Source organism: Canis aureus, chromosome 8 (genome assembly GCF_053574225.1).
Source record: "Canis aureus isolate CA01 chromosome 8, VMU_Caureus_v.1.0, whole genome shotgun sequence".
Taxonomy (NCBI): Eukaryota; Metazoa; Chordata; class Mammalia; order Carnivora; family Canidae; genus Canis; species Canis aureus.
The window spans coordinates 63327003-63379210 of NC_135618.1; the positions used below are offsets into that span (position 1 = coordinate 63327003).

General features: G+C 59.1%; 2 protein-coding genes and 1 long non-coding RNA gene across 7 annotated transcripts; 2 read left to right on the forward strand and 1 right to left on the reverse strand.

Moving 5' to 3' along the window:
• The first annotated feature begins 232 nt into the window (after positions 1–232).
• Positions 233–14377, forward strand: BRAT1 (BRCA1 associated ATM activator 1). 5 transcript variants are annotated; one of them, XM_077907624.1, is made up of 14 exons: positions 233–374; positions 998–1141; positions 5241–5395; positions 7763–7910; positions 8392–8764; positions 9051–9170; positions 10154–10245; positions 10962–11080; positions 11155–11341; positions 11548–11621; positions 12496–12598; positions 12705–12803; positions 12962–13137; positions 13461–14377. In XM_077907624.1, the coding sequence occupies exons 2-14, from the start codon at positions 1015–1017 to the stop codon at positions 14160–14162; spliced, it is 2475 nt and encodes an 824-aa protein (XP_077763750.1). In that variant the 5' UTR covers positions 233–374; positions 998–1014; the 3' UTR covers positions 14163–14377. The 5 variants fall into 5 exon arrangements, with proteins under 5 accessions (XP_077763750.1, XP_077763747.1, XP_077763749.1 ...); XM_077907621.1 differs by lacking the exon at positions 233–374 and adding an exon at positions 437–689; XM_077907623.1 differs by lacking the exon at positions 233–374 and adding an exon at positions 717–905 and having other exon boundaries at positions 13464–14377.
• Positions 5540–18613, reverse strand: LOC144319462 (uncharacterized). The gene is made up of 4 exons (XR_013385270.1): positions 18236–18613; positions 17016–17115; positions 15004–15107; positions 5540–5786 (listed from the first exon to the last, which is right to left on the reverse strand). It is a non-coding gene; the product is annotated as an uncharacterized LOC144319462 (long non-coding RNA).
• Positions 18614–20276: 1663 nt separating this feature from the next.
• On the forward strand, positions 20277–46069 carry AMZ1 (archaelysin family metallopeptidase 1). Its single transcript, XM_077907625.1, has 7 exons — positions 20277–20700; positions 36285–36805; positions 38080–38247; positions 40631–40759; positions 41077–41246; positions 41677–41853; positions 43715–46069. The coding sequence occupies exons 2-7, from the start codon at positions 36502–36504 to the stop codon at positions 44273–44275; spliced, it is 1509 nt and encodes a 502-aa protein (XP_077763751.1). The 5' UTR covers positions 20277–20700; positions 36285–36501; the 3' UTR covers positions 44276–46069.
• Positions 46070–52208: the final 6139 nt, after the last annotated feature.

A 52208-nucleotide genomic window follows, 5' to 3' on the forward strand; every position in this document is an offset into this window, starting at 1 on the left:
CCGAAAGTGCATCCCACCCACAGGCCGGCCCAGACCCTCGGTCCGCGGCGTGGGAGGCCACGCCCCTTCCGGCTTTGCACCCGCCCCTTCCACCGGAAGGCCCGCCTTCTGGGCGCAGGCCCCGCCGGATGTCGGGCAGTACCACTCGGCGCCACCGTGAGGGTGACGGGTCGGGCCCACCGGTTGGCCCCCGTCTGCCTCAGCTCCTCCCAGCTAGAGCTGGTTCCTCACGTGTAGGCCTCCGGGGCTCCCAGAGTGGCCTCCGGCGACTTTCGGGGTTCCCGGCGGCCGCCGTCCGTCTGCGCGCCCCCGCCAGGCCCGGCCAGTGGTGCGGTCCGGGGCGGGGCCTGCGGCGCCCGAGGCCCGCGGAGCAGGTGAGCGGCGAGCGCGGGGAGGGGTCGCGGCCGCGGAGGGGGCTCGGTGCAGGCCGGCGGGGGGGCCGGGCTCCGCGGGCAGCCGGGGGCCGGCCCGACGGACATCTCCGCCTCGTGCCTTCTGTGGGCCTCGGCCGGCCGGGGCGGCGGCTCCCGCAAGGAGGGCTCCCTCCTAGGGACCCAGCTTCCCCGCAGTCGGACAGCCCGACGGACGCTCCCCCTGCGACGGAGTCCTTGCGCACCCCAGCCTCCCGACCGCGCGGCCTGAGCGCCTGGCCACCGGGCTCCCGGTCCCCGCCGCGGCAGGACTGGCAGGTGCACGCCCCGGCCCGGGGGGGACCGACGGTGGACCGAGCGCCTTCGGTGCAGACGCGCTGACCCTGGCGGAGAAGCTCTGCCCCGGAGCGCGGCTGGCGCCGGCCCACGCTCCCCTCCCACCAGGGTCCAAGGCTGGCAGGCCCGGAGCTCCTCAGGCCCCGAGCTCAGGGCCCCGCTTGCTCCTCACCACCTGCCAGGACCACCCAGGCCGAGGTCTAGCGTCCAGCCCCGGGGGGACCCAGGCTGGGGGAGTGGCTGCCTGGGGCCAGGGCGGGTGGGACCTGGCCCGGACGTTTTCTTTGCAGGGATCCCCAGCATCACCATGGACCCAGAGTGCTCCCAGCTCCTCCCGGCTCTCTGTGCAGTTCTGGCAGACCCCAGGCAGCCCGTGGCAGATGACACCTGTTTGGAGAAGCTGCTGGATTGGTTTAAAACGATAACCAAAGCTGGTAAGGGGAGGATGCTGCTGTCGACTGTTGTCCGGAAGGCCAGAGGGTGCGTGGGACTCTCCTGTACAGGGGAAGGAGGGACCCTCTGGTTCCCTTCCTTCCATCCTAGGGAGGCCGCCTGGCGAGTTGGGGGCAGCATCAGTTGAAGTCTGAGGGAATGAGCAGGAGAGCTTGACCTTGGTACTCTCAGCTGCTTCCTGCCCTGTCCAGGCCTCCTCCTTCAGTTCACTCTAGATGGCTGTGAGGGCAACGAGGAGCTTACTTTGTTGTTACTGTTGCATTTGTTTGTCTGCTTTAGGAAATCATTTTTTGTTATGAAACTAATGTGTATCCTTTAGATAAACCTTGAACAACACAAAAGAGTAAGGAAAATTAAACTACCATCTTTTAAATTTCCTTCCAGCCCGTTTTCTTAATGTGTCATAAAGCTGCATTTGTCTTTTTTTTCTTTTCTTTCTTTCTTTCTTTCTTTCTTTCTTTCTTTCTTTCTTTCTTTCTTTCTTTCTTTTTTAAGATTTTATTTATTTATTCATGAGAGACACAGAGAGAGAGAGAGAGAGAGAGGCAGAGACACAGGCAGAGGGAGAAGCAGGCTCCATGCAGGGAGCCCGACATGGGACTCGATCCCGGGTCTCCAGGATCAGGCCCTGGGCTGAAGGCAGCACTAAATCACTGAGCCACCCAGGCTGCCCTGCCTTTTTTTTTTTTTTTTTTTAAGAAGATTTTGTTTATTTATTGAGAGAGGGAGCAGAGGGAGAGAGAGAATCTCAAGCAGACTCTGTGCTGAGCATGGAGCCCCACAAGTGTCTGGATTCTACAACCCTGACATTGGGACCTGAGCTGAAATCAAGTGTCACTTAATCAGCTGAGCCACCCAGGTGCCCCAAAGCTGCATTTTCTTATAAAAGCAAAGTCACGCCATAAATACGATATGGTGTCTTGCTTTTTTTCTCTCTCTTTTTTAAAGATTTTATTCCTTTTTTTTTTTGAGAGACCATGAGCGCATGCGCAAGTGGGGTGGGGGCAGAGGGAGAAACCAGCTCCCCTCGCTGAGCCGGGAGCCTGATGGGGGGACTCATGACCTGAGCCAAAGGCAGACACTTTACCAGCTGAGCCACCTAGCGCCCCTTGCTTTTTCTCTGTTAGCACTACAGTGAGTGTTTTCTCTGTAGAACATGTTGATTTTATTGACTATCTGGTGTCCACTATATGAATGGACCATAACTTACACAATCACACCACTGTTACTAGGTGTTTGTGTTTCTGATGTTCCCTAGTGTAAATAATGCCCTACTGGCGTTTGATCTCTTGACTACCAGTGATCTTAGGATAGCACCCGTCATTAATTCCTGCTATTTGTTTATTTGGTCTACATGCTTTTTTACCCTCCTTTGAATTGAACATCTAGGTCTTTTCTAATACATGCATGTAAGGCTGCACACTTCCCTGGAAGCTGCACCCCACAGGTTTTACTGCTCTGTACTTTTGCTTAGTTTGTTTCCAAGTATTTCATACTCTTCATTGTGATTTTTTTCTTTACACACAAACGATTTAAAAGGGTTTCTTTTATATTTACAACGTGGGGTTTTCTTCAGTCTTATTATTGATTTCTAACTTATTAGACTTTAAAATACCTGCATTTTTATTTCTTTGTATCCGTCGAGGCTCTTACCATGGTAGAGTACCCTATTTTCTCAGACATTCTATAGATTTCGCTACCTGCTGCATTTCTGGTATTTGTAGAGTCTTCAGTGGTGGCCTAGTTTGTAGTCAGATTTTAAAAATTACTTTTATTTTTTTATTATTATTTTTTTAAAGATTTTATTTATTTACTCATGAGAGACACAGAGACACAGGCAGATGGAGAAGCAGGCTCCATGCAGGGAGCCCGACATGGAACTCGATCCCAGGTCTCCAGGATCACACCCCAGGCTGCAGGCAGCACCAAACTGCTGCGCCACCAGGGCTGCCCTAAAAATTACTTTTAGACGGGTTTCTTTGAGATATAATTTACATACCATAGAATTGACTCAAAGTATACAGTTGATTGGTTTTCAGTAAATTCACACACAGGGGGCTTGGTACAGCCATTGCCACAGTGTAATTTTGCAGCACTGTCCGTCCCTTAAAGGAAGCGGGCCTGTGCCCCATGGCCTTCAGCATTCTGCACAATGAGAACGGTCTTCACGCGCGCTCCTTAGTTCAGATCTCCCTGGTTCAAGCTCGCTGTGTTCTTGCTAATTGGTTTGCTTGATTGTTTCTGAGATGGGAAGACCCTACCCTGAGATTGTGGATTCAACAGGTTTTCTCTGAAACTCTGCTTGGTTTTTTCCTTTACAGATCTTGAAGCTAGCTTAGGTACCTGCAGGCTTAGACTGTTCTACCTTTGAATGATGACTTTCTTCTTGAAGCACTGATGGTGCTTTTTGCTTTCAAGTCACATTGTCAGATGTTCTTCTTGATGCAACTGCCCTTCTAAGGCAGGAACCTGCATGCTGCACCCTCGCTGCTGTGCTCCCAGCCATTCTGTGCTGTCCTGCTTCCTCTGGTCTATAACACTATGCGGCTGGCTTAGTCTCAATTTAATATGAGCAGCGCCCTAACAGATGATCTTCTTCATTTGTTGAGCCTACTGTTTATTCTATTTGAACCTATGTTCTTTGGGATTTTTTTTTTTTTAAGATTTTATTTATTTATTCATGAGAGACACAGAGAGACAGAGGCAGAGACACAGGCAGAGGGAGAAGCAGGCTCCATGCAGGGAGCCTGATGTGGAACTCAATCCCAGGTCTTCAGGATCACACCCTGGGTCAAAGGCAGCGCTAAACTGCTAAGCCACCCAGGCTGCCCTCTTTTGGATTTTTTAGAACTTCCCATGCCTTGTCTTTGTTTCTTTCCCCTCCTTTCTGCCTTGCATTGGATGGATAAAGCTTTGTTTTTAAAGTTTTTCATTTTCTGGTTTTGAAATTATGCATTCCACTTAGGTTCTTTAGTGGTGACTCTCACACACAAACTGGATTTAAAAAGTCAAAAGTTAAAAAAAGTCAGAAGTTAACTAGAATCTCTATCCTCCATTCCACTGACACAGGGATCTCAGGGCCCTTTAACTCCAGCACAGTCTAACTGTTATTGTCTGGCATTTTGATTCTATCTTAAGACCCATCAAAAAGTTACTTAGTATTTAAAATTGGTGCCTTTTTAAATTCGCCCATGTGTTTATTGGCTTCTTGGATTCATGATTCTCTCTTCCTTATGCTGTTCTCTGTCATTCTCCCTGAACCACATTTGTTGGTGGTTGTGTCAGCAAGGGCCTCTTAACAGGAAACTGTCTCAGCCTGTGCCACACACTCCCCTTCACCAACCTGAGTGCCTTTGAATAGGAGCATCGTGGAGTATAGACAACTCTGGTGCCGCATCTGGGTGAGGATGGCTGTTCCATTGTACTTCCTTGCGGGCAGCACTCTGAGTGTAAAAGAAAAGCACCCACTTGGGAGGTAAAAGTGGTCTTCTGCTTTAATTTGCATTTCCTTTTTTTGTAATCAGCAGCAACAGGAATGCCTGTTTTGGTTTGCTAGACACTTGTCCTGGTCCCTTACCTGATGTGGAGGTGATGGCTTTCTACTTCCTGCCCTCCCATCAAGTTCAAGTCATGACTCCCTTGTTGCAGTTGGTGCAAATGTTTTCTCTTGGTGGGATTGCTAAACCTAATATCGGGGGAGAAGAAGGTCTGGGAGTTGCCAGAAGAATGGTCCTTTACAGGGCGCCTGGCTGGCTCAGTCAGTTAAGTGTCCAACTCTTGATTTTGGTTCAGGTCATGATCTCAGGGTCGTGGGATGGAGCAGTCAGACTCCGTGCCAAAGGGGAGTCTGCTTGACATTCTCTGTCTCCCTCTCCCTCTATTCCTCCCCCTACTTGTGCACATGTGTGCTTGCACTGTCTTTCTCTAAATAAATAAATTAATTAATAAATTAATAAATCAAAAGAAAGAAAGAAAGAAAAGAAAAGAAAAGAAAAGAAAAGAAAAGAAAAGAAAAGTCCTTTAGAGAAAGCTGCATCACTGTGCCCCAATGACACTCTCCCTGGCTGGGCCTGCCCCCAGGGTCCAGTCTCCTGTTATTACAGGAGAACCCCTGTCTGGTGGAGCTGCTGTGTCACGTGCTGAAACCCCAGGACCTGAGTTCCAGAGTCCTCTCCTTCTCTCTCCGCCTCGCAGGGGTATTTGCAGCCCAGGAAGATTGCTTCCAGTATCTTCAGGTGAGCCGGGGTCTTCCCAGCTGAGGGACCCACAGGGAAGTGCACAGCTTGCTTTTGCTGCAGGTACACCAAGCAGTGGTGGCCGTAATGATCCCTAGGCCTCTGAAATGTGCTGACCCGTGTTTTGTCTTATATCATGAGGTTTTTATTCCTGAATGTGAACCTTCTTTGAAAAACCGGCCAAGAATGATGTTGGGGTGAAAGGGTCAGATTTTTGGAATCAGACAGAGCTGGGGTTGGCTCAGTTCTGACACTTGGCCTGCTGTATGGACTTGCCCAAGTTCACGAGCCCTCTGAGCCTTAGTTTCTTCCTGTGACAGACAGGAGAGTTGTACACGTCATGTGGAACTGTCACGAGGGCTAACCAAGACTGTCGGTCTCCCACTTGGTCCTGTTGGATGAATGAATGAATGACTCATAAGAATTTCTACTTAGTGATAGACATGGAGTTTGGGGAGCTCCCCAGAGCACTGCACCTCACAGCTTTGCATGCTCCTATGTGGGCACAGCTGGGTTGGTTAGGCAATGCCTGAAGGAGCCTGTCTAGCCCTTCATTGGCTTCTCTTGGCACCTCTCAGCCTCACCAGCTCTTGGGGAAAGCACATTAACTTTCTCTGACCTGGTGTGCACAGGGCCCCAGGAAGGCCATGCTATGATACAGTCACCTGAAGAGAGGACAGTAGTGGGGAGGGATGTGTTCTTTCAGTAGCTTTGGGATGCTGTTCATGGATGCTCCTCAGTCTGGCAAAGCAGATCCTCCAGAGGCATGGCTCAGCGCACCTTGCTGTGGACTGACTTTCCAGGATGTTCTCTGCACCTTACTGTGCCAAAGTGTTTTGGGGCATAACTTTGTGCTTGCTGTCCTCATGGTACATAGGATAACGCACACGTACCCGAGGTACCTTGCGGCTTATGGAGCTCTTCAGGGTTTGCAGAATCACTTTTGTTTTATCCTGGCAGCCCTGGCCAGTCAGCAGACCAATGGCCTTTATTTCCCAGATGAGGAAACAGGGGAGGCTTACTCTAGGAGCCTCATGGAAGTGGCATTGTTCACACTAGACCATAAAGAGTCTGCTGCTGGCTACACGAGGGACGAGGGCCGCAGTGCCAGGCTGGCCTCCTGTTCCCTCCTCAGCTGCCCCTGCACACACTCCCGGGTGGTCTTACAGCCCCACGGGCTCCTCACCAGCCAGCTGCTCTGCAGTGGACAGTTCCAGGCAGGGGGTGAGCTCTGTACCCACCTACTGGTGAAGGGCTGTACCTTCTTTTGGTGACAGAAACCTCTACTCACCTACTGGTGAGGAACTGTAACTTCGGGGGGGCCCCTCTTTGATGACAACAGACCCCACAGGGGGCCTTCCCTGTGAGCTGCTAGCAGTGGCACCCCCCTCAGGGGCCGTGACTGCTATAGAGTTAGACTTAATCCCTGAGTGTTTGGAGCCTGTCTCCAAGGTCTCTCGGTCCCTGATCCAGGCTCGGTCCCTGATCCTGGAGTCAGATGATTGGAAGGCCCCTGTGCCTTGATGGTTGGGCCAGAGCCGATCAGGATGCTCCGTGGCCTGGCTTGGTCATGGCCTGGGCTCTGACTGCCGTGCCTGTTGTGCAGATAGGCTCAGAGGGAATAGCTGCACCAGCGAGCACTGACTGCCCTGGTAAGAGGCAGCATACTGTGTTGAAACCAGTAGTGATGGAGAATCTTGTACCCATGGCAGAAAATGTAGCACAATGCATGATTGTACTGTGGGCATCCCTAAGCTGGTGGAACTTGAGTGGGGAGTTAGCCACTGCCAGATGGGCGGGGGGCGGGGGGTTAGCTTTGTGTGGGGGCAGTGGGCTCGCAGCTGGTTTGTAAAGGGTTTGAACAGGTACAGGGAGTGAGGCGGGCTGGGCACAACAGGTGTGCTGGGGCATCTGGAGTGGGGGATACCCAGAGGAGGGTGAGTGCCTTGGTGGACCCCACATGCCCAGCTCAGGAGTTCAGTAGGCTTTGGAGTCTATCAGGGGTCTGTGAGCCCGACGTCCTGGTCAGAGGTGGACTTTTGGAGGTGAAACTCATGGTACTGTTTTGGGGAGAGGATTTCTAAAGTAAACCAACAACAGGATTGATGAACCTTTGTTTAAAACCCAGTTCTCCCAAAGCTGTACCCTGGAAGGCAGACTTGGCCGTGCCTGGGCTGCCATGGCTGGCACTGGTGGCCACCTGCCACTTCCCGGAAGCACAGCTGCCTGTGGGCTCTCTGTGTTGGCAGCAAGTGAGAAAGTGCCTAGAAAAGTGCCTTGACCAGCCCTGAACAACAGAAAAATTGTCTATGATCTGCCCGCCTATGGGAACGGGCCCACGTCACCACTTCCTTCTGTACTTCCCAGCAGGGGGAGTTGCTGCCCAGGCTCTTTGGGGAGCCAGGGCCCCTGGGAGGAGCCGCCTGGACTGCCCCCTCAGTGCGCAGTGGCTGGATCCAGGGCCTGCGCTCCCTGGCACAGCATCCTAGTGCCCTGCATTTCCTGGCTGACTGTGGTGAGTGCCCTTGCCTGCCCCGCCTTTAGCCCATGGCCTTGCCATACCTATGCGACCTCATTGCACCTTGCTGGGCTCATCTGGGAAAGCAGCTATAATGTCATGGGGCTGTTGTGAGGGGCACCCGGGGTGACTGGGGGGCCTGAGGCTCCTCGAGGTCCCTGCAGTGTCCTTTGGTTTACAGGTCAGACCAAGCAGTTAGGGTTGACTTTGAAACTAATTAGAATCAAAAGCTTCCTTCCAAGGGTCTAAAGCTGCCCCCCTTGGTGCCCTCCGTGCTGGTTCCCCTGTCTCTAAGCAGAGGGGAGGCTGGGGCCTTAGCGGTGCCTCTTGTGGCTTGCTGCATTCGGGCCCTTTCCCTGAGGCTCCCAAGTCTGGCAGTTAAAGCCGCCTGGTGGTTTTAGCATCTCTGCCCTCTACCTCGGATTCTGTTCCAGCTGAAGCCCGTTTTCTTCTCTCCTTGCCCCTATCCCTTCCCCAGGTGCCGTTGACACCATCTTCTCCCTGCAGGGAGATTCCAGCCTGTTTGTGGCCTCGGCAGCTGGGCAGCTCCTGGTGCACATCCTGGGCTTGTCCATGCAAGGCCTAGCCGAGGGACACCCCAGCCTGCAGGCTGGTGATTGGCCAGTGTGTGCCCAGAAGATCGTGGGTCACATAGAAGAGTCCCTGCACTCCACAGCCGTCCCGCAGATCACACAGGCTCTAAACGTCCTGACTACCACGTTCGGGCACTGCCATGACCCTTGGACACAAGTTCTGTGGGTACGGCTGAGTCCCCTAGTAGGCAGTCTACTTGAGAAAGACCCTGTCCCAGCTGCACACTCGCTCGTGGACCTCCTCCTCAGTGTGGCCCGGTCAGTTCCTCTGGGGTACATCCGGGGGTGGGCAGGAGTTGGGGGCACTATTTCCCTTGGGGAGTCTTAGGGTAGCTGTTACACCTGAGGCACATCTCATGGGCCCAACCAGGGCACCGCCTGGAGCAGGGGAATGGCAGAGGGGATCTGAAAGCCCACCCACCTAGGAAGGACTCTGTGTCAGCTGGGCATGCCCCAAGCCAGGGCTGTGGCAGTCCCACTGGGTGCTTCGTGGGCTTTGGTGGGCAGGACAGAGAACTAACTATCTTTCTGGGCTTCTCTGCAGTTCTCCTGGGCTGAGCTCTTCTAGCTGCGGCCTGTGGGAGACTCTGGCTCAGACTCTGAACCATCTGAGCCCTACCCAAGCAGGGCCGCTGGCGTTAGGGATCCTGAAACTGCAGGACTGGTAAGGATTGGGGTTTGTTTTATGCGAGGACAGGCAGAGGGGTCTGAAGCATAGCCCTCGTGGTCAGGGACCTTTTGGGGGAACTCCTGACACCAGAGAAGGGTCGGAGGCGGCCATTGGGGATATGGCTGGGCCATAACTTGGTTATTACCAAGGTCTTGCTGGAGGCTATGGCTTCTACGTGCTATAGTGGCAGAATGTTTTCAATGAAAAACTATATAGGCTCCCCAGAGGTAAAACAGAGGCTTGGAGCTGTTCCATTCTGAGCAGGGTTAGGTTCTTACCCAGGATCTGCTCCCCACTTTAGCGGCCTCAGCATGGCATGCATGTCAATGGGGTAGGGACTAGGGGCCCTGGGAAGGTAGAGGGGGACCCAGTGGGCAGGAGTGGCTGGACAGCTTCCTGCAGGGAGAGGAAAGGGTGCGTGAGCCTAGAGAGATGGGAGGAATGAGTAAGTCTTTCCAGGGTTCTGGGCAGATGAGAGGTGGTCATGTTGGCCCAGGTTAGGGGTGAAGGTCACCACAGGACCCACTCCCCAGAGGTACTAGGGTATGGTGCAAGCCTGGTTCTGGGCTTCAGGCTCTCCAGATGTTCAGGGTGAGGTAGTGGTCCACAGGGGGAGGACCGGGCAGCTGGCCTACAGGGAGAATGATGTGCTGGCTTAGCCTCTCACCCCACCGTGAGCCCAAGAACACTCCCTGGAGGTGGGCCTCCTGTCCCTGGCTCTGAGTAGACACTGTCCATTGGAGCAGGCCTGTCCTTCAAGGGGCTCTTCCTGGGGCCTGGGGCAGTACTTTCCAACAGCTCCCATGGAGTCCCACATTGCTGGTCTGTGTACTGGTGGCCTGAGTGCTGGTCACAGTGCTTGCAAGGAAGCTGTTTCTCAAGGGGGTGTCCAGATCCCCAGCACTGGCCTCTTTGCTCCAGATTTGGTGGAGAGGTCAGGGTCAGGAAGCGGCACTCACCGTGTCCTCTGTACTTAGTCCACAGGTGCTAAGGGCCCAGGCCTTTGTCATTCTTCTCCAGCCTCTGGCCTGCGTCCTTAAAGCCACGGGTCAGGACCCCGGACCCTCAGGTATGCTGCTTCCTGAGAGTAGACAGGTATAGGATGGGAGGCCCCTGGGGTCCCAGACATGTCCTTTTATATTGGGGCAGTGACCAGCATGGTACCTAGCTCGTTGCCTCTGCCGAGTGCAGGTGGATGGGTGTAGGTTGTTGTCACCAGCATTACTGCTGCTTGTCTCGTGTCCCTGCTGGGATTCACGAGGCAGCATCACCCCCCCCCCCCCCCCGCCCCCGTGTGCTGTCCGGGGTGGCCCCAGAGCAGCTGGGTGTTCATGTGGACCTGAACCACATGGTGGTTTCTGTGACCAGGGTGGTGGTAGGGGGGTGGCTTCCCCTGCTGTGACTCACATTGCTTCAGCTATGAAGTGTGTCGGTGTGTCGAGGATTAGCAAAGGGGACCCAGGTGTGCCTTGTACCCCCATGTTGAGCACAGGGACGAGTATCCCAAGTAATGGGACTGGCCCAGGAACAGGCTGTGGCCAGAGCTAGGCTCGATGGCTCAGGAGCCCTACATACAGGTTCAGCTGTATGTAGGGTTCAGCCCTTCATACAGGTTCCAGCTCTGGCCAGCCTGTGTCACCCTGGGCATGTCACCTGCTGGGAACCCCCGGTCCTGGTCTCCAGTGTGTGGTGGCAGCCGCGGGGTCGGTGGCCCTTAGCGAGGCCTGCAGTGGCCAAGTGGGAGGCACCCCGCTGATTGGGAGCTGCCTCTGGCTTGGCCTGCAGGTGTGCTGGACAGTGCCACAGGTGACTCTCTGACAGTGGACGTGCTCCTCTCCTCCAAGGCGGCCTGTGTGGGTCTCCTGTGCCGGACTCTGGCCCACCTGGAGCTGCTGCAGCCGCTAGTAAGTGCAGTCCTGGCCCATGTCCACAGTGGCAGCCGGAATCGGGGCCTGCACTGACATGCCCTCTCTCCCAGCCCCAGCGCCCCTGCCCCTGGCCTCAGGAGCCCCTGCTTGGGGCCGCGGTGACCCTGCTGCAGTTATGCAGGGGCTCAGCAAGCCCTGCCTCTGACGTGGGGCGCCACCTCTGCGCGCTCCTGCTGGGCTGCGTGCGGGTGCAGCGAGCGGCCCTGGATTTCCTGGGGACGCTGTCTCAGGGGACAGGTAAGCCACAGTGCCCCCGCAGGCGCCCTGCTCACCTGCTGCTCAGCTGCACCGGGGATCAATGTCCTCTGCATGTTCTCTCTGGGGTAGGGGTGGGGTTCGGCTGTCTGACTTATTCTGCCCCTGCTTTCCTTGGATTGACGCGCTTTTGTGCTGGGGAGGCCCCTGGAAGGGAAGGGTGGGTTCTTTCTCCATGTCTGTCTCAGGCCCCCAAGAGCTGGTGACGGAGGTGTTTGCTGTCCTTCTGGAATATCTCAGGAGCCCAGACTCCAGCCCCACGGTACAGGCATGGGGTACACGGGGCGGGGGGAATGGGGAGATGTCTGGGGAGGACCCCTGCAGGCCTCTCGGAACCAGGTCTCTGTGGGCCACAGTTGCTCCTTTTGTTTTTTTTTTTTTTTTTTTTAAGATTCATTTAGAGAAAGTGTGGGGGAGAGGAGTGGGGAGAGAGTTTCAGGCAGACTGTGCACTGAGCGCAGAGCCCGACTGGGGCTCGGTTCTCACAACCCTGAGATCATGACCTGAGCTGAAACCAAGAGTTGGACGCTTAGCCGACTGAGCCACCCAGGCGCCCCCAGAGTCACTACTTAAAGTGAGTTTGGAGGGGCAGGCAGCGGCACGGGGTTTGACCCAGGGCCTAGCAGTGGTGAGGATTGGGCGCCAGGGGAGCTGAGCCATGGGAACAGGGCATGCTCTGGTGCAGTGGGGAACTGGAGCCAGAGGGCCCCTGCGCTTGGGATCCAAACTCTTCATCAGCGTTTTCTGCAAACGTGGCCTCCCCGTGGCCCCGTGGTGGCTGTGCTCTGGTGGGTGCAGCGTGTTTGCCCCCTGCCATTGAGCAGACGGTTAGAGGATGGGACAGAAGGCATGGTGGATTCCTGGGCCTTGGAAAGGGGGTCTGGAGAATCTCTTCGGCAGTCAGCGACCTTATGGGAGCTGCCTCCTTCTATCGGGATCCGTGATGTCAGTTCTGCCCCTGCCTGGTGCTTCTGCCTTGTGGAAATGAAAGCCAGTGCTTCCTTCTCACCATACCCCGGGGTCCCCTCTTGTGTCCTAGGGCAGGCACAGGAGTGCAGCGTGGGCAGATGGGGGCAGGCAGGCCAGCTCGGCCCCTCACCACTCCTGGCCCTGCAGCCTTGCTTTGCCTGCTCCAGGTTCTGAAGAAAGCCTTCCAGGCCACATTCAGGTGGCTCCTGAGCTCACCCAAGACCCCCGGCTGCTGTGATCTAGAACCCCATGCCCTGCTGGTCCTGAGAGGTAATCTTGACCCTTCCCAGGTAAACCAAGGGAGTCGCTGGGTAGAGGCAGTTGGGGGCAGGATGGGCATGGCCTGGGCCACTCTGAGCTGCCCCTCCTGCCCCAGAGCTGCTTCCTGTGCTGCAGAAGCGTCTGTGCAGCCCCTGCTGGGAGGTGAGGGACTCCGGCCTCGAGTTCCTGACTCAGATGACCAGACACTGGGGAGGTGAGTACAGGGCATAAGGGGGACCCGACCTTGCCACACTGGTTGTCTCTTGTCAGCTTTGGGAAGCAGACCACCTAGGCTGCCCTTGGGGAAGCAAGGGAGGAGGCTTTGGACTTAGGCCTTGGTCACAGCCAGTGTGGCCGCTTGGACCCTCCCAGGGCAGGCTGGCTTCAGACATGCACTCCTCGCTTCGGAGGTGCCCAAGCTTACCGAGCAGCTCCTACGAGACCCTGAGAGTTACGTCCGTGCCAGTGCAGTGACCGTCATGGGGCAGCTCTCCAGCCAGGGGCTGCATGTCACCCCTGTGAGCCCTGAGCATCCAGGGGGCCAGCAGGTAGGAGGCTATGGGTCCCCAGGCCAGGTAGCCCACACCTGGTAGCTGTCTTGATGCACAGGGTCCAGTGGGTTGGCCACTCGGTCTCAGGCAGTCTGGGGCTATGGTTCTATTGGACACATTACCTGAATCTGGCTCTACTTCCAAGCACTCCTTTTTGATACATGAGCAAATGGAGGGATGAGGGGAGAAGCAGGTTTAGCCCCAGACCTGCGTGACAGAAGATTCTTGGGGGGGCGGATCTTCCCTGCTGTAACCCGCGCCTGTCAGCGGCGGCTCTGTCTCCCCTCTCCCCTCCCACCACCTCTTGCTCTGTCTTCCAGAAGAGTCTGCTCGTGGAGCTTCTGCATATCCTCTCCACAGATTCAGAGGGATTCCCGCGGAGAGCCGTCATGCAGGTCTTCACCCAGTGGCTGAGGGACCACCATGCCGACGTGGCGGGGGACACGGAACAGTTTATGGCCAGGGTGCTCCAGGTCGCCAGCCAGGATCTGGACTGGGAGGTCCGGGCCCAGGGCCTGGAGCTGGCGCTGGTATTCCTGGAGCAGACGCTGGGCCAGTTCCACTCCCACTGTCCCTATGCTGTGACCCCACCCGTGGCGGCCCCAGCTGGCTCGCTGGCCCAGGCCCTGCAGCCACTATGCCGAGTGCGGCTCTTTGAGTTTGCCTTCCGTGCCTTGTTTGACTGTGACCGACCTGTGGCTCAGAAGTCCTGTGATCTCCTCCTCTTCCTGAGGGCCAAGACTGCTTCTTCCTCTGGTAGCCTGGAGGAGTCCAGGAGCGGCCCAGATGTGGCCTCCGTGGAGGCTGCCTTGCAGAGGTGGCAGGCAGGTGATCAAGGCCAGCCCCTGGGGGACCTGGAGCCCGAGGTCGTGCTGGCTGTGCTGAGGTCTGTGGACCTGGAAGGCCTTCGGGGTGCATTAGCCGAGGGCAGTGACCACATGGAGAAGAGCCCTCAGTCACTCCTGCAGGACATGCTGGCCACGGTGGGCGTCCTGGGAGAGAACGAGGCCGACTGCTACTGAGCCAGCCCAGTGGCAGTGTCCCCAGCGTCCCTCTCCCCTGTGCCACATCCCTTCCTTGGGACTGTTGTCCTGAGATCTCTGGCTGACCTGGCTGCACGAGGGACTATTCAGGGAGACCGGGACCAGGTGAGCCCAGCAAGGTTGAAGAGTCCATCTTGATGTATTATTAAAGAAATGGCTTATTTTTTACTCAAAATAAATGGCATTTGATGGTGTCCCTGAGTTAGCCTGTGTTCTAAGACTGCCCAGGGGTAGGTCCCAGGCCCAGTGGGGCTTTGGAAAAGCAGCATCTGGGGGAGGATTTCTCTGCCGGACAGCCATGTGCTTCATGGCTGTGGGTCAGGGGGGTCTCCACCCCACTGTGCCCCAGGAATGCCCAGGCATCAGAGAGATAATAGCTCGGGCTGGAGAGTGTCCAGCCCTGGATTCTAATCCCTGGTGATAATGACCCCAGGTTGGACCAAGGCCAGGTCTCCAGCCTCTGAACCTGCAGGATCACCATATGCTTGTAGTGATTCAGAACCTGCCGTCTCAACTCACCAGGAAGGGAGAGGTGCTGGTGGTAACGTGGGGGCGGGGGGGAGGGAGGATGGTCAGAACCTGGGCCGGTGCCCAGGGGGCCACACAGCTGCACTGGGACCAGCTCTGCTGTCTCCCAACAGTGGGATACTGGGCACATCACTCCCTCTTGGAGCCTGTTTTCTCATCTGTGAGATGGACATTCTCCCCTTTGGCTCCCACAGGCAAATGTCCTGGAGTTCTCTGCAGCTGGCACCGTCAACGAAGAAATCTCCAGAGAAAGAAACATTTTTAACTAAATTAAAGTAAAAGTACAACTTACTGAAGTTTGTGGGGTGAAGCCGTGCTCAGAGAGAAGTTTAGGCATTGAATGCAGGGATTAGGAGATGGTGAACATCACAGATCAGTAGGCTCTGCCTTCGATAACTAGAAAAAGAGCAGATTACATCTTCAGCAGGAAGAATAGGGCAGCCCGGGTGGTTCAGCAGTTTAGCGCTTTGAGCCCAGGGCGTGATCCTGGAGACCCAGGATCGAGCCCACGTCAGGCGCCCTGCATGGAGCCTGCTTCTCCCTCTGCCTGTGTTTCTGCCTCTCTCTCTCTCTCTCTCTCTCTCTCCTCTGTCTCTGATGAATAAATAAAATCTTAAATAAATATATATATATATGTATATATATATATATATAGCAGGAAGAATAGAAAAAATTAGAACCGAAATCAGTGAAATTGAAATAGGGGGATCCCTGGGTGGCACAGCGGTTTGGTGCCTGCCTTTGGCCCAGGGCGCAATCCTGGGGACCCAGGATCGAATCCCACGTTGGGTTCCTGGTGCATGGAGCCTGCTTCTCCCTCTCCCTCTGTCTCTGCCTCTCTCTCTCTCTGTGACTATCATAAATAAATAAATATTAAAAAAAAAAAAAGAAATAGGAATTCAGTAAAGAAAATCATCTTAGCCAAAAGCTGATTCTTTGAAGAGATCAGTAAAATCGATAAGCTGGGTATGGAAAAGAGAGGAGGTACAAATCACTAACCCCTGAAACAGAGGTGGGGACCTCAGTGCAGGTGATAATAACGGAACGCTGCGAGAAGTTTCGGGCTCACAGCTTGACCTAAATGAGATGGCCAATTCTTTGAACGACAGTCCACCAAACTCACACGGAAGAAATAGAGGATTTAAATTAGCCTGTTTCTGTTAAGGAAGTTGAGTCCGTAACTCATAACTTTCCCAAACAGCACCAGGCCCAGACGGGTGTGCTGGTGAGCTGTACCAACCACATGAGGAAGCAATGAGCGCTCTCTGCTCTCCTCCAGGGTGCTCACTCACCCTGACCCCCAAATCAGACAGAGATGTTCTAGGGAAGCACCAGAGACCAGCGTGCCGTGAATGGTGGTGGTAGGCATTGTCATAGCTCCGGTGGGTGGAATCCAACAATGGAGAAATTCTAGACTGCCACCAAGTGGGATTCGTCCCAGGTGTGCAAGGCTGGTTCAGCCTTTGAAAATTAACGTAAGCGATCACGTCCACAGGCTCAGGAGAGAAACTGCACACTGGTACCAGTCAATGCGGAAAAGGCACCTGCTAATCCCTGCCCTGCCCTGTTCTCACCTCAGAGGTGAAGGCCCTGCCACCTCTGGAAAGCCTGTGCGCTTTTCCGACATCACACAGAACCTTCTGGAGGGAGAGGAATGTGTGGACAGCGGGGGGACCTGCGCAGAAAGGTTTGTGCACTGTGGAAAGAGCTGGGGCTGTCCTGGGCAGATCTGCATTCCCAGCGTGGGCCCGGTTGCCTCCACCTGCCCACTAAGGGAGACTGGCCTGCCAGATGCACTCACAGTCAGGGCCCGGCTCCACCTCTGACAGGCTGTTGGGTCCTGTAGGTGCCCCCGCCCCCCGAGCTGTGTGGGCCTCACCGGGCTGTTGAGAGCTGACGGGGAGACATGGGGCGTCGTTCACAAAGTGGTTGGTACATGTTAGCTTCTCACTTTCCTCCTTTGTCTCCAACGGTGTGTCCCTGAGGTCCTGTGAATTGACCTGCCCACCTCCTTCCCCTGGTTACATAACCCACACCCCCACACACACTCCTGCCCAGACTTCTCCCTGAGCCCTGGACCTGCACACCCACTGCACACGGGTCAGCCGTACTGGGGTGGGGCAAGGACGCTGCATGTGGGACATCATAACACTTCCCTGCACCCTCTGCCTCTCTTGTGGGTTCCTGGGGCCACTTCTTAATGTGTTTCCTTCCACTGACCTTCCCTTTCTCTGGCCCATTCTCCCTGGCTGCAGAGTAATCTGTCTAAGCCTGGTCATTGTCACTTCCCTGCCTACAACCTACCATGGCTCCCCACTGCCAGCAGGCTGCACGGAAGATTCTTAGGGCCAGGTGCCCAGCAGCCTCTCCTGCATGGTGTCTTGCAAAGCCCTCCCCGATTCTCCTGGAAAATCATCCACAGGAGACTGAGTCACTGGCTGTGGCCCGATCTCTGAGCCCTCAGCCATTCCAGCTTCAGCAGGTGGTGGAAAGCAGGTGCCTAGGGAGCCTGCATTTATAGCAAGCACCTCGGGAGAGCCTGGTGGTGAAAATGCCCGTTTGGGTTAGTCTGAACATGTCATTCTGTCAACCGTCCTTCTCGGGGTACACTGATAGCAGGTATAGACTCTGAGCTGGCAGCTGTTTCTTCCAGCGCATGGGGGTCCACAGAGCACACCACTGTCCCCGACAGGGGGACAGCAGGGGGACCCCGAGAGGTCACTGCCGGCCTCACTTCTGTTCCTGAAGGTAACCTGTCTTCTCTGCGGCTGCTTGGACAATTTACTATTGTGTAGGTGAGGGTTGCATTTTTGTTTTGTTTTGTTTTTTTAATTCTTGGGATTCACTGGGATTCTTGAATCTGGATTTTTTTCCACCCTGGCGAAATCTCAGCCCCTGTCCTTTCAGACGTCCGTGATCCATATTGTTTCTCACTTCTTCTAGAACACCAGTCAGTCCCTGAGATCTCACTTTTCCCCTTAAATATCCTGTCCTTTGATTTATGTCCCGTTCTGTACTGTTTGAAAATTTGCCATCACTTCATATAACCTCTGCTGTGTGCTGACACTTTCAAGCTTGCCTTTTAATTCTTTAAACACAGCAAGCTCAAGGTGCTCTATGGCCTGTCTACACTAGTTGTAACACTAGCTGCTTATCACACCCCTGAAGATGCCATGGCTGAAACTCACTGCTCACAGAGTGGTGGGTGCACTGCAGGCTTTCTCTCCTGGGCAGCTTTCCTCCCAGGGGTGAAGGGGACCCGGGCCCTGGTGTCCTGGTGTCATTGTCTGCCTGTGGCTCCTAAGGCTCCTGTTTGGGACCTCACCAGGTGTGCAGAAATGAGAGGAGAACATGAAGGGTCAAACAGGCCAGGCTTTGTGGGTGGGGTGCAGAAGGCACAGGTTACTCTGCACATTCCCAGGTTGGGGCTTCAGTCATGTGGTCACGACGAGCGTGGCAGGGCAGACAGAGGGGAGCGACTGGGGCCAGCCAGTCGGGATCTGCCATGACATGTCACATGGTACCTTGTTTCTGCCTGTTGGCCGTTGACTGTTCTGATCACTGGCTTTCAAACACTTGGAGGGCTCGCGTGAAGGGGAGCTTTCCTAGGGAGGAGCTCAGTGGGGACCTCCCTCAACCCAAATTCACAGCTTGAGCCGGGGAGCTCCACCTTGGGTGTAGAGTGGGTGCTCTAACGTCTGAGGAACTGTGGTCATTCAACTTTGGGTCACTCTTGGCCAGTTCCCTGGGGTTCGTAGCAGGATGGGGGGCAGGTTAAATTCTGACCCATTCCCACACCAACAGCATAGCCCTTTAGGTTTTCAGTTTAGGGTGAGGGGGTGGGTTTGTAATACAACCCCACTGTGGGCAGAACTGGCCCTGACTTCTGCCCTCCGACCCCACGAGGCCACCCAACAGGTATTGGCAGGTGTTGACAGATGCTCTCTGGGCAGAAGGGTGCCAGCCAATCAGAATTGATGTTGGACACTGATGTGTCCAATCAAGGTGCAGCAGCTGACCACCAGCACTGTTGCTATGCAGATTTCTCTTCCCAGTGAGAGCAGTTTAGATTACCTGGGCCACCCATATCACTGCAAACAGGGAAAGACACGGGACTTAATGCCACCTGTAGGAGCCCTGAGGTGCCCATAAGAAAGTGAGGAAATTGCTCAGACACAAGCCCTCCAAGGGGGGCCCTCAGTCCAGGGATGGAGGACAGATGCCCCTCAGGGTGGGAGCTCTGAGCCACGGTTCCCACTGAACACAGGCTGAAAATTCACACCGTCTCTGACCCACTAACATGCAGCTGCCCAGGAAGTGAAAGTTTTCCAAACAGGTGTCCATGGAGTGGAAAACTTAGGGTATGAAAGTTTTCCCCTTCTGGTCCCCAGGTCCTGTGGCCACAGCCTCGGGCGGGCCAGCCACCCTCTCGCACCTGGAGCTGTGGGCTCCTGGGAGGCTGAGGTGGGCCTCACACATGAGTCTCCATCCCTAGGTTCCAGCACAGAGCTGGCACATAGTAGGTCTGTGTATGGCCCGCACACTCTGGCCTGGTCCTTAGCATCCTGGGTGGGGAGCTTTTAGGGCACTCAGCATGTGCTGACTACATGAGATTGGGTGGCTGGTGGCCAGGGCCCTTGGGTAAGGGTATATTGGTTGGCTACTGCCGTGTAACAAATCATTTCAAGCCAGTGACTTAAAACAACAGTGTTTGATTGTTTCTGCAGGGTCTGGGGGACCAGCCAGGCAGTGCTGCTTCCCTGCGCTTGATCTCATGCATCTGGGGTCAGCTAGTAAGTTGTTTTGCGGTGGTCTCAGCTGGCATGGCCTAGGCCCCCTTTGTTCTCTCAGCTCACAGCAGGCCGGCCCGGGCTTGTTCTCATTCTGTCACTACAGCCTAGGAGAGAACAGGCAGAGGCACACAGCTCCCTGGGGGCCTGAACTCAGAACTGGCCTGGGTCACTTCTGTCATCTTTTATTGGCCGAAGCAAGTCACAGACAGGCTCAGACTCAAGGTGGGATAGACGCTCCACCTCTTGATGGGAGTTTCTGCAAAGGGCACAGATGGTTCAGGGAAGGGTGGAGACTTGGGGTTGCTTTTGAGGTTGTTCTTCCACAGAGGGGGAGCCCTGAGACCTTGCTCCATGGAGTCAGCCTCCAACAAGATGGGAGGCTGGGCCTTGGTGTTCACAGAGCTACTGACCCGCCTAGGATAGGCCTCCAGTGGGCCAGTGGGGACAACAGCCCTATCTTAGGACACAACCATGAGCTCTTTGTGAGCCAGGCCCGTGCCTCAGGCAGCACTGCAGCAGGCACGGAAGCTTTGTTGAATGACTGAATGATCGAGGTCAGCTCATGTCGTACATAGCAAGAGGAGGTCCTGAACTTCCTTCTCAGGGTGCAAGCCTAGTTCAGGGTTGAGGGGACGTCTCTACTCCTGGGAGCACACCCTCTGTGCCTGCCTGGGAGCCTGAGGGCAGAGACCTCGAGCCTCATCCCCTCCGTGGAGACTGTCTTCCCTGCACTTGTCTGTTCCTGTCAGAGCCAAGATGTGTCGCCATGGAAACTGCTTGGCAAACACACCAGCAGGCAGAGGCGGCAAACAGCAGCTCGGGCGCCTGTTGCAGCGAGGGTGGCGGGGATGGCATGAGCGAGCGAGCGAGCGAGCACGCCTGGCTGTGTGTGTGACCTGAGTGTGTGAGGGCTCGGGGTAGTGTGCAGGGAGGGCGGACGGCCCGGGTGTGCACTGTGCACGTGCGCCAATGGGGGCAGGTGTGTCCGTGCGGGTGTGCTGGGAGTGCCACGCGCAGACAGGGCGTGTGCAGGGGTGGGGGTTCATGTGCTGTGATGCCAGGCAGCACGTCCACCTGGGCTGAGTGCTCGGTAGGAGCTGGGCGTCGCGCTGGACGCCGACGGGAACAAGACCCATGTGGCCGCAGCCGCCCAGCCTGTAGCACGCCATTCCGGGCCGAGGACAGCCACTGAGCGGGTAAGCGCGCGTGAGGAGGGCTTCTGGGAGGAAGTAGTTGTCGGGGAAATGTGGGGTGGGCGTCATCCTAGCCGAGGGGGCACGGGGTTCCGGGTGGGACCCAGGGCCTGGAGGGGGCTGGGGACGGGGAGGCGGGCGGCAGGGGGTGGGGCCAGAGCCCCCCGGCGCTGCGTGGGGTGGGGACTCCATCCCAGGCTGGGAAACCCAGGTGAGGGTTGCTGGATGCCTTCTAGGGAGAGGGACCCCAGGGGTAGAAAGAGGGCAGTGTCTGGAGCAGCCAGGGGTGGGCTGACATACGCTAGGCGTGGGACGTGGTGGGCGAGGTGGCCACCCCAGGCGCTCCAGCGGGGACGGCTGGGCTTTACCAGGGGGAAACCTTGAGAGGCTTCTGGGGGGGCGCTTGGCTTCCTCCAGGGGTGGGTGTGTGTGGCTCGGAAGGGGCCACGGGAAGCCTGAGCCGTCATGCAGGTGAGGCTGGGCAGCCCGGCCCGGGGCTGGGGACGGTCCGAAGAGATTCTGGAAGTTGACCAGAGGCTCCCTGGGGACAGTGGGGGTGAGGGAGCATCTACTGGGATGGGAAACGCTGAAGGGAGAGGGCTGTGGGGGCGGGGGTCGCCTACAGGTGCCGTGATTGTGGCCCCAGGAATGTCCCACGAGGAACCCCCATAATGAGCTCTGAGCTGGAACAGGCCGGACCCCACAGCTGCCGGGGGCTCCAGCTCCTGCAGACCCCGGCCCCTCCAGGCTGGATGGATGTGGGGGGTGCAGCACAGCCAGCAGGCCTGTCTAGAAGAACCCAGCCCCAGGTGGGACTTCCCTGGCACCTCAGGAAGCCCGCCCGGGTCCTTGGCACCCACTCCTGGCTGCTGTAGGCTCTGGGGCCGGGTTGTGCGTGTGAATGCAGTAGGGGTTCATGGCCTCGCCTAGGAAGGGGGCCCTGCAGTGGGGCCACCTCGTTCCGCAGCCTCCCTGCTCTGGCTGGTGGGAGATGCAGGCAAACTGCTCACTGTGGCTCTGCAGCCTCGTCGTGTCAGGCCGATCCTGGCCCCCCTGGGACCCCTCCCCTGCCACCTACCCTGATGGAAGCCATCCTTTTGTGCTTGCTTGGAGAAGCTTCTGGACCACGGGTTCCGAGGACTCTCACTGGCCTCAGAGGCAGGCCCCCTCACAGGCCTGCCCAGAGCTGCCCACCCATGTACCCACCCACTGGGGGTCTGCTCCCCACTGGCCTTCAGGTCTCCTCGGGTCTCCCCTTCAGAGCAAGCAGGGGGCCAGGTGCGCCTGACAGGAGGGTGAAGGGTACCCCAAATCCTGACAGCGTGACCTCAGGCGGTCCCCCTGGCAAATCGCTAAACCCTAAACCTTGGACACTGTGTCCCACAGAGATGAGCTGAGTGATGTGTGTGTGCCAGCTGTCTTGGGGTCAGACACCTCCTGGAGGGCTGGGCATTGCTGCCGTTCCTGCCCCGTCAGCCCTACAGCCACCCGAGCCGGGTGACAGATGGCTGATAAGTAGGATTCCTTACTCTGGTTGAGGAAATGGGGCTGTCCGGGGGGCCCCACTGTCACGGCTGAGCACGGGTCAGGCTTAGTCCTGGAAAGCCCTGCTCTCTGCGCCCTGCGGGTGGAGCTGTTGCTGCTGCAGCTGGGGCCCAGGCGCAGGGCCTGTGGCTACCTGGAGCCCAGGTGGGCCAGCTCGAGTCCCGACGACCTTGATGGGGACAGATGTCGCCAAAGTGTGGGGGCTGCTTCCCCAGGAGAGGGCAAATGTTCCAACAAGGGTCTGCATGTGCCCCACTGTTTCTGTTTCTCTGAGAAGCAGCATGTGGGGACTCCCTCTGGTCCCCTGACCTCCCCAAACCAGGAGAGGCCAGAGGATGTGCTGGAGAGAGGCAGACACAGAGAGGTGGAGGGGACGTTGGCCAGAGCAGTCCTGGGTACCCAGGACCCCCACTCTCACTGTGGGCTTGGCTGAGCCTGTGGGGATGGGCCGTGTGCTGCCACCAGGAGGGGCCGGGCCCGCGTGGTGTTTTGGGGGGGGGGTGGTCCCCTGGCCCCAGCTGGCCTGGCTGCTCTCTGGAGGGCACAAGGCTTTCTGAGCCTGTGTCGCAGGGAATCCTGATCTGGAGCTGAGGGTGGCCCCTTAGGCTGGACCCCTCACGCCCACCTGTCCCACCTCTACCGCCAAGGTCTTCTGTTCCCCCTGTGCCCCAGAGGGCCCTCAGCCAGCCCCGAACAGGAGATGGGGGTCCCTGGGCGCCCCATGGGGCCTGGTGCAGGGTGGGCATTCTGCTGGGCATTCCGGGTAGCCAGGCAGGAGGGTCCTCGGCTTTACCTTGCATTCCTCTAGTGAACACAGCTCAGCTCCGGAGGCATTGCTGGGACCGGAGGCCTGGGGACACTGAGGCATGTGCAGGGAGCGCCCCCCTGGGGGAGGGAGCCCTGAATCCACGTCCCTGCCCCATTCGAGCTGACCCCAAGTCCCACAGGCCATGGGGGGTCCTCCTGCTGCCTGGGCCTGGGCTTGGCCCCCCGGTACCTCCCACCTGAACATCACCTGCCTCCCCGCGCTGCTCCCAGGTGACCTAGTAAAACATGTGACCGTGCCCGCGGGGGCCATTTGTCCTTTTGGCCTTTGTTCCAAGGCCCTTGACCACCTCCCCACACCCCGGCCCCCGGCCCCATGTAGCCCTACTTCCGTTCTCGAGCACCCCTGCCAGGACTTTCAATTCCCCAAAGGCCCCGTCCACTCCGACGTCCTGTCCACACTCAGGCTGCCCTCTGGCTGGCAGGACCCCCTTCTCTGCCCCAGACCCCAGCTCCCCTCGTCCCTCCCCATGGCACAGGCTCGGCAGCGCGGTCCTCCGCCCTCCCTCCTCCCGTCCCTGCGGTGCTCTGTCCACATTCGCCCCTGTCTGCGCCAGGGGACAGGACGACAGCGCAGAGGGCCCCGGCCCCCCGGCCCCCCGCCCGGCGCCTGGCACAGCCCCTGTCCGAGCACCTGTGGAATGAACGCGCTGCGACCACCGCATGAAACACGTCTCTTACTCTCTTGTTGGTATCAGTTTCCTGAGGCCGCCGTGAGGAATCCGAGGCGCAGGGCCTCGTTCAAAACAGCAGAGATGGATGCTCTCGGCTCCCGAGGCCGGAGGCCCAAGTCGAGGTGTTGGCAGGGCCAAGCTCTGTCCAGAGGCTCCGGGGAGGCTCCGCCTCAGCCTCCAGGGTCCCCTGGCCTTCTCCCTGTGTCCTCTACCCTCTGTCACTGATAAGGACACCTGCTTCTGGATTTAGGGCCACTCTAATCTTGGGGTGATCTCATCTTGAAATTCTTACCTTACTTCTACAAAGATGCTCATTCGCAGCAAGACCCCATTTGGGAAGGAAAACGGCAAGAGGCAGGTGCAGTGAGGTGGGAGCGTCCCCAGACCACAGGGCTCTCTTCCGCCAGGTCTGCCCAGGCTAGAAAATGGCAGCGAGCACAGAGGTGGGGACACTACCCTTTGACCATCTGGCTGAAAATGTAGAGGAGCCCGCATTACTGCCCATTTCTGGGACTGGCTCTAACGAGGTGACTTCACAAGAGAAGTCTGGGGTCTGAGACGAGTGTGTCCCAGGGGCAGGAGGGTGGCCCGGGGCCGGATGTCAGCAGGCTGCCTCCGATTCTGGGGGACCCGACACTGGGTAACCCCTGACTCAGAGCAAGGGAACGAGCAACTGAATGAACAGGCCCTCATCTGATTTCCAATTTGAGGCACTCAGTGGGCAGCTAGAAGGGGTGTCCTGCCTCGGCGGTAGCGGCTCGGAGGGGGTGAGTGGCGGGCAGGCACCCACAGGGCCCTTCTCGGGCTCCCAGTTCTTTAACCTGGAAATCCTCAGCGCCCTGCACATCAAATGTGTAGTAACACCGGGAGCCAGACTCTGCTTGTAGAGATTTATCCCAAGGGGGACATAATCAGATACGTGTGCCACAGAGATGTGTGGAAATAAGATGAGTACATCAAATATCGAGGAAACTGGGAAAAAACAACATCCCAAACCAGGTGCACCAGCCATGAGACAACATACACAAGGTGGGGACGCCCATTCCCGGTCGTTGACGAGGATGGCGCTACACAGGACAGTCGCCCGCAGGACAGGATGTGGGGTGCAAACCCCTCCAAGGTATATTTAGACATGGAGCAAAAACATCATCTGGAGGATGTCTGGCAAAAAGTTGAGAGATGACCTCTCAATGGTCGCCTCACAGGGTTTCCTTTGTTTTCCTTTATTTTTCAGAAATTTCTAAACCTACTACAATGGACATTTGTTGTCACATCATTTCCTAGGGTTTAAGTGAGAAACTCCCTTGCATTGTTGGGGACCGCGATGACAAATCCCTCAGCCATCCCATCCGTGGGGGCACTTGTTTCTCCAGAGAGAGGCTGGGCAGACGGGTGGGCGGGTGGCCCGGGCGGGCCTGGGGGAGCTGGGCTCGGGAGCCCCCCTCCTAAAGGTTTCTGGACAGAGAAAGGGCAGCTTGGGGAGAATTGGAGCCCGGAGCCGTAAGGCTGGCCTGCAGCTGAGGGCTCCTCCCTGCACTTGGCGCCTGCTCCCAGCTGGGGGCTGCGCACCGGACGGGGAGCCACACCGGCCGCTGGCTTGGGGGCCCCGGGGGAGCCGGGATGCCCTGGACGTGGGAGGAAGGGTGGCCTTGTGCCCAGAGTGTGCGTCTTAAGGATGGAGCCCCTCCCTCCCTCTGGCCAGCTCCCCTGCCACCAGCCCCAGGCAGGAGCCTCGTGGAGACGGCAGGGGCCAGCCAGGCTGCCCACCAGGGAGGAGCACCGCCGCCCAGAAGTGCGGGAGGGAGCTCCTTCCCCAACTACAGGGGCCAAGAGGAGGAGGCTCTTCCTGGCCACCCAAGTGACCTTTGGGAACCTGGGGGAGGCCCAGAGCCCAGCGCAGTCAGGACACAGAATAGGGGCTGCTGGAATTAATGGGTCTGTCGGGGCCCCACGGATGGGAGGACGGATTGCACTGGTCAGTTTGCCCTGCCTGGCCTGCTCTCCGTGCTCTCCTGGGTGGCGGCACACAGATGGGCTCTCGCCCAGACTCAGGCCTGGGAGGTCAGTGCTGTCAGGAAGGAGGCATGATAACCTGGCGCTGTGGGCTGGCGGAGGGCCGCCTGGGAGGAGCACCGAGGAGGGAGCACCGGGCTTCCTGGTCTCCTGGTTTGGAAAGCTCAGGGTACACCAGCCACATTCGCAGCCCAAAGAGGAGCAGGGTCCGGGTGCACTGGCCCTCTGGGGGCTCAGGGGTCCCCTGGAGCCAGAAGGGAAACTCCTGCGGGCCTCTGGCTCACCCTGTGGGAATGTCGTGCCAGGGCGATCCCTCCGGGTCCCTCCGCAGCTGTGCAGAGGACCCTGCCACACACCTTCCGTGTCCAGGCTGGGATGGGCTCTGAGGGCAAGCGCAGAGCTGCTTCCCTTGGGGCCCAGAAAGCTGTTTTCCCTCATCTTTAATGGGATGCCAGCGTTGCTGTGGGTTCTCTGTACAGTTGGGGGACCTTCACCAGGGGATGAGATCACCTCCAGACCCCACAGCCCAGACTCCAGCTGTGGGCCCTCCCCCAACATCCTCCACAGTGCTTGTCCTTGGTCCTTCCTGGACACGTGGCTGCGTAGACAGAGGCCAGGAAGGGTGCAGGGTGAGGTTTCGGGAGAGGTGCGTGTCCACAGCATGCTGACCTGTGGCCCAGACTCAGCGTCCCTCCCGCCGCCCCTCACTGTGGCAAAGGCATCCTGAACAAGTGTCAGACTTTGTACCCCTAGACCTCCAATTTACTTTCTCCCATTAGCAGTTCGGGCTGTGAGATGTGGCACATTTGCTGAGGAATAATGGGCCCCATCTCACTAATCTGCGTGCGGAGCGTGGCCCCGTGTGCAAGCACGGGGAAGCTCCCGGATTCCAGACCGGGCAGGGATGCTGCTTCCTGCTTGCAGGAGCCCCGATGGGTGGGGCGCCAGGGGCCAGGCCGGAGCCCGGGAGGGGACAGGGTGATGCAGGGCCCAGTTCCCTTGCCTTGGAAGCTTCTGCTGCATACACCCAGCTATTCTGGGTCCCAGATATCCTAGGGCTCCCCAGCCCGACACTTCCAGGGCAGGTGGCCTAAGAGCCGCTGAGGGTCAGCCAGGTAACATGGCCCCAAAACATGGGCTGCATCTGTGTCATCAGTGTCCTAGGTTCCAGGGTCCCGACGGGTCTGGAGGCCTGGAGGCCTGGACTGGGTCTTCACTCCCTCCCAGTCCTGGCTCAGTGGTGCCAACAGATGTTTGAGGGAATACATGACCGTAGTTTGGACACTAATGAGAGAGCTACAGTAGGTTACACTCTCATTTGACAGCATGAAGTGTTTCCCCATCCGGCAAACACTTACTGAACACCTGCTATGTCCCAGGCCCTGATGCGGGTGCCAGGAACAGGCCGGTCTAGTCCCCGCGTGGATTTATGCCACAGAGGGAGGGACGCGTGATGAGCCCGCAAATGCAGGGAGACCGGGTTCAGCCTCACATAGCCGTATGAACTGTGACGCTGGAGCAGGCTGAGCGGGGGAGATCGGGAGGGGTCCGTGCACGGGGGCCAAGGAGGCCTCTGCAGGGCAGCCTGAGCCACGGACCCGGTGCCAGGGCCATGCAGGGAGGAACGTTCCAGATGAGATAATACACCCAGGAGGAAGACTACAGTGACCAAGCCGGGTGGCGTCTGGAGCTGCGTGAGGTCAGGACGAGAATTGGAGTTTGGGACTAGACGATGCGATGTGTCTTTGGAGCCGCACAGACCTGGGTTTCGGTCTCAGTGACCATTTATAGGCTGTGCGACTGCAGCCCCCTGAACCTCCGCTTCCCCATCTGTAAAATGGGATGCCAGTGCCTCCTTCCCTGCTGGGGTGGCACAAGCATTACCCGAGGTGACCGCAGCATCCAGCGCCTGGAGGACCTGCGCCCCTGAGCGGACACTCAGCGTGCCTCGTGCTGTGGCAGGGGTGCCCACACAGAGCGCCATGTGACCGTCACAGAGGCCCTGTGTGGCCAGCGCTCTGCAGGCAACATTAGTGGAGTGAGGCCCCCACGCCCTGTTCTGCGGAGCCAGGACCATTGGCGGCTCCGTCTTGCAGGTAAGGAAAGAGCTGAGGCGGGGAAGGACTTTCCCTGGCCTGCCAGCCCGAGTAGCAAGTCCAGACATTTGACCACTGGCGCCGTGCTCAGGACGTTCGTATGCCTCCCTGGGCTTGCTGGGAAGTCTTTACAAAATCCTCCAGATGGGACCTGTCCTCGGTCATAGCTCTTAGGGGGGGCAAATGGCAGAAGTGCCCTAGAGTGCACTCAGGGCCGCGGTGCCTCCGGCAGCTACCAGGGTGGCTCCGTCGAATCTAAACCATTCTCCGCTCTGCACGGGAGACCTGGGTCTGGGCCGCATAAGGGGAGCGTGCAGGGGGTGCAGGAAAGGTGATGGGCCTGTGGCGTGAGCTGCGTTCTCTCTCAGGAGGGGGGGTGACCCAGGTTGGGGTCCTGCGCCACTGTGGGTCCCCGTGCTGAGCTACAGATGAGAAGGAAGAGGGAACTGTTAGCAGTGGTCTGAGAAGCCTCTGTGGCCCCGGGAGCTTCCCTGCTGCATCTCATAGGCAACCCCCCTCCCCTGGCAGCCCGGCGGGGTGGATGCTGCTCTAGAGACAGTGAAGCTTAGGGCAAGTGACGATTCAGCGACAGCTGAAGGGACCTCTCCCCCACCTGCATCAGGGCCTGCCCTGCCCCATGGGAACGGCCGGGGCCATGGCCTCCAGGACGGGCATGCTGAAGCCCAGTAACCAAAGGGGAGCTGTGGCGAGCGACAGGGCTAGCAGACCCTACGGCGTGGTGGCGGGACTGGCGGGATCCCAGTACTGAGGATGCCCTGCCCCTGGGGACCAGCCAGCACTGAGGCCAGGTCGCCCTCCAGTGTGAAGACCACCTGGGCTGCAGGCAGCAGGCTGGTATCCCGGGGTCACGGTGCTCACGCTCCAGACATGAGTGCACAGTGCGTGCTGCTCCCCAGGCACCGCTCGGGCTGCACTGAGCTGGGCTCTGCCCTCGGGGGCTGTCGCCGTCCCAGCCTCCTCTCAGTTTTTCATCTATAAAGTGGGGGTGCAAGAACTCAGGCTCGTTAAGAGGTTGAAATGAGGGGATATGGGCAGAGCACTCCGTGTGCTGTGCCCGGCACAGAAAAGTCCTGAAAAATCATTACATTCGTATAGGCGGACTGCCAAACGATGGGGAAGTTCCAGGGGGCGTGATAACAGAACTGGACTGTGTGTCATATGCTGGTTGTACCCCCGCATTGCTGGGGTGACCCTGATGCCTGAGTGCTGGCTTACCTGTCCCACCTGGGGCCTTCCCGGGGGCGGTGCTCCTTACCTGCCCCACCACCCCACCTGGGGCCTTCCCTGGGCCATGTGGGGCTTACCTCTCTCACCTGTTTAGTTTCAAGAGCTCAGGCTCCATCCTCCCCCCTCCCCTAGCTATTTCTGGGAGCGTTGGGGTGTCCCAGGTGTGCTCTGCAAGCACTCAGCAGAGGTCAGTAGCCATGTCTGGGGCCAGGGAGCCCCGGCCAGCCTTCTGCCCACTGATGACCCCAGTGGCGGGTAAGACAGCTGCAAGAGGGGGTGTGGCGCCCTCGGCGGGAGCAGCCTCCAATCCCGTCTGGCAGCCCCATCACACTTTCCCCCGGCCCCACCTCGGTTCCTGCCCCTGTGCTGACGTCATGCTGGCTGGGACCTCCTCGATTTTCGTGGCCCAGGACTAGTGCCCACGCTGCCCTAGGCTGCGCTGCTTGTGCTGATTCCCAAGGGCGCAGGGCTGCGAGGTAGGGATGGGGCGTGAAGGCCATGGGCAGCACAGGGAGGGGGGTAGTGGGGGCATGAGGACCCAGGGGGAACCGGGAGGGGGGTCCCCCGCGGTGGGGAGGCCAGGGGCGTGGGGACCGCCATGCCGGGTGCCCTGCACCGCATCAGCACCAGAGCACAAGGCACAGTGTTGGGGCTGGAATGTCCTGGCTGCGCTGCAGCGCGGGTACAAGCACGCAAGCCCCGAGGACGCCCTGGCAGCGGTCTACCCTGCTTGGTCCGGGGGAGGAAAACCTGGGTCCCCCTGGGGCGGGAGGTGGGGAGTGTGGGGACTGCGCGCCGGGAGGGTTTGGTGCAGGGCTGCGCTCTGTGGCTACCGCCAGGACGGCAGGACTGGACTTCCCGGCCGGCCCCTCAGGCCCCTGCAGAGAGGACACCCTGCAGCGCAGGGGATCTGGGAAGGGACGGGGCTCAGAGACCCCAGCAGGCCACCTGTGTCCCAGAACAGAGTGACCCTGCCCCTGCTGCCCATCAGTGTTGGAAGCACACAGGCAGTAACGGAGCCAGAGCCCAGGGCGGGAGGCGGAAGCAGGGCACATAGCCTGCCCTGGGGTGGGAGGTACCCCGAGAACCTCTCCCCAGCCAGAGGAACCTCGGGGACCACCCCTTACCACGAGGAGGCTCAGTTGGCTGTCCACCCCCCCCACCCCCCGCCATCCCCTAGGAAAACAGGGCAGCACGCTGGGGGCAAGAAGAGGGTGTAGGGTTACTTAGAGATGCTGGAGTTAACCGCCTGCTGGAATCCGGATGCGGGTCCTTCCCTGCCCTTGTCGCAGGGAAGGGTGCCTGGAGTCCAGGTGTGGGCTCGCAGGTGCAGGTAGCGGCGGGAGGCCCGGGTCTGGCACGGGGCCCCTGGTCTAAGCCCCCGGTTCCCCTCCTAGCAAGTGGAAGCCTTCTGAGAAGCCATCACATCTCGTTCCGCGAGGGGCGGCTCTAGACACCTCGAAGGCTCGCCCCCAGCTCATGAATGGCGCGATGCAGCTGCTGGGATATTCTGCAGAGCGAATTCAGAATAACAAGAATCAGAGCCTGCTTTGTCACCCGGAGGCTGGGGCATCTGTCCAGTCAGACGGGGGGAGGTGGGGGCAAGAGCCCAGGGCTTTGGGGTTGGCGGCCTGCCCTCCATCACCTGGCCAAGGAGCCTGCTGTTGCTGCTGGCAGAAGTCCCTGGGGAGGAAGTGGCTCGGACCAGGGTGCTGCCCCAGCAGAGGCTGGGAGAGGGGAACAGGGTGCGCCAGGAGCGGGGGAAGCGGCTGGAAAGGGTGGCCAAGGCCCCAGTGTTAACAGCTGCTGCGCAGAGTCATCACTGTCTTTGGGAGAGGGCAAGTCCTACCCCCTGCCTATGGTTGCCTCCCCTGCTTCTGAAACTCCTTCAGCACCTAAGGGTCCAGGCTCCGTCGTGAGGCGTGGCTTTGAAACCCGGGCTGGCTGCCGTCCAGCTGCGTGGCCCCATGTGAGGCGCGGGGACCATCACAGCACCTGTGACATCCCGCCTTAGTGAGGCTCGGATGGGAGGATGCAGGCGGAGTGCAGGTGTGTCGGGCGCCCCTCGTGCTTAGCTGCCACCCTACCCGGTAAGCAGGAGCTGGTGGCAGAGCCAGATTCACAGCGGGGAGCCCAGCTCGGGAGGTTTCCCTTCTGGATCATTCATCACTGCCAGGAGCACGGGTTGGCAGTAGCGGAGGGCTGGGAAGCGCCTCCCCCCGGCTGCAGCGCCCCGCCTCACGACACCCCTGCTGCCTAGGACCCGGGTGGGCCGGGGTCAGTGCAGCAATGAGCTGGCAGGACAGAAGTGTCGGGGGGCTTCTCTCAATGACCCAGGAAGATGAATGAGGGACTTAAAGATGCTTGTGCCTGAGCTGGAGGCTCGGGTCCCGATGAACTGCCAGCCTGTGTTGGTCCACGTGGCCACCCCTCCCAGGCCCTTCGGGCCCCCGTGCCTGGTGGGCCAGGGGCCTGTGCAGGGCAGGGCGCGTGGGGCTCCACCAACTGGCTCCAGGCCCATCTCCCCGTGGAGACGCTCGTGGGTGTGCAGGTGTCTCAGGGAAGAGGATTTGGGGAGAACCACCCAGTTGTTCTCAAAGTACATCCTGGGGACTGTACGCTGGACCTATGAGGTCAAAACTGTTTTCACAACAATGCTGAGCAGTAATTGGCTGTGTCCTCATGAGTGTAGGTGGGCTTTCCCAGAGGTCACGTGAAGCGACGCATGGGGGTGTGCTGGTGGCGGTGGCACGTTGTCCTGTTTCACACATTCCTCAGTTTTAAGCTCAGATGCAGTAAATGTTGACAGCTACAGCCCACGTGAGCCAAAGCTCCCGGGGGTCCCCGTGGTCAGTCCGTGGGTAGAGGCCCCAGGAGGGGGACACGGCTGCACGCCAGGAGGGCCAGCCTCCTTCCGAGCCGCCCACCGCATCTCCCGGAACTCTGGCGCATGGGCCTGTGCCCACGGCTCCCGTTCGCACGCCCTCTGGGCCCTTCCCGTGCCACGTGACTCAGTTCTGTACGGGGGGTAGGGGGGTGGGGGGCAGCTGAGATGAGCCTGAGATTCACAGTTTGGGTCAGAGTCACACCTGGGACAGACATGGTGGCAAAGCCCTTGAACTTTTAGTACAAAGAAGGCATTCTTCATTTCCCGGGGCTGTGCCTGGGCTCGGGCATGTGGGGGCAGAGGTGCCCCGAGTGGAGTGTGTGGGGGAGATGGGAGAGCGTGTTGCCAGAAAGGCCCCTTCAGGGTGGGAGGAGGTCCCGGGAGTGAGGCCCAGAGTCAGGGGCAGTGTAGTGGGGGGCAGGAGAACCTCATCTGAACCCTTGTAGCTGTGCGTCCCTGGGCTAGTGGCTTCCCCTCTCCGAGCCTCAGTCTCCTTGGCTCCTCGGTGGGTGGATACTGGTGAATACTGGGAGCTATGTTTCAGGTAGTGGTGGGTTCAGATGAGATGTTGGGTGAAAAGGTGAGCTCGAGGTTTACAGGACGGAGGCCATGGTTTGGGGGAGGGAATCCCGGGGGCTGGGTCGGGGTACCATGAAAGCCATGACCCAGCCCCTCCCGAGTGCCTAGAAGAGCCCCGGGCTGCAGGCTCTTCCCCAAAAAAACTAGTTTATAGGCTGCTCTCAAGGACGGGACGATCCCAAGCGGCTGGGACAGCAAGAGAATGATTCAGGGGTACGTGCTGGAGGGAAGCCTCAGGTCTAGCTGGGTGCCCTGAGGGCGCTTGTGGATGGAAGGTCTGGGGAGAGGCAAGGGCGCTGGAGCAGGGTCATAGGACCCACATCCAGAAATAAGCCTGCGAGGTGCGCGTGGGGTCAGGTGCTCAAGGCAGCGCCCAGCTTGGGGCGCCACCTCCTCCCCCCCATGGGTCCAGCCTTGCACCGGGCAAGGTGGATGGGTGTTGCCAAGCCTGCTGTCCACGGGGGCGCACTGAGGCACAATGGGGTTAAAGGTCAGAGGACCAGGTTCATTCCTGAGCGCCAGCTGACATTCAGGGCACTCCCTCATCCAGGGTCTCCTGAGTGCCCCCCTGTGCCTGGCCCCCGGGGTCCTGGATGGCCAGCAGCTCACAGCCCACCTGGAAAGCTGCCCAGAGGGTCCGCGTCCACACAGCACGGTGCATGCTCCCCCTCTCGGAGGAGACCGGGAACACGCACATACAGCCTGCCCCCCGCATCCCCCAGGGCCGGCCAGAGCTCTAGGCATAGCCTTATTTGAGCCCATCTCCTCGCCCCCCCTCCCCCCACACCGGTCTCCCCACTGCCCCTGAAGCCACCCACAGGGCCTTTGCACCTCCTTCCCTTGGGACACTTGCCCCAGACCGCCTAGCGCCCCTTCTAGGCTGCCGCTCGGACCTCACCTTCTCACCGGGCCCCCTGCCCTTCTGGCCGCCCTGCCAGCTCTCCGCCCCTAACACCCCCTACGCACTGTTCCCTCTTGCCTGGTACTGTCTGGCCCCCGAGGGCCAGGGGCCCCCCGTGCCTGTTTTCTCCAGGGGAGCTGGCCAAGCCCTACGGTGGGCAGGGGCTCACGGATTGTCCGTCCAGTGAACCAAGGAAGGAAGGAAGGAGCCCAGGTGTGCCCAGTGCCGGGCCCTCCCTGCCGCCTCCGGGTCCTTCCGGCCGCGTGGACAGCCTGCCCGCTGGGGCCCTTCCCCAGCCCGTGCGATGGGGTCCGTGTGTTTGTGCATCTGATGTTTCTTCCTCGAGCCAGGTGTTCACCCGGGGGCAAATGGCTGTGCTGCGCTGGAGTCTGGCGGTGCGGACGGGGTGCTCCTGGGAAGGTGGGGCCCTGCCGCTCCGGCCAGGGGACCGGTGCAGGTGCATTCCTGCCCCTCTGATTCTTGCCACCTGTGGGCCTTTGGGGACAGTTAGTTTTAAACCTGCTGTGAGTCAGCTGCACCCTCTTGGAAATGCGGGTAGCAACTGTATCCACTGCCCTGAGGGCTCAGGTGGAGGAGCCCCACCTGGAGCTTAGGGGTGTATTTGCTGCTGACCCCTTAGCCCTTCAGGGCTGGAGGGCTTATGTGTTGGTGAGACCGTTTGAAAGCAGTTTGGCCACACAGATCAAGATCCCTTAAACACATGGCGTCTTCCTGTCTGGGAATTTCTCTTGAGGACATAGAAACTCAGACCTGGGTACCAACATGCTCATCACTGTGTTTTGGGGGCAGCTAGTTAAAAATAGCACTTATTATTATTATTATTTTTAAGTAGGCTCCAGCCCAGTGTGGTGCCCACCACGGAGCTCAAACTCACGACCCTGAGATGAAGAGTCAGACGCTTCACAACCTGAGCCAGTCAGGTGCCTCCTAAAATGGTATTAAAAAAAATTTCTTTTAAAAATTTTATTCATTCATGAGAAAGAGAGAGAGAGAATGGGGCAGAGACACAGGCAGAGGGAGAAGCAGGCTCCATGCAGGGAGCCCGACATGGAACTCGATCCCGGATCTCCAGGATCACGCCCTAGGCTGAAGGCGGCGTTAAACCGCTGAGCCACCCGGGCTGCCCTAAAATGGCATTTTCTTTCTTTCTTTCTTTCTTTCTTTCTTTCTTTCTTTCTTTCTTTCTTTCTTTCTTTCTTTCTTTCTTTCTTTCTTTCTTTCTTTCTTTTTTTTTAAAGATTTATTTATTCAGAGAGAGCGCGAGAGAGGCAGAGACACAGGCAGAGGGAGAAGCAGGCTCCATGCAGGGAGCCTGACGTGGGACTCAATCCAGGGTCTCCAGGATCACACCCTGGGCTGCAGGCGGTGCTAAACCGCTGCGCCACCGGGGCTGCCCAAAATGGCATTTTCTAATAGAATGTCTGAGAACTTGGGAAAACACTCATCCTATATGAAGTCAAAAGGATGTGAAGCTGCACGTGCCTTGGGACCTGATGACTGTAAAACATACATACGGAAAGAAAACCGTGCCGCTGTCTGTGCTGGGGCCTCCGTGGGTGCTCCGTCCGGTGGGATCCCACCTCGTGGGGACCCTGGAAGGTGGGTCGGTGTACATACAGCCATCCACTACGCAACAGGTAATAACGAAAACTTACGAATGATACACGTGTGTACACGCGTGTGTTTGTGTGATGTAGGTACACACACGTGTGTACATGTGTGAGTGCATAGCTAGAAATCTTTTCCAGGTGAAAAGATTTTTAAGTTGGGGTGTTAGCCAAAGGGAGTCTGGGCTCATTTCTTCATTCTTCCCACAAAAACAAGGCCTGTTCCTGTCTTCGGGTTTTGCAGCACCGGCTTGACTTTCTAACTGAAGGGTTGGCCAAGCGCCGTTCTCGCTGCGCTCGATCCCGCTCGTGCTCCGCCTATTACTTGTGTGTCTTTCTCTGGCTTCCTTCCTCGTCACCTCCCCCTGCCCTGCGGGGCTCCCCCTGCCCGTGGCGTGCGCCTCCGGACTGAGACAGGAGCCTGGCTTCCACTGGTAGCACGGTAGCTTTTCGGGGTGTACGTGGAGGGGAGGGGGTGTCGCCTCTGAGGAACACAGACAAGCCAGTCGGCGCCCTGACTCGGAAGGAAGACTCCAGGCTGTGAACGCACTTTGTCCTGCTCTCCCGGCCCATCTGTCCCAGCATCTCCTCTCCCCGCCTGGCCTGTTCCAGCCCTTAAAGCGCTCTTTGTCGCTTGGCCACATCTCCCTGTTGACGGCTCTCCGTGGCTGGCACGCGTGCCTGTGCCCTGCGTGTGCCGGGAGACCCTTGGGTCTGGGCGCTGCACAGCTGGGTCTCCCCCACATCCTCCTGGTGGCTTCTGGCTGGCCTGGCGACTCGGGGAGCAGGCTTCTGTCCCCAGGCATGCGGGACCCCGCCGGGAAGGCCTGTCTGTAATTGGGACAAAGAGGTGGTGTGGGGCCCCGGGCAGTGGGGTGCACTTGGCCATCACAAAGGGGCAGGAACAGCTGGTTTCCTTCTTGGGGGGCGTCCTTGGGCTTTGCAGGGGCTGGTCATCCTTCCCAGGTGCCCCCTCCCATCTGAGGGGGAGTGGGCGCCAGGGCTCTGTGGACAGGCTCCCTGTTGTGGGGTGGGGGGTGCCCCTTCCCCAGGCTGGAGCCGGAGCCCAAGCACGGGGCCGGGCTGCTCCAGGAGGAGGACAGGCCGTCTTCCCGCCCTGGCTGGCTGCGAGGGCCACGACCCCGCGTGCTCATCACGGCCCGTCCCCCGTCCCCCGTCCCCCGTCCCCAGGGTGCTGCTGGGCCTGGACGCGTCCGTGCCCTGCTGCGGTGCTGCGGAGACCCGACGCCGGGCAGCGCCGGGAGTCACGGGCCGTCTGCCCAGCCTCTGTCGGAGGGAGCCTTCAGCCACTCCCATCGGCCTGCAGGAAGATTCGGGAAGAGCTCGTGGCCGTCCCCTGGGGGGTTCATGGGCAACAGCGGGGCTCCCCGGAGCGGCCAGGCGCGCCATGCTGCAGTGCAGGCCGGCCCAGGAGTTCAGCTTCGGCCCGCGGGCCCTGAGGGAGGCCCTGGTCTCGGCCGACCCGGCCCTGCGGCAGCTCTACACGTCGGCCTTCACCCCGGCGGAGAGGCTCTTCCTGGCCGAGGCCTACAACCCCCAGAGGACCCTCTTCTGCACGCTGCTCATCCGCACGGCCTTCGACTGGCTTCTCAGCCGCCCCGAGGCCCCTGAGGACTTCCAGGCCTTCCACGCCTCCCTGCCGCCCCGCAGGCAGAGCCCTGCCCGCAAGCACATCTACCTGCAGCCCATAGGTACCGGCCGCGGGCCCGGGGGGCGGGGGGCAGCCTGGGCCGTCAGGGCCTGTGGGGGAGCCGGGCTCTAGATCTGAGCCCCAGCTCGGGTGTCTGTGCCCAGGCCCCAGGCGGGCCCTGACGTGAGGCGGGCTGGGACCCCGCCAGTGGGCTTGGTTTTGGGGGTGGCGTGCAGGGAGGCCCCCCTGGGTGCGGGCTCTCCACCCACCCTGACTCAGACACTGGTCAGACAGCCCAGGGCCGTGGGGCCTCTCGTGGCTGTATCACCAGCCGCCGCACACAGGGGTGGCCTCATCCAGGCGCGGTGCTGGGGGCTTGTGTTAGGAGCAGCTCGGTCACAGGCAGGAAACAGACCGGGAGAGGTCACTTGACCTGCCCAGGACGCAGAGCTGGCGATGGGTAGGGGTGGATGTGAGTGCTGGCCTGTGTGACCCCGGGGCCCTGCTGGGGAGGCCTGCTGGCCGGGTGCTGGGGAGGAGGCGGGGTGGGCCAGCCCCCGTGTGTCTGTGTGCTGAGGGCGGGGCTCCGGCCTGGCAGGGAGGGTACCTGGGGCAGGTGTGGTGCCTGGCTTTGCAGAGGAGGAGCAGGCCCGAGCTGGGGACCAGCGGTCTGCAGGCACCCCTCATGCTCCATGGCCCCGTGGCCCGTCTGCCGTCTGTGCTGGACGTGCTGCCTTCACACAGCTCCCAAACCATCCACTTCGTACCAGCGCTTCCCACGCTCTCATGAGCAGACGCACGGGCATCTCAGGTGGCCTGTGGCTCTGCATTTCCAACCAGCTGCCACCCAGGGACTCCCAGCCAGTCCCAGGCCGTCCTGGCCTCTGCTCTCGGTCTGCTCCCCTCTGTCCTCCTAAAATGCAGCCTGGTTGTAGCTCCCCCAGGGGTGCCTCGCCCGCCCGCTGAGCCTCATCTCACCTTCCCGGAATTCCACTCTGATCCTGCCAGGCTGGCTCTTTGCCCCATTAACCCCAAGGGGCCTCTGTGACCTGTCTCGGCTGCCCCTGGCCAGCCCCGGGGACTGTGGCCCCAGATGAGCCCCCGCCCGCCCCCTGAGCTCTCCGTCCTCCGGACTTGGGTCACCTGCATCTTTCTTCTGGGCATTGGCCTTTCCTTCCATCTCCCTCCTTTTATGTGTCCCTTTACAAATGTCTGTGTGCCCAACTCTGCGAAGGCAGGTCCAGTGGTCCGTGCTGGTGGGGGTTCTGGGGTGCGTGCTGGGGTGCTGGGCGCCGGCAGGGGGCCCAAGCGGCTGATGGGCTGCCCTGCCCCCAGATCTGAGCGAGGGGCCGGCGGGCGGTGCTCTGCTGGAGTACCTGAGGAACTGCACGGAGGCCTTCTTCTTGGGCTTGCAGGTCAGATGCCTGCCCTCGGTGGCCGCCGCGTCCATCCACTGCTCCTCACGTCCCAGCGGGGACTCGGACAGGCTCCAGCTGCACACAGGTGGGTGAGCGCAGTGGGGACGGCTCTGGCCAGCATCGGCGCAAAGCTCTGCCACTTGGCACAGGGCCCTTTCTGGAACACAGAAGGTGGGAGGAAGATGCCCAGGAGAAAGAAGGAATCCCTTTCCCCTTTTTTTATGTGGAAACCTCTATTTCCCAGCCTTGTGACGGGGAGGGCTAAAACAAAGCTCACCTCCCCATCCGGCTGAGCGTCCGGAGACCTGACCACCAGCCTAGTGTCCATGGGAAGCCCCAGGGCGGGAAGAGCAGGTGAAGCAAGCCCTATGGGGGCCACCTGCCACTTTACAAGATGTCACTCTAGCCTTTGGCCTTGTGTGTGCTCAGAAGACCCCTCCCTGCCCCGCCAGTCCCCGGCGTTACCGGCAGCTGGAGGGCAGCTGGGGGGAGGGGCACAGATAGACTGGGGAGCTTTGGGATGTGTGGGACACCCAGACTCAAGTCTCAGGGGTCTCAGGACGGGGCTGGGACTCAGTCTGGAGGCATCGGGTGGTTTATGGGCTGTAGGAAGCCCCCAGCCGGCTCCAAGCGGAGGTGTGTTAATCCTTCCGCCTCTCTCCTGTATCTCCCCTCTCCTTGTACCCCAGCCACGCTTCATTCCTGCAGCTAATCAATTCCGCAACTGCACCAAGTATCTGTGATGCCCGCACACCAGGTTCCTGACCTCAGTTATCCTACTTTTGCATTTCTGTATTTCCTAGGGGATTCTTTCTCAAATGAGTAGTGTCACTTTTTTAAAAATACCACTTGCCTGCTAAAATTTAAGCTCCGTATTCATACCCACGCACGTAGTTGCTGTGGTTTGTCTGATTCCACCGTCGGGAGCGCGCTGGTCGTCTTGCTGCCTGCGTGTCATGTTATTTTTCATTGTTAGCTGGACATCTTAACTAGAAAGTTAACTTTTAGAAGAACTCGTGGCCTGGGATGATGTGATTTGCCCTAGGGAGGATTCTGGTTTTCCTCTGCCCAGCATGCGTGGGTGCTGCCTGAGATGAAGGTGTGCAGCTTTTCTGGACGCCCGGAGCCCTGGGAGTCCAGCCCGCATCCTTCCCTCCTCCCAGGAGCAGCTCAGCCTTAGCTGCCTGCTGCAATCCTCTCCTGGATCTAATTTCCCATCAGGTCTCAGATTTTTTTTAAAAAGTCGTATTTGCTGAGATACAATCCATGTATAATGAAACTCTGCCTCTTGTAACAGCTCTGTGACCTATGACCCAGTCGCCACGGTAATCAGATATAGAAAAGCTTGCTTCGTGTCCCCCTACCCCATAATGTGCAGAGTGACCCCTGTGGCCCACTCTGCCCCCACCTAGGATGCTTTAAGTTCTTTTTTTTTTTAATTTTTAAAAATTATTTATTTATGATAGTCATACAGAGAGAGAGGCAGAGACACAGGCAGAGGGAGAAGCAGGCTCCCTGCACCGGGAGCCCAATGTGGGATTCGATCCCGGGTCTCCAGGATCGCACCCTGGGCCAAAGGCAGGCGCCAAACCGCTGCGCCACCCAGGGATCCCCAGTTCTTATCTTGTATTTCACTCAGCTTGTCTGGTTATCTTCGGCAGGAGTGCAGGTCGCAATCCCTAGCGCACATTAGGGGAGTGTCTGGCATGGAGTTTTCAGGGGACTCTTGGTGGGGGCAGGTGCCATCCTAATGGTGGCAGGTTCTTTCCTGCATCCCAGGCTTTGGGGTTCGGCCACTAAGACCCTCTCCCGGTCCTAGACCCCTCTGTCTGGAGGACACAGAGCTGCTCCAGGGTTGGCTCCTGACTGCTGCATCTCTGTCCACACACCTCCAGTTCTGTCTGACCCTCTGTCTCCTTTTCTAAGGACTCTAATGATTGCACTGGGCCCACCTGGATAATCCAGAATAACTTCTCATCTTAACGCCTTCAATTTAATCATGTCCACAAAGTCTCTCCCACCGTGTGAGGCAGGACATTCACAGGCCCTGGGAATTAGGATGCAGGCGTCTCTGGGACCACTGCACTTTCCCGTGAACACTGGTCCCATTGGTCAAGAGGCCTTTCTGTCGTCCCCACTCGGATGACTCTGGGCCTCTCAACCACCATGACCAAACCAGCTCTCCTGAGTTTTGGAGATGGAAACTCCGAGCTCTTACACACATGACCCAGGCCTCCTGACCCTGAGGCTCAGGCCTGCAGCCCCTGCTCCACGTCGTGCGGTGTGGCTGCTTCGGCTTCTCTGCCTCAGCCTGCCTGCTTCTAGTGGAAGGTGGCTAGCCTGCCCCTGACTTTGGGAAGGCCTGGCTGCAGGCAGAGGAAGAGGGGATGATGGGATTTGCCTGCCCTGAGCCTGGGGCCAGGAGAGGGGGCCCCAGCCGCCTCCTTACCTTTCCTCTGCCCTCCCAGACGGCATCCTGTCTTTCCTGAAGAACAGCAAGCCGGGTGATGCGCTGTGTGTGCTGGGCCTCACGCTGTCCGACCTGTACCCCTGCGAGGCCTGGAGTTTCACCTTTGGCAAGTTCCTTCCAGGACATGGTGAGCCAGCCCCGCCAGCCCCTGCCTCAGCTTGTGCACGTGGGGGGACCGCCCTGGGGCGCAGGTATGGGGCAGTATGCATGTGTGAGCATCCCCCAACCCCGGGGAAGAGGGCACACTATCTAGAAACATGCATCCCCACAGCCTCCTCTTGGGCCAGGGCAATTCCTCAGGCTCTGGCTTCTGCCTCAGTGCGCCTTCGTGTGGGTGCGCCAGCAGGGCCAGGCCTTCGGGATCTGTGTGCATCCTGAGGACGGGGTGGCTTTGCTCCCAGGCTCCTCGGGTGAGGCTGCCCTGTGTCTCTCGATTCTCTCCAGAAGTGGGCGTCTGCAGCTTTGCCCGGTTCTCGGGGGAGCTCCTGCAGTCGGGGCCCAGCGCCTCTGACCCAGCCCTGGCGGAGGGGGCTGCAGATGGCCCTGAGACACCCATGCAGGATGGAGGCCAGACCCTGTGCTTCAGCGCCCTGGGGATGATCCAGTGCTGCAAGGTGGGCCGGGGGCCAGGGGGTGGGCTCGGGTGCTAGGAGATGGGACAGCAAGAGGATGGAAGGCCTGGGGCTCTGCTGATCCTGGGTCTATGCTAAGGACGCACCGTCAGCCGTGTCCAGTCCTCACGACGAGGGCCAGGCTTTTGAGCATAGAAACCAGGGCCAGGCTCAGAGCTGCCAAGGCCTTTGCTGAGCTCCCTTGGCTGTGAAGTGGCAGGATTGGGATTTGAACCTGGGTCTGCTGCCCAAGCTCCCGGCAGGGTGGCCTCTGGGTGCCTCTGCACAGAGATGCCAGTCTGTGCCCTGTGTAATCAGGAGCGGGGACCCAGTGCTCCCCGGCCATCGGGTGCCCCGGCGGGGCCGCCCGGGGACTCGGCCGGGGGTTGGGCTCAAGACTGTGAGGGCAGAGGTGCTGTGCCGTCTCCCTCAGGTCACGTGCCATGAGCTTTGCCACCTCCTGGGCCTGGGGAACTGCCGCTGGCTGCGCTGCCTCATGCAGGGGGCACTCAGCCTGGACGAGGCCCTGCGGCGGCCCCTGGACCTCTGTCCCATCTGCCTGCGGAAGCTGCAGCATGTCTTGGGCTTCAAGCTCGTCGAGAGGTACAAGGTGAGTGGCATCGGGGCAGCCAGCCCCTGAACAGGGCAAGGGCAAGTCCCAGCTCCACCCCTCCCACCTGCTGCTCCCCTCCCATTGGGCCTGGCACATGGGCGTCGGAGGGCAGCAAGTGGCGTGTGGGGTCCTGTGCGAGAATCCGCGTAGAATGAACAGACCCCTGGGCCAACTTCTTGGCATCCTGCTCAAGTTGGGTGGCACATCATGGCCCTAGCCGAGCGCCTGCCACACCCAGCAATGGTGGCCGTTGCCATCAGGTTGTACCAGGACGGACAAGGGGCAGATGGCTTTTATCTCTCAGGCCACAAGAGTGAATACCAGCGAGCTCTGGGTGCTGGTCAGGTGCAGGGGGGCGGTGGGGGGCGTCCTAGCGCTTCCTGCGACTGCTCAGGCCCCCTCCTGCATCACAAAGGGCCCGTCTGCTGCCCTGCACCTGCCCCGTTGCTTCTCCCTCCTCCACCCCCAGGGCTGGCCTCTCAGGAGGAGGAGGAGGAGGAGGAGGAGGAGGAGGAGGAGGAGGAGGAGACCCAAGCTCTCTGGGAGGTCCCGGCCCAGCAGCCAGGCCAAACCGGCGGGGCGATGCTGCCCTCTGCTGTCGCCTCCAGGTGCTGCCCGGAGCAGGGTCCCCAGGCAGGCCCAGGGCCCAGGGCGATGGACCAGCATCTGCCCCCGGGGAGGAACCCCATCCTAGGGGAAGATGGCTTTGCAAAGGCAACCTTAATTCTGAGTTCAGAACCCAAAGGCAGGTGGTTGTTATTAAGGCCCATCAACCAAATTGCTTTGGCTTAATTTTAAAACCAAAAGTTTTTGACCTGAAGCTGTGTTTGAAGTTCTGGGACACCCCCTCTTGGAGGCTGGCAGCCTGGGTAGCATGAGGTCACTCTCTGGGGTCAGGTCACGGCACCAGGCTCCATAGGGGACAGGTTCTTGGGCACCGCTGGACGGGGAGGGCCTGCATTTCTCACGGGCTTCTGGGGTGCTGCTGGGCGGGGACCCCACTGTGAAGACAGCCGAGCTAGGGGGCTGGGTGGTTCCAGGTCCCAGAGCTGCCTCCCCGTGTGGATCTTTTCTGAGTGACTCTGGGGAACGGCCAGCCCGACTGGAGAGGGGATCCCACCCTCAGCCCTGTGGAGGGCAGACGCCCAGGTGGCAGCGGGCTCAGGTGGGGCGGCTGAGGGCGGGCCCGAGGGTGCAGCTGGCACGGCTGCTGTGCGTGTGAGGTGACAAGGGGCCGGCTCCCATCTGTACAAAGCACTGGGACCCCACTTGTATCTTTCCTCGGGACTGTGTTCACCTGACACGGCTTTCGTGGCTTTGTCCCTCTATCTTTCCACACACACCCCTGCCCAGGAAGAGCCTCACTCACGTGATCGTGGAGGTGACCTCATGGTGACAGAGGGCCTGGCCACGAGCGGTCCCTGCTGTCCCTCTGGACCAGTCAGCAGGGTGCTGGTCAACACCTGCTAGAGACCCAGCTGCGGTTTGTAGTGTAGGTGATGCTGGAGGCAGTGTTGGGAAGGGGCGTCCACCATGCAGACCCCAGGCAGGGAGATGAGCAGAGGTCGGAGCGAAGTCAAACCATGTAGAAAGGGAGGAATTTTGAGTATTTATTGCTCTTAATACAGTTTGAGTTAAATTATGTAGAGCTTACGATTAAATATTAAGGGTCAAGTTGAAGAACCAGTGTGCGCCGCTCCTGAGAGTTTGTGCATGGGCCCTGGCAGCAGAGGTCTGGGGGGACCCGGGCCAGCGGGGGGCCCTGGGGTCCCCCGGGAAGGGGTTGGACCTCCTGGCAGCGCTCTGGCTTGGCGGGTGACGGCACACAGAAACCCCAGCCTGCATCTCTCCCTCCCAGAGACTGTACGCCTGGACTCAAGCAGGAACTCGGCCGCGGCCGGGCCTGGACGCAGGGGCGCCGTCGGTGGCGGAGGACACCCCGCCCGGCAGCGCTGACTCGGGCCTGAGCTGCGGAAGCGAGTCAGAGCCGGGCAGCAGCCTGTCGGAGCCTCTGACCCCCGACGCGTGGAGCCACAGCTTCTCGGTGGGGCCGGAGCTGGAATCTGAGGACGGGCTGGGCTCCCTGGCCATCCCGGAGAGCCCGCCGCAGCCCGGACCCCCGCGCGAGGCCATCGAGGAGCACGGGCGCTGGCTGGCGCTGTGCATCCAGGCCCTGGAGAGGGAGGTGACGGAGGAGGAACTGGCGCAGGTGGACGCAGCCGTGGACGCCCTGGCGGGGTGGGAGATGTTCACGGGGCACCTCCCAGCCCCCAGGCCGGACCTACCCTGTGGCCGAGACGGCACAGGCCTGCGCCGGGTCCTGGGGGGCACGTTCTCCTCCCTGAGGAGGAAGCTGAGCGCGCGCAAACTCTCCAAGACGGCATCATCCCCCTGTCGCTGGAGGGCGGAGGAGAATTAGTGCGAGGGTCCGTCTGTCCCCGGACTGGGTGTCCTGCGCCATGCGCCCCCGGGGCCCAGGAGGGGAGCTCTCTAGGGAAGCGGAGGGAGATGAGCTGTAGCCCTTTGTCTGGGTCCCAGCAGAGGGTCCTCAGGCCCAGCCTGGCCTGCGCACCCCTCTCGTCCTCCAGAGCTGGAGCCCGTCTGTGCTCCCCAGGGGAACGAGGGGCCGTGGGGTAGGGCACTCAGGGCCCTCGGAGCCTCGGCTTCACACGGCATCCCCAGGACTGCCCTGGAGCCCTGGAGGCCGTGTCCCGGGAGGCCTGGCCTCTCCCCACAGCCGCTGCCAGGAAGGGTCTAGCTTACGGAGGTGTCCGAGACCGCCACCTGCTGCCACCTGCTGCCACCTGCAGTGGTGAAAACTGCGGTCTGCTGACAAAGGCGGCCTCCAGTGTCCGGTGCTTCAGAGCCTCTGGCTTCTTCACGGAATTTTCGGACTTTTTCCGACGAGGGCCGAGGCTGAGGCGGCCAGCCTGCCTGGGGGCATCTGTGTCCCTTTGAGTCTGTAAAGCCGTGCTGCTTGTACTAGAAGCTCTGCGGTGCACGCACACTTGCTTGTCCTGTCCTCGTTCTCAAGTACCCCTGGCAGCTGCAGGGAGAGAAGCTTCCAGTTCCTAGGGCAGAGCTCCTGCAACATGAGGAGGGTGGGCACAGCTCCTTCTCCCTCCTGGAAAGAGGCAAGAATAGGGGTGGCTCATACACTTTGTGGGTAGCTTACAGTTTGGGGGCTTTTTAAGGACAACAGTGCACAGTATGATCCAGATTTAGGAGCCCCGCCCCCCCAAGCCCCCAGCAAGCAGGCCAGAAGCTTCCTTATAATCTGACGTCAGGCGGGAGGGAGTACAGGGTCCCAGGCCTGCAGAGGGCTGGGTGCAGATGTGGTCTGCAGGTCTGGGTCTGGGCTGCTGAGAGCATCACAGTGACCAGGAGGTCACTGCTTGGAAGACGGGGGCCCACGTGGGGGGCAGGGGAGGTCCTGTCACTGCAAACACGTCACCCAACCTTAGTGCCTTAGAGTCCCAACCCTCTGCTTAGAGCTCAGGAGTTCGCCCTGTGGGCAGAGCCTGCAGGAAGGGAGGCCCCTGGCCTGATGGGAGCAGGACCGCAGAGAATCGCTGGCACCCCAGCGCCCCAGCACAGTCCTCAGCCAGGTTCACAGGGTAGTGCTCTGGGTCCCCCCTTCAAGGGTGGTGATGGCAGCAAGTTCTGGTGGAGCAGGGCCGCTGCCTGGATTGGCCGTCATGTTTCCTCTATCATGTTAGCTAAGTCCCCGTTTGCTTCCATCTTCTGCAAAAGGTGAGTGAGTCTCCAGCCGGAAGTGGTGAAGCTAGGACACCCCGACTCAGAGGTTGGGAGGGGGTGCTCAGGGCCGAGCCTGCGCCCTGTGGGCACCTGCCTGGGAGGAAGGGCCCCAAAGCTGACGATTCCCCTGTCACCAGCTGCAGACAGAGGGCAGTTTTAAGGACAGCTGCTGGGGGAGCATTTTGAGAATAAACTTTTAGGCACTGAAGTTCCTCTTGCATCAAATGGGTGGGGGGCGGGGGCGGGGTAGAGAGCAGTTTGGGACAGTCCCCAGGGGAGGCGGCTCTGGCAGCGGATGTAATGCAGGCCATCTGCTCCCGCACAGTCACAGTCACAGGCCTGGCAGCGGAGCACCTCACCCAAGCTGAACTGGAGTATCTACACCTTGTGGTTTCTGAGAACCCAGGGGCCCTGGCTTTTTTTTTTTTTTTAAATAAACATACAAAGTGGACTGCATTGGCTTCAAGCTCCAAATCTGTCATGGGCCCCTGTGAGTTCCACACATCCCCAAGGCCGAAGGTGTGAATGGAGCTAAAGATACTTGGGGGTCATGACATCATCTGTACGGCGGCTCCTGGGTGAGGTGGGGCCAGGAACCTACGCACCATCCAAGGTAGCTTCAACACACATCCCAACTGTTCTGATTAAGGTGGAGGAGAAACACTGGCCGCCCTACGCCGAGGCAGCCCCCTCTCCATCCCTGCAGCACCAGGACATGTGCCTGTTAATACAGTCCCATGGGACAGAGGATTCGGACCTTTCTGGGAGGAATGAAATCTCCAGAAGGGCTTAAAAATAACCCCCAAACATGCCATGTCTTAGCCAAGAAGCTAATGTTAAAGCTAAGAATCCAAATTTAGATCCCATCCAGGTCAAAAGAGCGGCTGCACCATTCCAAGGGTGCGCATGCGCACACAGGTCCGAGCGTGAGGCTTCGGACCCGACTGGCAGGGGCAGCAGAGAGACCCAAGTCCACCCGGGAGGGAACAGGCCAGTCTCCCTGCAAACAACCTGCCCCTTCCTACAAGTCCTTGTAGGCACCGGGGACTTCCCACGTCGGCGTCCTCAATCCTCCACTTCTCCTCATCCCCGGGTCTGGGGAGCTGCCCGGGGCCGCAGGGCCTACATGCAGACCTGCAGACCGGCCCCTCTGCCTTCAAGCTCTTTCCTAGGAAAGTGAGGAGGAAGTGACTTACATAGGTAAGTGAGGAGGAAGGGTCCCGAGGTTCCCCGAGGCTCTGGCAGCTGCAGGACGTTGTGTGCCCTCAGGTCCAGGGTGTGGCGTGGGTGGGGGGCTGGCACATTCTGGGGTGAAGGTGCCAGCTTACACACAGCCCGAGGCGCTGGGGCTTCGTGGATTGTTTGTCCAGAGAGGGCGAGTCCCCAGCTGAGCACGAGCACCCCCTGGGAAGGCCGGGGATCGGGTCAGGGCTTCACCGGGCAGCTGCCGGAGCAGAGGTGGGGCCGCCGCCAGGCCGGGAGGACTCCAGGTCGCGGTGGGGCAGTTATGCGCAGACAGGAACCTGGTTTCAAGGACGCCCAGGTAAAAAGCCAACTTGTGGCCCTTGGAGAGACGGGAACGCCGCAGGGCGGCCTGGGAGCCAGGGCAGAGCGGCCGTCCAGAAGCAGGCTTGGAGAGCCACGGCCTCACGGCGCAGCCCCTCCCAGCACCGCCCGCAGCACCTGGAGTCATGAGAACCCAGAGTAACCGTTTATTTTTGAACTCGCTTCTTGGGCACAGGCACAAATGAAAACAAGCTAGTCCGGGATTTCTTTAAAAAGGCAATTTCCAAGAAATGTCCTGGGGCGCCGATGCGCTCAGTCCACCCCGCCCTGTGATGACCCGACGACCAACAAGCGCCCTCACTGGAGACGCCTGAAGGCCGCAGCCTGCACCCCAGCGCTGCCAGGGAAGTGCCGCAGTGGGGCCCTGCGACAGGCCTCCGTCTCCTGCCTCAGAGATGACCCCAGGAGCTCAACAAGTTAACCAGGAACGCCATCCACCGGGTTCCCCGCGAGGCCACCCCAAGCGGTCGCTACCCGAGCATCTCACTCAACATTGTATTGAAACTGGGTGAGGCTTGGTGTCCCCTGTCCCCTCTCCTTCGGGGCTCCTGCACATAGGCCTGCTGCACGGCTGCTCCGGCGCTGTCCCTCCTTCCCGCAGCTCAATGTCAGCTCTCTCCGCGGCCAGCACGGCTTCCTTCTAGGTCCCATTGATGTGCCCAGCACCCTGTTGTGTTTGTCATGGCCTCGGCTTCCCTGTGCCTGTAAGTCTGTGTAGCGGATCTCACTGGCCTGGGGTCCACTCACCAGCAGCCCCTGGCCTGCGTGGCACAGGTAGGCACACACTCACCTGCCCCTGCAACAGAGGGCTTCCCAGCTGCAGGAGCCCGGCTGAAGCTGACATCACTTTACTTGCCCTCATTTGGACTTTTAGCAACAAAAGGTGATTCACTGTTTCCTGCCACACTGGCTAGCGGAAGAGCAGTGTCAGATGGGAGTGTTCCTGACTGTTCTGCATGGATGGGCCTTCCCCTGCAAGTCCTCAGGCTGGCGTGGGGCCTTCCTCCCTCTGTCCACCTGTGGGAACGCTCCTGGGGGCCACATGCGACAGGCAGGAGAGTCACAGAAGCCAGAGACAGAGCTGGGTGCAAGGAGGGTCCCGGGAGCTGAGCGAGAGCACCATGCAGAATCGGGCACCGGGGCACCACTGGGCAGAAGGGGGCTTTTCTGAGAGAGGCCGCCTAGCATCACAGGACGGGCAGGAGCTCCGTCTGTTGCCCTAAGTGTGCAAGCAGGAGAAATACATGGAAGGATAAACATCCAAACGGCAGATCTTTCATCCAAATGGCATTAGGCCTCAGCCACGTCCCACCACATCCCTTAAAAATGACCTGGGTGCTTCCCCCAACATTCCCCAGAGAGACGCTTCAGGGGAGGTGGGGACACTGGCGCCCTAACGGCGCTACCTCGCCCTCCACCCCCTGCCTGGAGCCTGCCCTCCCCAGTTCTGGCTTCTCCCTACTGCTCCGTGGGGGGTGTAGCTCTGGTCAGCAGTATAACCAGCCCTCCCTGGCTCGAGCCCTGCAGCCCATGCCCCTGCCACCCCCCGGCCTTGCTCGGTGGCCCCTGCTTTATCCCGAGCACATGAGCTTCAGGCACAACCGGATCAAACTACTTGAGTGGCATTGTCCGTATTTTTAAAAGTCCTGAAGCTGAGGGGAAATTCACCCAAACCACAGGCATCTTAGTACTGAGATTTCTGAGGATGTTGATGTGCGGAGTAAATGCTGTGTGGTTCAAATTTCCTGGACGCTTATGTATTATATTTTTATTCTTTTTTTATTCTTTTTTTTTTAAATTTATGATAGTCATACAGAGAGAGACAGAGAGGCAGAGACACAGGCAGAGGGAGAAGCAGGCTCCATGCACCGGGAGCCCGACGTGGGATTCAATCCCGGGTCTCCAGGATCGCGCCCTGGGCCAAAGGCAGGCGCCAAACCGCTGCGCCACCCAGGGATCCCCTATTTTTATTCTTAAAATTGATACATGCTATCAACTCGCATGAAGAAAAGCCTGGAGGGAAGAGGGTGAGCTGCTGGAAGTCCAGCTGCAAACAAGAGAATCCACCCTCTGAACTGAGTCGGCATCCATTCCCACTGGGAGGCAGGGTGCCTGCTGGACCCGCTGGGCTGGCAGGTGCACACGGGGCCACGCAGTGTGGGGGGCTCTGGTCCGTGCACACAGCCATGTCTCCAGGACTGCTACGCTGATTCACTGCTGGGAGGGGTTAGGAATCCTACTTATCACACTGCCTCATTTTTGTTTGTTTTTTGGTGGGGGTGACTGTTATTTCCAGTTTTATATATGCTACCTACGGCATCTTTCTACCTCGAGGCTGGAGCTCCACATTCTCACCTGGCCGCTTGCTCATCTTCCTGTGAACGCTGCACATCTGCACTTGTCAGGATGTGGATAGCGTGCTGTGGAGCCACGCTGGCCACACAGGGTGCTCCTGCCAGGGGGACCCGCACGAGAGGATGACCGGCAAGCAGGCATGGGGTCATGGAGGCAGAGGACAGTGAGGGCTTAGATCCAAGGGTGCGAGCACCCACTCACCTCACTTTTCATTGGTGGCCTTGACACATGTCAGGAGTGCCACATGCACAACGAAACCCACTTGGAGACCTTGGCTTCTGGAAAGGCACCTGCCCCGCGAAACACACACTCCAGGATCCATGCTCACATGTGCTCTTCCCTCCTAAAGATGTCATATGCTAAAAAAAAAAAAAAAAAAAAAAAAAAAGAAAGAAAAAGATGTCATACGCTGCAGCTGCAGGGCAGCAGGACCTGGGGTCTGGTAGAATCCAACACAATGGGAAAACAAATGCATTTAAGGCGAATTTTAGTACGTTTATAAAAATCACATTCACAAAACATGGTACACCAAGCACCGTGGCTGTAGAGTTTTTACCCTTCGCAGTATGTATTCTCACCAGGTATGTGGTATTCATAAACAGAGGCCTACCCAGCAGCACCGGGGGAGGGCTTGGCTCTACACGAACTTCCAGGGTGGTGTCTGCAGCTGAGCAGGGGGCTGCTCCTCCTGGACTTCCCTTCAGTGGAGACCCCGGAAGGGCTCCGGGCTCTGTTTCCCTAGGGAACACTGAAGCCTCAATGTCAGCAGCCTGGCCCTTTGGCGGGGTCCTCCGTGCACACTCAGCACCAAGGCCGTGCAGCGGGGCAGGTAAGGTGAGCACAGGGCCAGCCAAGATGTGGCTGGGCATGGGACACCGCACCTGGGTCAGAGGATAACCTGCCAATTTTAGTGGTTTGAATGGAGTTAAGAAAAATGACATTTGGAATGTTTTATATCAATCTGAAGATGTCCAAAGATGAATCTTTAAGATACTAGAGGTGGACAGCCTCCACAGAGATCTGTTTGAGATTCCTTCATAAGCAGGCTTGTTAAACAATCTAACAGGAGGCAGGAGGGCCTCCGTGTATGAGGCCAGTTCCTATGTGGGGTGCGGGCACGTGGGCATGTTGGGAGCACGCGTCGCCCCTAAATGCTCCTGGACCCTTGGCGGCAGGACAGACAGTCTCTGGCCTTGGCTGTGGGTCACAAAGCGGGGCCTCCTGCAAACCTTGCTCTCAATCTTCCTTCCTGGTTGTCACTGTGATGTCCCCTGGGAGAGGTGGCCAGAACCAGGGGAGGTGGGGTTCTGCTCTTCCCCAACATCAGGGCAGCCTTACCGGATGATGTGTGGTCCATGCCGGCCAGCCCTTGGGGAAGTGCTGTTCCCACAGGGAACTCCACCTTGGCTGTGGATAGCTTGGGAGCATGCTCACTGGGGAGAAATACATCAGCTTTTAAAAACACAAAACAAAGTGAATGCACGGTTAATAAAAAGGCTCTGAAGCGACAGGCCTGGAATAACAGCCCCGTTGTCATCACAGAACAGGACCCGCTGCGTGGCCGGTTCTGCCCATCAGTGCGCCAGGTAGCCCGTCTCCTGGCCTGATAGGAAATTCGGGCTTGTTCAGGAACTCCCCAGTAGCTGCTCTTGTGTTTCACTCTGGTTCTTGTTACGAAGACATAAAACAGAGAACCCGCTGAAAGGAAAAAGTGCCTAGAAGCAGCTGGAAAATCAAGAACCTAATTTTCCAGTTGAGCCACATGCACTGTCAGCCAGGTGCAGAGTCTCCAGGTCCCTCTTGCTAAGATGCCCACAATGACATTTTGATGCTCTGCTGCTGGCTGGTAAGATCAGAGGGGGGTGAGCCGCCACAGGGCAGGGTCAGACCCCAGAGCACAGGCCCACCCCGTCCACCAGCCAGCTGGGAGAGCCTGCCGCCCTGTCCCGTGGGAGAAGCACACACCCAGCCGCTGCCACACAGGGAAACCAGTCCCTAGGTCCCTAGGAACCCGCGTGTACCCAGCGGCGCCCTGCTTCTCCGTTTCCAATTAGGCAAAGCCCAGAACTCACACAAGGCAGCTCTAACAACCCGGCAGCTCCAGGCCCAGCTCAGAGGCGTCACTACCATCAGGGTTGTCAGATCCGCTGCAGGCACACACCCTCCTCCGAGGAGGGAAGCCAGGCAAGAGGAGGGGCCCGGGGAGCCACCTGTTAGGTTTTCACCTGAAGAGAACAGCAGCCGTGGGCAGATTAAATCCACCCACTTTAACACACCATCTGAACACCACGGGAGAAGCCGCTTCCAAGTCCAAGAGCCCTGACGTCCTTCCCCAGCAAAGGGTGGGAGTCAGACCTCGCAGCGGGAGTGGGGAGGCAGCAGGGGCTTCTTTGCAGCCCAGGCCTCTCTCTACCCGCAGCCACCGCCTGAGGTTCAGCCGACACCTTTCCCTGAGCTTGGGCGCCCACCAGCACACCGTGTGCCCCTAAGTGCTGACACGGCCCAGGGGCCAGCTGTTGAATCCTCTTTGTGAACCAAGGGAGCCTCCTTTCCTCGGGGGACCAACACCTTTCTTGTCAGGGCCCAGGAGTGCCTTGTGAATGGCACTCAAGCCCAGTGTCCCCACACCACCTCCCAACCAGGGCTGGCGGCCCTGGTGCCTCATCAGTGAC

Excerpts from the sequence above, each read along its gene's own strand:
- BRAT1 (XM_077907624.1), top strand. The coding sequence starts at position 1,015 with ATGGACCCAGAGTGCTCCCAGCTCCTCCCGGCTCTCTGTGCAGTTCTG. Across the intron at positions 7,911-8,391 it reads GCATTTCCTGGCTGACTGTG|GTGCCGTTGACACCATCTTC; the intron begins GTGAGTGCCCTT and ends TCCCTTCCCCAG. Across the intron at positions 12,804-12,961 it reads GATGACCAGACACTGGGGAG|GGCAGGCTGGCTTCAGACAT; the intron begins GTGAGTACAGGG and ends GGACCCTCCCAG.
- AMZ1 (XM_077907625.1), top strand. The coding sequence starts at position 36,502 with ATGCTGCAGTGCAGGCCGGCCCAGGAGTTCAGCTTCGGCCCGCGGGCC. Across the intron at positions 41,247-41,676 it reads GGATGATCCAGTGCTGCAAG|GTCACGTGCCATGAGCTTTG; the intron begins GTGGGCCGGGGG and ends CGTCTCCCTCAG. Across the intron at positions 41,854-43,714 it reads AGCTCGTCGAGAGGTACAAG|AGACTGTACGCCTGGACTCA; the intron begins GTGAGTGGCATC and ends TCTCCCTCCCAG.